General features: G+C 32.3%; 1 protein-coding gene across 2 annotated transcripts; it reads right to left on the reverse strand.

The window, feature by feature from the left end:
- Positions 1-6,113: 6,113 nt before the first annotated feature.
- On the reverse strand, positions 6,114-57,100 carry LOC146992960 (acid-sensing ion channel 1C-like). 2 transcript variants are annotated; one of them, XM_085809247.1, is made up of 11 exons: positions 56,738-57,100; positions 55,094-55,265; positions 48,778-48,914; positions 46,784-46,947; positions 43,527-43,655; positions 40,617-40,725; positions 33,218-33,299; positions 28,078-28,230; positions 24,623-24,698; positions 17,883-18,208; positions 6,114-8,869 (listed from the first exon to the last, which is right to left on the reverse strand). In XM_085809247.1, the coding sequence occupies exons 1-11, from the start codon at positions 57,081-57,083 to the stop codon at positions 8,725-8,727; spliced, it is 1,839 nt and encodes a 612-aa protein (XP_085665373.1). In that variant the 5' UTR covers positions 57,084-57,100; the 3' UTR covers positions 6,114-8,724. The 2 variants fall into 2 exon arrangements, with proteins under 2 accessions (XP_085665373.1, XP_085665374.1); XM_085809248.1 differs by lacking the exon at positions 28,078-28,230.
- Between the last annotated feature and the right edge of the window lie 14,989 nt (positions 57,101-72,089).

The following is a 72,089-nucleotide window of genomic DNA, read 5'->3' on the forward strand; positions in this document are numbered from 1 at the left end:
TTGAGAAAGTATGTTGCATATTTGAAGTTGTATTTTATGCTTTAGATAATATGTGAAAAACACCATGCTTCATACCACGATACGAAGAATCGGTCCTCCCTCCACGCACACACACTTTAGATCATCGAGGACCATAAGGGTCCCTTTTTTTATTTTTTGTATATATAGGTTGTAATATATCCTTTTGTTCAGGAAGAAACGCCATTAAACAATTTTATTATCTGATACACCTCAAAGCTCTTATTCTGATTTTCAACCCCTTTGGCTTCATAGGGGCTCTTTTTCAACTTTTGGATAAATTTTAGTTTGCATCTAAAACGGGCGTTAGAAATATTTTTCCTCCTTTCACGAACTGTGAAAATTTATTTCCAAAACAATCTATTTGTATCAACCAGAGCGCAAATTTTTCTTGCGTTCTCTAGTGTTTCATCTGAAATTAACAAAGAATTAAAAAGAATTTCTCTAAAGAATAAAAGCATGCTTTCAAACTAGCAGTTTTTGTGATTACACTATGAGATGAACCTTAAGTACATTTCCATTTTAAGTGAGCTTTTCCTTTGTGTGATCTTATCACACCTCACAAAGGGAAGAAGGCGGGATTCCCGAATGACAAATTGGTTGTCAATCACCTCTTTTCATTTTCTTGCATTCTAGGATTTTGGAAAACAGGAAGCAACAGGTGTCTTTTGGGGGCTAGCATGCTACGTTTAACCCCGACAATAGTGTAAAGTTTTGACCCCAGACGGCAATTTTGAAATCGATGAGTCTTTCTCTTGGAAAAGGGAATAAGTGCTGAAATAAAAATTTTAGCTAAACACAGACGAATGAAACTTGAGCTGAGTACACAAAAAGAATAAATGAAACTAATATACTTGTATTCAGTCCTAGCGCAGCGTCAGTAAACTCCCCATTCCTCCATGAACATAATATTTAATCCTAAATGACTTATAAATTAATCATGAAAAATTATTACATCACAAACTGTTACAATAATAAAGAAATTCTGTCATGTCACAGAGTAGAAAAGGAAAAGACTGGTGCTGCCATCTATTGGCGTGGTACCTTCAGTGTGGGCATATACCGGTTTTAAAATCGTATAAATAATCGTCTGTTAATTATCACTTCTGACTGAAATGAAGTAAATATATAAGATTCAGCATGTGTACGTCATATATTTCCAGATTTTGAATTTTTTCTTTCCCTCCAATAGAATTTATCAATTTTCCAACATGATACCTTGGAACGAGGTATATTAATGTCATAACTGTAAAATATTGAGCATTCATAGGGTGATGTTGCCATTTAGAATTGAAAGAAAACACTAGACACTTACAATTATAGCTTTTGGTGTAGAAAAATTAGCATTTTTTCGGAGGTTAAAAAATTGGCAAACAACCGGTATATATTATATACCGGTGCCCTTCAAAGGGTTAAAAACAGCACACATTTTCAGGAAATCCAAAATAGCTATGACTTCCTGAAAAATTTTACGAGTAATAATTATTATGATTAAAAATGAAATTTCAAGTGGGAATGAAATTAATTTATGTAAAATCCAAGTTGTCAAAATTTAACTAGATTATTTGAAACCGGGCTTTTAACTCACCATTAAAACAAACACTGTTTTACCGCACACAAATGTTTTCTTAATCATAAGAGAATACGGTACTTTTTTTTTTCGTAGAAATCGAAATCGAAAATTTCGTTTCGTTCGTCTGGTCACCACGAGACAGTTTTCATCACCTAGTTTTCCACGAAATTATTTCTTCTCTTAGTCAGATAGCCTTGTGTGCTTTTCCATAATATAGCAAACCAAACCGTATCCCCGGTGAGAACTCCTAGTCAAGGCAGCTTCGTGAAAGACCTTTTAAAATGAAATTGATTCGTATTCACATTACACATGGGCAGAAAAAATCAGCGAAAACTACCATGCTAGAATTTGAACACAATTCAGAACACCAGCATCCAACAACTTTGGACTAGGTCGCTGGCAGCCTTTTGTAATATCACCATCAATAATCCTTGCAAAGTAATTGCGAAGACTCGATTATTACATAAAAACGGATTAATTAAGTTCCGAACATAAAGACTAACTTGCATTCATGTTACTGCTATGAGCACTGACATGTGGAGGGAGATTAATTAACTTTCTGTTGACCAAACGTTCTTTTGACTGCAATATTTTGTGTGCAAAATATCTAATCCTTCCATATACTTATTGTGTTTTCAGCGTACATTCCATTAATTTAAAGAGATTTTTATACTGATAGATTTATTTCAAAAAAAAGTTTCAAAATATGCGTATTTTTTCTCTGGATTTGAATATTGTGCTGTATTTAAAATCTTAATAACAAAAATTTTAAAACAAAAATCTCCATAAATTCTTTCAGTATACTGATTTATTCGGTTTAATTGAAGTTTCCGAGTAGAATATCTTCCTTTCGACGTTTAAGAAGTTTTTATATGCAAGTTGGTGTTTATAGTAAATATTCAATCACACATAAAAGGTACAAAAACTTACGCATGCTGCCAGCAAAGTTCTAAAATTTGAAAATGCAACAAGGATGCCCTCAATCAGCTGGCATGGTTTCAATTTCAAGTTACCCCGTAAAAGTTTTTTTCAAATGCGGAAACAAAATACTCCTCGTGGACGTTGAACAAATTCTGAACAATTCGCACCCTTTTTTCGCAAAAAGTAAATGCGTCTCTTCGCATCATCCATAACTGCAAAAGCAGTGATACGAAAAAATGCATCTGTATTAGTCAAACTAAACTGTACAAAACAGTATTGCACTGGGTAGCTACATAAACATCTGAAGATTTGTTCTGGCCGAAAGCGTGCCTGTAAAGGAGCTTAATTAATAGAACTCTGAAAACATCTCACATGTATTATATTAAGCAGTTGCAAGAATTATAAAATCAACTATTTCCTTCTGAATAAGTATTATAAAATGATATTCAATTTCACTGCAAAAAATAGGGACTCAAGCGAAATTGGCGTTTGATAAATGAGAACTAATTTAAATCATTTTATCTGAATCACGTAGGGTTACATTTAATCTGGTAAAACCATTTAGTCCAATTAATGAAGGGAGTCTGAAACAACAACAAAGTCGTGAGAAGATTAAAAATAACATTTTTATTTAAACAGAATTTAAAACACAAAGGCTCTCTCTCTTGTGGTGCAGTTTGCAAAACTAGTGAGAATTTTGATTTAGTGTGGCTTATTTGATTTAGTTAGCTTCTTAAGGAGAAGGGATGCTTTCATGTAGGACTTTCTAGAGGAAACTGGCTCATATAGACTTAGAAATTGATTGTAACTTAGAATTACACATTGAGGAATCCTACAATGTAAATAATATTTTTTAAATGTTCGTTCTGCTAGAGGTTTTTTTTTTTTTTATTTTAACCTGGACTATAAGTCTGTACCCCGATTTCCATTGTGGAAAAGCTTTTCGTAAAATTTTCAGAGGTAATGATTTCCATTCTTCTTCCACTAATTTACAGAGTCCATCATTCGTGGTGGATATGTACTCATTGACAAAGCTCTTCTCAAGAGACCAGTGGTATAACACTTTCTAGGTGAAATGTCAGGGGACTTTGCAGGAATACCGTGAAAATTTATATATGCAATCTTCTTCTTGTATCAGTCTTCATTTTTGTAAGAAATGCAGTGGTATTTTTCTAATTATGACTTTTTTTTTTTTTTTTTTTTTCTTGATGAAGTTTCACACTTTGAAAGTCATTGGGATAAGTAAATGGAATTTCTCCTCAAAACATCGGACGCCAAACTTTGTCTTGATAGTACGCTGAGTTGCTTTTAACTCTTTTTTACACACTTTTTGTTTTAAATTTCCCAGTTTAAGACAATCCTACAACAATCATAAACCCTTTATAAAACTTTCTTTATTTTAACGGAGTCAGGTCTGTACATTTTATTTTCCTTCGTTTTCGATAATAAATATATAATATTTCAATCATTTAGGTAAACCTACAATTTATCAAGTGTCAAAATGCATTTCCATTTATGTCCTGCTAAGTTGTTTTCATTAAGTTTCTACAAATTGTTCTGCTTTGAGCCACATGCCTCGGCAAAAGCTGGGAAACATTTTGCTTTTTAGCTTTTTTTACCGATGATTTAACCAACGATTACCAACAATTTAACGACTTAGCCTTTAGACATTAACAACTTTTTGACGTTAACTTACCTCTTACCAACGGTTTTACGGTTTAATTTTGCCTTTTACCAACGATTTATCTTTAGAAACGAAAGAAACTGTACGTAGCTTTTTCAGATATTCGTTTGGAGTCTTCTTTTCATGTAGAAGTAATGATCGATTGTTTTCCCTTTTTCGATTACTAATTTTTAATACCACGCATTTTACAATGTTTTTGAATGATGAAATAGGAATATTTCTTTTCGGAAAGTGCAAAAACACATTCTTTAATCCACAATGTTTTTACAAGTGACATTTTGAAAGTAGCAAACGATATTTCTTATTAAAAATAAAATGAAAATAAAATTTAAAAAAAAAAAAAAAAAAAAAAAACCTGTTACTAGAAATTTTTATTTTAAAATATCTGCTTTTTTAAAAATTTCTACCGAAATCGCTCTAGAAATTTGTGAACATGATCTGTAACTGTTTCAGGGGCGTTTGCTTCGTGAAATTACATTAACCTTTGCATTTTGTATGCTTAAATTTGTACTATTGCCTATGTAATGAATTTAATAAAGAAAAATGCTCATTTGTATCACATAAACTCTACCGTTTTAGGAAATTTAATCCAGGGGCACCTTATTTTTTAATAGAAGTTAGTCATGCGATTGTCAGTGGACTCAATGATAAAATAAAGATTGAATCTAGGTTTGGAAAAGCACTTTCTTTTCTCTGACGACAAGAAAGCGAACATCAGTTTTTCGTAGAATATCTGACTATTTCCTTATAGTATTTTTAATTCTGAGCAAAGAATTGACACTCAGAGACATTTCGTATGAACAAAAACATAAATTATAGCTGCGAGATTTGAACACTATGAAATCTAAAATCTTGATGAAAAAATTTTGCCAACAGAGGAGTGAGTAAATCTTTGCTCTCTTTCGTTCACGAGTTGTTTATCTCTGATTATGTTTCTTCCTTGTAACTGTATTTCCACCGCATCTTCCTTCTTCAGTAACTTTGCAAATTGCGAAATTCACGAAAAATGATAACTAAAACATTTTTGCAATGTTTGCATTCAAATACAAAGAGAATTAAAACTTTTCTTCTGAATATGGTCTGGGCTTAAATTCACGTGGAACTCAAAGGAGATAGAGCACTTTTTCTCTCTTTTCTCACTTAATTCCAGTCCGAGGCACAAATGAGATGAACTCTGATGTTTGTTTTGAACTGCTTTACACAAAGCGCTTCTTTCTACATTTTTTAATGATAGAAAAATACATCATTCTCATTTTATTCATCTCAAATGAGGCTGAATTTGGGGACCCGTTTCTGAAGGGACAATCTTTGGTTCTTTTCCGTGAGGGTAATAAAAAACTCCCTTGGTTCCAAACGTTGTCAGTTCCTCTGAAATAGGCAGCAATATTTCTACTTCTTGCGATTTTCCTTTTCAATAGATTTTCAACTTCATTCATTCTGAAGTCAACATTAGAAAAGATATAACCTTTATGCGTAGTTTGTACTAAATCTAGACGTATCCAAGATATTTTGATTTACTTACATCACTGCGTAATGATTTGGATTCTTAGTCGTTCCGATATGTTTTTAAATCTTATGCTAAAACCACATACTTTCATAGTTCTATATGTCTGTGATGAGATGGGGGCCCATCAGTGGTCGAGTGGGTAAGACCGCTGAATAGTGGTGCTCTGACCTGGGTTCAAGCTTAGGAGAATGGGTTGACTGCATGGTTTGTTTTCTTGGTCTTACCCATGTGTCACTCGAATACAAGCCAGTTTACTTTATGAAGGAATCCCTTCCCTTACATAGATACCCTTCTTGTGCTTGACTATATTCAAATACGCTAACCTAACCTAACTTAACTGTGAACACATATGGGTGATTTTGCAGCCAAAGTCTTCAGAAATAAACGAATAAAAATATGCGAAGATTTTATTGGATTTCTCAAATATTAACAAAAAAAAAAAAAAAAAAAAAATGTTTATATCAATATTATTTTATACAATAAAATTTGTCTAATTTTCATAATTAAAATTACAAGAAACAAACTGAACTATTCTTATTTAAATAAATACTGTTTTACATCCTCTCTAACCGACATTATTATATAATGGTAGGAGTTCTTAAAAACAGATTCTGATTACATAAGTGTAATTTTTAGATTTTAACTTTTCGTTTGAACACTAAAATTAATTGCACACATTTTTATTTTTATACTGATATGAGAACTCAAATAACCAAAATTATAACCATCTCTTAAAAGTTTTGAAAAGGCCTACTACATTTGGAAAGCTCGATACCTCAGAGAACATAAATGAATATAATTACGGAACACCTTCAAAGAAAATGACCAGCTTTACAGAAGACCAAAACCATCTGGAACAGTGAGCGGTCGTCTTAAAAGAACGTTATTTATTTTTTTATTTCACTGTCTGTCCGCACAAAGAGAAACAAAATTCCATATGATGTGAAATAATCTCTCATTATTTCATCGTGAATAATTCTCAACGTCTAAAAGATATTTATTTCGCTATAATTTCAAAAATAAAAGCATTTTTGCAAAAAGAGGAAACAAACTTTTTTTTATGTGCTACATAAAAAATGAACTATACCAATTTTTGAAGGCACAAAGCTTATGAAAAGATGTCTTAATAAAATGATAAACCACAATAGTTTAATCTTAGGACAGATGATCAGTACTTGCGTGTAAAGTATTTAAGCAATTAATTTACTTGCATAGTTACTATTATTTTGCATTAACCAGTTACTTATAATTTCAGCCTTTACTATCACTTCTCCTTTTCTGTTTCCTCATCGGAAATGTAAATGAATTAGACAGTATGTAAGTTGAGGGTTTTGAAATGTAACCTAGAGCGGGTTTCTGCCTCTCGAGGCCATGCTATAGCTTTCGTCAGCCAGCTCTGTGTTCTCTTCGGCTTTTCGTTATTGCGTGTTTTAATTATTACGCCTGTGAGAAATTCTGAGCCAAATGAGAGTTAAAATCACTTGTGTAGTCTGTGACTAGTAAGCTTAGTTTAACTTTTAAATTTGATTGTCACTTTAAGTTACATCGCTACGAGTCGTAGTCGATCCTGTTAGCACGAGAAGTGCGTTTAGGAAAAAAGTTCTGATTTAATAAAAATGTTATTGCAACTTCTTCAAGTTTATTTAAACCTTTCTTTTTTTCATTAACTTCAGACAAAACTTAAGGTAAAGCCGTAATTCGCTTCAAGCCTGTTAGGAGCTTGATGCTAGCGTATGTTACCAAAGAAAGTCAAGTTTTGCAACATATACACACATATATGGATGCGTGTATCATTGATTTGCTTTATAATAAATGAGCATTTAGCCCATAGACAAAAAGACAGTTATGCAGGCTTTCCGAATATCCAAGTAAATCATTGAGTCCGAATATTTGGAGTTCTGCTGTTTTTAAGCTTATAAAGTGTCAACAGGTTTAAATGAATGAGAAAAGGAAGAAACATTTAATTAAATAATTAAAAAAAAAATTAATAGCGAACTACAATCTGCACCTTTTCTAATATGAACAAATGTTTTTTTTTATTATGTGCTAATATGCTTCTTTGTGCTTTATTTTTTCGAGAGCCTATCTACAAAACGTTTTAGGAAATATGGCATGTTACAAAGACACTTTTATTAAAAAAAAGAAAAAAAAAGTACACACACACATAAGGAAAAAGAAAAGAATTTCCGGAAATCGTTATATTGACACCTAAAGCAAAAGACGTTATTTTCTTAATTCTTTTAATTAAACCTTTAATTCAAAATAAAATGTGACAATTATGCAAGTATTTCTCTTTACGAAATGCAGATGGCAGCACCATCAAGCTAAATTACTGTGTTGTAGAAGGGAGTTTAAAGCTTTCAAACGTAGAATTTAAACTAAAATATAAACAAACGTATTAGATATAATTGCCTGTATCATATTTTGACGAAAGGTTTCGTAAATGACCAGAAAATGTACTGTTTAATAAATAATGGAATATTGGTGCAAAATATGAATAAATAACAAATTTATATAAAAATTATTAATATAGTTATATCTTTAAAATTTCTAAGAATGTAGATGTCTGATAGGAAATACATTTAATACAATGTTTTCCTTTAAAATTTATTTATATAGCTTTATTAGTACAACAAATGACCTTTTAAGTGGATGAGAGAATAACATTTACTTAACTGAAGTAGCTTCAACCACATTTTAGGGAAAAAAAAAATGGTATTTTTGCTAAATCAGAACTTTTTTTTTTTTTTTTCTCGGAGGGGAGACTTTGTTTATATTTGATGCACAAATCTTACATAGAACAATTTAATTTTTAAAAAGCATTTTATAATTTATTGTAAATTTATTTCTCATTCTGTATCGTAGTATGATGAAAAGCATCCTAAATTTACTTTGTAATTATATCGTAATTGTTTCAATAATGGTTTTTCATTTCAGTTAACTAAAAATTATAAGTAAAACGAAAAGAAGCTATTAAAATTTAGAAAAAGACATTGCAAGTAGATACCAAAATTTTGTTTTTCATGTGTTAGAACGGTTCATGTTAGTCAATGATTTAGGAGCTAATTTAGGAGGTCTTCTCCTGTACAGGTATCCATTTCGAAGGTTTTCTATATCCGAAAGGCATTTGTAGCACATTTTTCTACCAAATGTATCTTCATGAGTTCTGAAAAATGAAAAGTTTATTTAAATTTAATATTAGATTTAGCATTTTAACATTCAATTTTTAATTAAAAAATTGTAAAAAATCTCTTACAAAACTAAAATGCTATCTATTTCAGCTCAATTATTACATATGATTCTCTATTTTATAAGTAAAAATTCATACATGGGTGGGAAAAAAAAATAAAGGAGCTACTATAAAAGCATATATATCTTGAATGATTTTGCAGCTAGTATCATGGAATTGTCCAAGATTTTTATTTTGAATAATCAGAATGTAGGATTTTCTGTTTCTGCGGAAAAATGAATTTAAATAAGAAAATAGGAAGTATGATATAAAATGACATAAAGAAAGTTGGCGATGCAACATTTTAGCGATACATAAAAAATTAATGAGGTTTAAAAACACCCTTAAAAAAACTTTACAGTGATTTTCCAGGTTGTTCGTAATATTGTGCAAGATACCCAACTTAAAAAAGTGTATTCACGGTGAAGAACACTTTGAAGCTCATGAACAGATGGGGGCTGCAATGGTGCAAGTAAGCGTCCAAGACATGTTCTATCGGATTTAAATTCGGAAAATATGCAGGACAGGCCATCCGCTGAATTCCCTCGCTTTTGAGATAATTGGCCGAGGAAATTATCACCGATTTTATCTCTAAGCAACATGAAGTAATGATCAAGAACTTGATCGCTGATTATTTCAGCTTTCATTGTTGCGGTAGTAAAAATGTGTAAGTCAGGCTTGGCCATTCAAAAGGATGTCTTCCCGTACTCTGATTTCACCGCCTTTATATCGACTGCTTTTCTTGGATGTTTTCAGTCTCATTGCGTGCGTTTTGCTTCCTCGTGGTTGTAACAAACAAATGTGGTATCACTTTTCAGACATAAACGACACTCATCATCGTAGAGAACTCGGCTTCACTCCATGGTATTTGAATATCTGTTTTACTGGAATCGGGTGAGTTAGTTAGACTGAGTTAGTGAGACGCAAATCATGGCTTTGCTCGCAAAGCAATCTTTTATGCAGCCTGTTTCTTATGGCATATCTGGATACTCGAGTTCTTGCAGCTGCAGCAAACTCCTTTGCAATCTGTGCTAAAGTCAGATTTCTTTTAGAAATCATAGCCAAAAAATGGTCCCGATGGTCTGTTTTGGCATACTTTCGATTTTGATTTGATTGTCTGCATAAATTACTGGTGTACTTTAACCGTTTCTGGTTCTTGAAGTGACGTCTATGGCTACTTTTAGTTGTTTCTACACCCGTGTCAGTGGCTATCTTGCTTCCGTTCTGCTAATCACATGCCATTTCTTTCAATCTGTCAGGTGCCTACTCAACAACATGTTCCAACTTCCACACGTGAAAGTTTTATTCAGCTACTAGTGCGATATTTAAAATTATAATTTGAAGTACCCGCTGGTAATCCTTTCCACATGTGCGAAAAGAGCAAGCGGAACAACTTTCATATTTCTCTTTAGCAAAGCTGAATCTCATTGGACTATGTGATAATATTGATGATGATCTACCAACCAACTGTGTCTCATTAGACTTAACAGTATTAACATAAAATATTTTTTTATAGTTGCTCCTTTAACTTTTACTGTCAGTGTAAAAGAAGTTTAAAAGACAGCTTAAAAGAAATTGTAGGGAGGGGCTATATAACGGCAGTAGCTTACTCTCATAATTCACTTAAGTTCAACAAATGGTAATGAACTGTTGTTTCATAAGCCAGCTAGCTGTTATGGAAATTTTTAGCAGATGATCTAAGAAATACAGCCTTATTAAGTTAAAATGTTATTCACATTTAGTACTTAACCATGACAGAAATAAAAGTGAATTCTGAATTTATTATACTCAACCTAAACAAACTATTTATTTAAAAAATATAATTATTAGTTACTATTTATGCACTGGCAAAGTTCTCATAGAGCAATTCCATTCTTTGCTGTCAGAGATATGTTTAGAAAACTTAGATCTGAAAATGCTTTTTTAAGACTCCTCTTTTCTTAGGCCAGAGAAGCATAGATTGTTTTGCTGTAATCAGTTAAGGAATCAAAGGGATCCTTCTTTGCGTAATACGTATAAATATGAGCTAGTTTAATTAAAAAGATCTTCATAACAAGCCTCAGTTTTTAATTTAATAGATTGGATGTATATATTGTGTTTTTTTTAACTGTCATATTTATTCATTGTTAACTAATTGAATGAAGAAAGGAGACGTTTGAAGATTTCCGGGAATACTGATGGTCAGGTAATACTTTTCATCCATTTGGGAAGGATAAACCTATTATGTAAAGAGTGGAAAAGTTAAAAATATTTGCTATTTTCGATAGGCATTTAATGTAGCAACCTTAAATAAGACCGTTTCCGATTTCGAAAATAAGGATAAGGGATAAGGGATTTAACAGAAGCTCTGTACACAAACGTATCAGAAGATTGCAAGAAATATTTGTATAGTATGTTAAGTTTCAAAGGAAAGCTGCTTTTTAAAATAAATAATATTGGTCTCCTGAAATTGCTGTCAGTACTCTCTCCTTGCGTTTACTCTTTCAGTGTCTTAATATTTTTTCTTAGGACTTCCTCTGTCCTTATTGTTCTCAATTTCCATTTATTTAACTAGCTGTGAAATGCTACTGAATGCGTTTGTGAAAATATAGATACAGCTTTATCAGACAATGTAAAGATTAGAGATGGTAAGTTTGACTGTTAGAACAAAACATACATATTGGACCTCTTCAACACGTTCATTCCGAACAATATATCAGATTTAAAGTATTTTTGTTCTATGGTACTATGCATAAATTCATTTCTGTGAGATAAAATTTCAATAAAATTTTACAAATAAACAGTTGTTAAATTCTTTACCTGGAATTTCAAAGTTAAGTAGGGTTTAATAAATTAATTAACATACTAAACTTAATCAGTAAACAAACAGATCAAAAGAATGCCAATATCTTGATATTTACGATTCCTCTGATTGATTTCCTTTGATGACGATACCTCTGATTATTCTCTATTCAGTAGATAAGTGATGTATTGGGAAGTGTTTGTAAAGACCCAATTTACCGTATGTTTTCGAATATAAGTCTAATGAAGTATAAATAAAGAAGTAAGATTTTGATTGAAAGCCCATTTATAACTGGAATTTAAAATAGTCCTATAAAATTTCCTATAAATCCAACTATGTATTGATCAAAATGCGAATACTTGGTCGTCTAACTTAGCTAGATCAATCAGACGTTGCAAATGAGCTCTAAAATCTGAAATGCTTGAAAAACAGAGGTGGGAAATTTGTAGAAAGAAAAGACACTTTTACTGCTTGCAGTATTTTCTTATTTCCTCAACTTTTAGGCATGCACATCATTTGTTGCTTTGGAAAGAACATGGCGAACTTTTATTTTGTTCTTAGTTGTTTTAATGATTTTCTAGCAACACGGGGAAATTTAGTTTATCGCCAATAGTGGCATTTCTAGCGTATAACGCGAAAACAACACTGTTTTCCTTCGATAAGCCTCCACGAAGGCATCCATCCTCTTTCAAGAAGCTGTCACATTCTTTATCATAATCTAGATCTTCTATCGCTAAGGATCTTGTGTTATGAGAATAATAAGATTCTTCATTTCTGCTGCACAGTAAAAGATCAGAAAGAATACCGCTTATTCTGCTAATTTTAAACCATGTAGCTATCACTTTTGTGAAAGTTTTAACAATTTTATGGCTACTTCTCGTTTTTGGGTCAATGAAATGCAAAATATTCGAATGGAGAAGGAAAGCAATCTTAAATTTCTAATAGCTAAGGTCGAAAAATATTGCACACGGGTATTCATCTTTCTTTCATGATCTACAGAAGAAATCTGCACAGCGTTCTTACCGACTCTTGGGTAGCGTATTTTTTGTAGAGTGCACAAACATCCTAATCAAAGCGCTAAATATTATCAAAGACCTTAAATTTCAAGTACTGAAACCAATGAAAATTGTTTCCTTGGGATGGTGCAATCGTTTCATAAAACTGTATGACTGTATGTATCTACGCTCAGCAAAAAAGCTACCAAGAGAACTAGGTACAAAACTGAGACATTTTAAAATTATTATTAAACTTTAAAGCAATATAACTCTAAAATGTTGCAAATTCTGAATATCGACGAAATTCCATTATGGTTTCACTTCTCTTAGAATCGCATATTGCAACAGGAAGACGTAAACACAATTTTAATATGAATCACTGGACACAAAAGGCGAGATTTATTGATATTTTAAGTTGCATGACGCACGGATCATGTTTACCGCCTGTTATTTTTAATTATTTTTAAGGACTTTACTTAAAAAGGCAAAGTTTCTAAATAGCATATTATCGCTTGCCAGTAATGAAGGCTGGAAGGACGAAGATGGTACCTTGGAAAGGCTGAATAAAGTGCCTAAAAAGTGAAAATAAGCCATTTTTAACAAATCATTGTTGTTAGCATAGGGTTCATTTCAAACGTACCTTACCGAGAAATTGAAGAAACAACGCTAGTAATCCCGAGTTATTTGGAGCTGTGATCCATGGCGGTCTTCCATCAGAACCGCAAACAACAATGTTTCTTTTAAAAAGACCTTTCAAAGATAACGTCTGGAAAAATGCGAGTAATAGAAAATGATGTTTCTTAAAGAAGTTGGTGAAGATGGCAGTTTAAACGATGTCGATATATCTTAATGATCGCAGAGTGGGTAAAACAGCATGGTCCAAACGTTCAACCACAAACGATCATCCAGTCGTTCAACTAATGTTGCATAAGCAATACGATGGTTAGAACTGAAAATGATATATCTGTGAAATGAACGACGATGATATTAAGAGTGAAACGAAGCACGATAAAATTCACCGAGGCTTGCATCTAGCAGAGACCTTTCATACTTCCGAGGATTGCTAGAAAATTTCGATTCAGATATTAATATTGAGAGATTTCACGAATGCATATTAGAAATAAATAAAACAAAAATAATTTTTTCAATTATTTAAGATGTAATATAATTTTTGTAATTGAATAATTAGTAAATCATTTTGAAATCGTAGAACAGTATTTCAGTAGCAAAACATTGACTAACATTTCTCGGTTTGCACACCGAAATACGTAGTGAGATATTTTTAGTCTTTATTCTATTGTCTACAATACTGATTAATTTAGAAATTTTAGAAGCACCTGGTCTTTTCCATCGGTATGGAAAACTTATGAAATTTTCCTCAGATACTGAAACAATTTTTATAGTGACTTTGCTTTTACTTGCTTTCCAACTTGCCCATAAAATGTTTCAAGGAAATATTCACTTTGTGTTACACTTCTTGCCACGTATTTCTGTTTTATTCTTGCTTTGGAGGGTTTCTTTTATTCAGCTGCTGAAAAATATTTATCTCTATTACTCATCAAGGAAAATGTTCTTAAATTGAATTAAAAAAAATTATTGAATTCCTCTCTTATCTCCAACACTCTACTACTCACACTGTTCTCTGGAATCTACGGGCATTTATGAAGCTATGAAGCAAATGTGAAGTACAAATTCACAATTCCAGGCGCTCGATTCAAGCTACTTCTGAATGGAGTTAGAAATGTTTTTATGTCGGTGCAGTCGATCGCATTTATACTGTGAAACCTTTTCATTCTGAAAGAGTCCTTTCTTACATAAGTTTGAAATCCAGTCATTGTTCTGAGTATAGCTGGCTGTCCATCACTGCAGCATGTATGAACATTGTTCCACAAATATTTTTCTGCTTAAAAAATAATGAAAATTTTTCTAAAGTATGTGATCTTTTGTTAGAAGATTCCAAGAATGAACAAAATGGAAACTCCTTTAATAAATGAACCTAAAAGAACAGACTTCATACGTACCAGCAATTAGAAACATGATGCTTTATCAGTCGATTGATCAATCTGGACTAAAAATAAGCCAAATGCTGCAAACTTTCCCCTTTGCAGTTTGTCCTTGATGTCGATGACATTATCATTGATCTTTCTTCGAAAAATATTGTCCTCATAATGACATTATTATACTTTTTTGTTTTCCGAATCATTTTGCTGTATAAATTTGTGCCATTTTCAAAGTGCACGATTTGATCAATTTCCAATTTGACTGAGGTAGTTTTCCTTCTTTTTTACCTCAAATCAGACGACGAAGGAAGCTTTCAATTATAATTTGCCTTATGGATTACTTAGGCTGAATTCAGCTTTGTCACTAAAAAAGAATTTCCAAAATAACCACGGAAGTAGCTTTTGATGTTGTTCTTGGGTTGAGGATGAACATTTTACAAATGGTTTTTTAATTGTATTTGTTTTACAGGATAATTCTTCAAAATGATGTTACATGGAACACACAGAAGTTTTCGCTACAAGGAATACATATAAGGTTTCCTGCTCCATTAGTTAAAATGAATGTGAATCCATATAAAAACTGTGGAATTCTCTGTTCTTAGTACTTATGATGAATAGTATACATAATGTACAAAATTTCTAACGTTAACAAAAATTATGTTTACTTCAGAACATAATATTTTAACTTCAGAATGAAAACGATTACAAATGTAGAAGAAAGAATTCAGTAAGACACAATATCGTTATAAAAGTCTGGCACAAGCATATGAAAATAAGTCATGTCAAACTGCTTTGAGGAGAAGGAAAATGGAGAGTGAGAAGGATATGGAAGTTTTAGGATTGTTATAGAAGAGCATAAAAAATTCGTGATTAACAATATATGAATGCTTCAAAACAATTTACCGGTGTGGTAGTTATGACATTTACAGTTTATCAAGGAGATATTTTATTTCTACTATATAATTATGTTAACAGTGAAACCTATGTGGTTCCGATGTTCTTGTATCAGGCTTCCTTTGAAATTTTGATTTCATTCGGACTCTTATCGTTGTGAGAATATCTCAGTTTGAGATTGCCGAGTAGTACAACCTCAAACTGAGAATATCTAAGTTTGAGGCTGCAGAGTAGTACAACCTCAAATTGAGATATTTTCACAAACTGAGATATTCTCACAAACTGAGACATTTCAGGGCAAACCTACCCTGAAACTGCGAAATCTTCTATCTGGTTGAAAACCTCTACTTAAATCCATCTTCATGTTATGAAAATGAAATGTGCCGTGCTCTTGTAGCAAACGGAAAGCACGTCTAAGTGCTATGAACCTTATATATAATGCTTGAATAGGAACTCTTTCAGTCAGTATTTTGCTTCATCTCAATATTTAAAATGTAAAAGAATTTAACCAGTTTTAATAAAGACCACATCAGTGTGGTATGGCTACTTAATAACAAATCAGAACGTTGGGGAAAGACGTCACATTCGAAAGAATGAAGTTGGTAAGCTGAGCCTACGACATCTACTAAAAACCTCCGAAACATGTGACAGCTTGAGTCCTTGAGAACAAGTGGATCCGCCACGCCTAACAGATGCCAAAAGTCAGCTCAAGATTATTGTGGTATCCATACTTTCTTGACAAACAATGTGGCTAACATTACATGTATGTTCAGTAACGGTGGCTGAAATCGTAATTCATCGCGACTTTCAAAAATGGAATTTCACATTTCCAAACCCATTTGGGTGTCTATGTTCAAGACAACTGCATAACCAGGCTAACATTATTATTCATTTTTACTCTAAATAGTCAGTAAAGCTCGTGCGAGAAATTTGTCCAAAAGAACAGCAATTTGCCTAATTATTGGCATGTTTTCTTCTCAGCTGGACACGACATCATTGTTGGAAGCAAGGTGATGGTCTGAGTACTTTTTCTTGGATAACACTTGCAAACAATATTGTTATAAAAAAAGAACTGACGGGTGTCAACTTACCTGAAAAGCACAAGCAGATCTTGCTGGCGAATGCATTCAAAGATGGATGTTACATTGTAATGAATTCGGCTTCAAGATCTTGACAAAATACGTGCAGTATTGCCAAGGCTCTAAAATTTCACAGACATGAATCTAGTTAGACGTAACAAGTTTGAATATAAGAAACGTATTTACATTGATTTTGAAAGCCTCGCCTCGTAAAGCATTTCAGCAGAACAATATCAGTCTGTAGGATAAGTATTGCTAATATTTTGCGGTAAGCCGTAGATACATTATAAAGATTGAACAATAATTGTAGGAGAGGCACTGAAGACATTATCACATCAGCTAAGTGTCCCAGTTGTTGATGTGCTGACCAGGATATTTTGTAAAATCAGAGATTGATGATTTGCATACATTTCAAAAAGGATGAATCACTTTATTGTTATCATACTAAAATATGGTTACGTATTTACTCATTTCACTAAATAAATAATTGTAATTCACTAATCTTGAATCTACTGCATATGCGTAATCTTTAAGCAGTGGATTGTATACCTTTTGTACAGTTTTCGTGTATATATTTTGTACATTTTTTGAACGTTTTCTTCACTCTGAGTCACTCTCATTTATCATATATACAATTTCCATAAGTGTACAATCAAGTCTTTTCGCCTTGATTTTTATTATCGGAGAGTACATTTTCTAATCTGCATGCTGTTAATGCAATCGACTTATTCGAAACTTTTACTGCCAGTAATTTGTGTTAGTTTCTTATTAATGAATATATTCTTGTTTGCTTCGGAACAGCTTGTTATAAATCTTTCTGATACTAACATATTTCCTTAAATGAGTTGAATATACTGTGGATAAGAATGCATTTACTATAGGGCATCTAAAACCAGACGAAACGATAAAATAGTTATCAGTATTTAAAAAAATATGTTTATAGATATTTTGCTAAAAGTGCTTCTGAATCATGATAACTGTCACTGTATCTTTAAAAATAAGAACGCGTGGACAAAGCTTTTAACAACTTATTAAAACTATTTTGGAGTAAGCGACACATAGAAATGCATATTTTTGTATGTAGAATATGGAATAAAAGCTGTAAAACACTGGATGTAATAACTGGTTACGTTCATTTGTTATTTAATTGTACTCGATAGAAATTTGAATAAATTGTTATTCGAAGTAATAGAAACTTACAAACATTCTATATCTGCTATTCTGAAAATACTACCCACACCATCCTGTCCTTTTTTTCTTCGGATCCACGAAGTAGGAGGAGTTGGTCTTTCGAGTCGGAAAGTGTTTGTCTGCGTTTTGAAATGCTCAGCAGATCTGCTGCGTGGTCTTCTTCCATGATTTCTAGAACCTAAATTTGAGTTTTGGACATAAAAGCTCCGACTGAATTTGGTATAGAAAAGTGCGATAATATGAAGCAATAGTTCATGAAATTCTATTATAGAAATTAGGGAAACTCCTATATACAGTCCTAAGCATCCGCCAAGGTCTGCAAACAGTTCTGGAAGCTAGAAAAAAATATAAACTCTTTTTAAGAAATTTGTATTATCAAAAAAGTCATATACTCATACATTCTAAGTAAAAATAAAAATGCAATATATTATAGAAAAAAGAACTGTATATGAGCTGTGTATTATTACTACTTTTACAGTCGAGTAACCGGCACTGCATCGATTGTATTCCTAGAACTGCTCAAATTTAATCCCTTTACACATACGTGTGTATACACGTATGGGGGCCTGTGCTTTGTAGATATCTATACTGAAATGTCAAAACGTTTTATCAGTTTAGTACTTTGAATTTTGTTGTAATTGGAATAGGAGGGATTTCTGTGTTCCACAGCGCCATGTGTTCACTAAAGTTGATCCCAGATGTCTTCGTTAATATTGAGATGTTGTGACATGACTGGTCACGAGAGTATATCAACTTAGATTAGTGTTCTAACAATAGTTTTGAATCTCTGCACTGTTGTGACTGCGCATTGTTTTGTTAGAAGAGGCTATACCTTTCAGAATACATGAATAGTATCAACAGATGCTTTTCTTCTTTTTTCCTCGTACTGGAAAAATTGAGGGTCGAATCGCATCAGTCATTTTGTCGTCTAATCCCTGTCCAAAGAACATTAGAAGGGGTAGACCGATATTACACCTGTGAAAGGGGGAACTCAAATACAACTAAGATTTACTCCACGTTCGAACCCCCAATGTTAGTTTTTGGACTAGCAATCGGCCTCCTTTAACCATTATAGCGTTCATGGTGGGTATAATTCATTAGGAAGAATGCGTACATAGTTTTCAGCTATCACCGTTTCTAGACGTACTAGGGGTCTTAGTAAATGTCAGTTAAATGAACCTACTATGGACCCATCATAGCCTGTGCAATCTTCTATTGATATGTGAGATCTATGGAGTTATGGCGTTTTGTCTATAAGCAAATATTATGTGTCTCTGTCTACTCGAAACAATTGGAAATACGGTTGACAGACCGAGCTGTGAGGGCCCCATCATTAAGTATCTAGGTTTCAAATTGCCAAGCCCAGATGAGCTGCACAGCACTTTGTTGTGTATTCAGGTTAAATGATTTCTCCTGAAGTCCATAAAATGGAGGGAACTTTTTACGGTCCTTACGCTAACGTTTATCAAAGCCCCGGCATTAAATTCATATGTTACTAGAGGCAGTTTTACACTAGTCCCTTGAAACGATTCTCGCCAGCTGATGTTGGTCGCATTAATTCAATTTATTTAAGCCAGATACTGTTGTCTTTAGTATAAAACTTTGCCGGAGTTTTTTTAGACATGTAATACACTTTTAACTGTCATACATGGAGATCCAAACTTTGCCTTATTCATTGAAATGCAAGGACATATCTCATGAGCCTTAACTATTAAGCAATGCTAAGTAAAACCTAAGTAAGCCATTCTTATGGCGGTAAAAATCTAAAAGTTATTACAGATCAATCACTTTTTATACTAAGATGTAGCCAGTGACGTGCATAGGCTAGATTACTAGAATATGACAAAGCATGAGAAGGTAATTTGCTTAAGATGAGGGATTTCTTCATGGAGGGTTTTTCTAAAGGAAACTGGTTCGTATTCACATTATATTGGGGATGAAGTGCAAAGGTATCATTAGACTCCCTATACCAGCTTTTCGGCTCTTCAGTAAGCAAATATGTGAGACTGTGTGTACGTGTATTATAGTGCGTATATACTTAGTAAAAGGGAAATACACGTAAAATATGCATTAAAATGTTTGAATGCTATTCGGATGAGATTTGGTTAGGTGTAACTGGTGTGGTTTAGGTGTAATACAAGAGGAAATGTATACAAACGTGCTAAATAAATAAAACAGTAGACACGAAAGAGCTGTCATAAAATTAAAAAGAAAGTGCTTTGCTGCCAGATAAAAACTGCTAAAAATTGAGGCACAAGAGCAATCCATTTATAACATCCAAAAATTTCACTTAGGCAAGCAAATCAAGCACACTACATAAAAACAGATATTTCAGAGAAAAATTGTAATTTTGCACACTGTTCTTTAAAATAATACCAGCAAGAAGGACTTTAGTGACACCAAAAAGCTGTTTAGAAGAGAGGAAGAAAGGCAACCGAAATGGTTGCAGGACAAAGTCAGAGAGAATTGGCCATACATTTTGTCAGCGATAATAACAAGCGGATTTGAAGTCAATTCTAAAATAAACAGTTACTATCAGAAAATATGTGCCATGTCAATGTAATACGGAGAATTTCCAAAACACTTTCTTTGAAAATATAATTTCTAACGCTAAGAGATTTTGCATAATCATAGTGTTTCCAGTTTTCTATCTGAAAGCGAACTAATTTGACTAGTTACCAAGAAAACCTTGGCTAGTGAAGTACTGAATCACGAGTCTCATTTATCTGTAAAGCAGTGTCGATTAACCTTAATTGAGATCTCATGGCAGGAATATCAACAAAAAGAAATTATTGAATGCTTTTGACCACTGGAATTTCTTAGATTGATGCTACTTGATCACTGCATTGACGTTTGCTGACTCTCAATTCTGCCATACAGTCTAAGATCTCTGCATATATTCCTTTGTGAAATTCACATAATATTGCTTTGCTTATGAATAATAAACATCCCCCCTTACAACCTTTTTAGTAGATGTTTAACTTACAATCCCACTGGTTTCAGAAGTAAAATAACCAACATTAATTCCTTCATAAATTCTGAAGTCTATAAAGAAATTATGATTACATATCTCATATTTGACTTTCCTTTCAGTACATGCTATCATAAGAAAATAATTACTAAGAGCCAGATACTTTCTAATAAATAAAAGCTTTCGATGATAAGTAATAGATAAATTGCATTTCACTAATTAATTATCTTTTTAAGTAAGAAGTAGAATGCGAAGTTAAATATAATGCTTTACCCAACTGAAAAAAATTATAAATATATTTAAAAAGGCATGCAAATGATCTGTACGAAATGTTTTGCTTACATCGCTTGTTTACTGCACAGGGAGACTTCTTGAGTCATATGTTGTCTGTAACGAATTGCTGCTTTAAAATGTCGAGAAAAAGAATTTGACAATAAAGAGAATAGTCTAGTTTTCCCTTAAGAAAATTAAATTTTAGAAAGGCCATTATTAAATTAGTTAATAAACTTGTTAATGCTGAGAAAATGCATCAAAAAGGAGTATGCTGTTGTAAAAATAAAAGAACTTGAAGGAAAGCATCATTAAATGAAAGAAATAAATTCCCTGTAGCTAGTAACAATAACAACAACAACAAAAGCTGGGCTGTCTGTGTAATTTCTCTCTCTTTGCCAATCAGGGTATCATAGCCAACAATTGTCCACGCTTTAAGTTTAAACAAAAAGGACCTTAAAATGATGGTACAACATTGTTAAAAGAAAAACACAACTAAATTAAAATGGGCAAAAAATGCAGTGATATGACCAGGTAAGCCGAGGAACTTGCTTTCTTAAAAGAAACATTTATCTAGATCGGTCTTGACTGTAGCAGGTGTTAACGACATGACTTTGGCAAAGAAATAAGAAATTTTTCAAAAGCTAAGGGGAAGGAGGCGAAATAGAAACCTGTGGATGTTTGATAAGATGACAGTTGTGACACTGTCATAAGCAATCAAAGTATAGCATCAGTATTTGCTGTGAGAATATTTAACATAATTTAGGACATTATTAAATGGAAGTGCTTGGATTTTTCAACTTAATAATGCTTCATGATGTACATCTGACTCCCACAATAAAGACGTTGAAGAGAAAATATTGATGTCGTGAACTGATCATCAAAAAGACCAGGATGTAATCTGATTTAAAGTTTTTAAAATACCTCATGATAATTTCAAAGCTAGTTTATAGAAATCATAAACAACATTTTTCTGCAAAAGAGTTAGAAACAGAAATATCATTTTGGGATAAAATAAATATTAAATTCCTGAGGAAATTAGGCGTAATAATGATTTATAAAATGTAACTTATTCTTTTATGTACTCCTACATTTGAGCAGCAGATATTGTATGTACATAATTTATGTCTTTACAATAAAGTGGAATGAAAATATATCTTTATGCTTATATTTTACCATTAAGGTTAACCTTAAACTATGAATTAAAACTTTATGAAACCATTTAGATTAAGGCTCTTTTATCCCACAGTGATATTTTTAAAAATGAAGAGTGCATAATATATTTTACAGGGCGATATTTTGCCATTTCTGACCCATCAGTGAAAGGAATTCAGAGAACATTCAGAGAAAGTTTTACATTTAAATGATTTCAGAACAAAAAGCATAAAATCATAGAATATTGATTATGCTGTTTAGAATACTTAATGTTTAGAGAATACATTTAGTAACCCAGTCTAACGTAGTTATCGAATGAAGACCGAAAATATCTAGGCAGGATTCATTCTTTATGCTTCCCATTTATATATATATTCTTCATTTTTACAATTTGAAATCAAATTAGATAGCTTCACGTCTGTTAAAAACATTACGAAGAAATGCGTCGTTATTCGATTGCTATCTCCACATATAGTGTAGAGACATTAGGTTTTTCTGAAGCAGGAGATGTGAAAAATGAACAATGCTCTCGCTGCGATTCGAACCACGGACCTCTTGAATACGCTTCAAACTCGCTGACCATAACACCAAGAAGGGATACTAAGAAGGTGGGAGAAATACCTTATATACTCCCCCTTTTAATGGGCGACTGGGGCTTAGGGGATCCAGTCGCCAAATCCTAGTGGTGGAGAATCATCATCCACCCCTTTTTTTTAGTTCGGGTGCCATTGTAGAGACATTAGGCACTTTTTGAAGCAAGAGAGATGAAAAATGAGCATTGTCCTCGCCGGGACTCGAACCACGGACCTCTCGAATACGCACCACTAATGCTGACCATTACAACACGAAGGCATCCTCGGAAGAAGGAGAAATACCTTATACTAGCATGTCCCTTTTATGAAAATTTGATTTATACGTATTTTACAAGAATATAAGCTTTCACGATATCAGTTACATAGTCAAAATTTCTTCTTCCCTGCATGAAATAAAAATATGTTATAGTTCTGCTTCTTTAGCGTACTTTTAGGTATATATTTTGCTCAATATTGTTATTTAATTTTTGCTGATCTATAGGCTCAATGATATAATATAGAGGGTTTAACACCTTTGAGTTTAAACTATCGCCTGTATTGTGAAAAGTTTTGGACCCTTACCTTTTATCTTGAGGCTATTCTTATATTATACTTGCATTTCATTAACTCTATAGACATATTTTTCACTTTTTGCACAACAATGCTCTTTTTTATTAAAAGAATCAAAGGCAGCCCTAGAAGGGCAAAAATGTTCTGCTGATTCTCGAGTTTTCACGCGTATGTTATTTAAAGAAACAGTAGTGCCATAGAATTCTGAAGATAAAGCGAGCCACTGTTCAATATCAAAATGAACTTAATTAATGAAGGGCTTGCTTCCATTCTTTGAGATTATAAAACGAGTTAAAATTTTCAGCAATGAGCCAATACAGTAGCTCAAATACAGTAGCAAAAGAATCAAAGGCAGCCCTAGAAGGGCAAAAATGTTCTGCTGATTCTCGAGTTTTCACGCGTATGTTATTTAAAGAAACAGTAGTGCCATAGAATTCTGAAGATAAAGCGAGCCACTGTTCAATATCAAAATGAACTTAATTAATGAAGGGCTTGCTTCCATTCTTTGAGATTATAAAACGAGTTAAAATTTTCAGCAATGAGCCAATACAGTAGCTCTTCATAAATGTACGCACATATATATTCAGGTTTTTGTGGAAATAAAAATGTAATTAATGCTTTGTGTCAAATTTAGTTTCTGATGACCTTAATGCATTTCAGAGCAAAATATATTTTAAAAGACAAATGCTTTATTAGAAACTTCCTAGTTTATGTTATGATTCGATTTATTTTCCCATATGACTGCTAAATGTCTGAATTGCACCCTAACTATTCATTATTGCTTACCGATTTTTTCCTTTTTTCCTCCACTTTTACCTTTCTTCATCTATTGACTAATTTCAAAAGGGGAAAAATATGCATCTTTATAAAATAGAATGAAAATGCAAAGATGTTAGGATTTACGCAAATGTAAAATCAAATGCACAGTCACCAAGCATAAAAATATAAAGTCACTAAGATTTATTAAACTTCTTCAATCAGTTATGCTAAGATGTCTAGAGCAATAAATTTAAACACATTTTAAAGTTAAAAACACAAAACATAAATTTATTTAAGATATGTTCATCAGTGAAACATATCCTTGAGTGCTTTATAAAACGTAAGTTGATAATTATACTACCTCGTACCTTTATTAAAATGCTGTAAAGAAACTTGTTATTTCAACATTTACATAAATATAATAGGATCATAAACTGAAGAAAATAAATTACCGAATAAGCTTGTATGTCCATAAATCTCAAATAATTCATTTCTTGAATGAAAACATGCACTCTGAGAAAGTTTTTGCTGTAAATATTACAAAACAAAAGTGTTAGTTTATTTACAAATAGAATTAGCTGTATCGAACATTCAGATTCATGATTCTGGATTCGATAAGTAATTCAGTAAATCAATAATGCAATAATTTTTGAACTTTCTGAAGGCAAAATCTGCAGATTTTCTGAGACATTAATGTATTTTAAATATTTAATTATAAGTTTTAAAGCCAGACATTTTGCCAGGAAAATTTTCTAATTAATATAAAGTGCCTCAAAATATTCTTAACTTGAATAAAGAAACTATCATTCTGAAGCCGTTTACTTACTGCATGGCGATAAAAATTCCCTTTATGAATTAAACGTATGATGTAATAAATAAAATTATCAGTAAAATGCATTATGAAGGTTAAAAAACGTATTCTGATAAAAGAGATAATCCCTTTTGCGTTATGTATATCGCTTATTTATCTAAAATAATTTGAAGACATTCGACGATGTTGCAGTTGCATGAATCTACAATCAGTTAAATTAAACTGACAACAACAAATGTTACCGCATTTCCGACTGAAAGTTTCGAATTTTTTTTACTGATTATTTTTAATTATTAAATTTTGAGGTAGGAAAAGTACGAATATGTTTTCGAAGGTAGGGTTACGCAAGTATTTATTTTCAGAATGTACATTTTAAAAAAAAGAAAATCCTGATCTTGTAAAGCAGATTTAAAGCTCTAAAAATTAACATACACCTGCAAAATTTTGAAATTTTCCGTAAATATTTGCTAAATTTTAAAGAAAATAACATACCAGACCATTTTTACTAAATTAGCATATAGAATTAATTATTCGGTAAATTAGCATATAAAGTTATCTAATATAACATACAGAATTAGTCACTACCTCTGCTAGTTATAAGAATTTAACAGAAACGATTGAATAAGATAACTTTCTGTAATCTCACTAATATCAATTAGAGTAATTTTTTAAAGGTATCATTAATGTAATTTCTTAAAATTCATACATCTGAATTAAATTTTAACATGCGCATCATTTTGCTCTGTGATCCCATTTGAGTTCCAAATCACACTGAAATAAATGCTGACCTACACTGTAATCAGAAGCATCCATTTCATTAGAAATTTTCTGATTTATTTTAGGTGAAATTAATTTTAATGCCTCCAGATAATTTTCAAAGCACATATATTCAATGAACGCAGGACATAATTAACATTCCCCCCATAAGTTTTAAAACTGTACAATTAAATTTTCTTTTATGTGTCGATTTATGATTATGTCTAGCAGCCCTTTCTGTCTAAATTTTCTGAGTTCCATCGTTTAAAGATGCATTAACTAAGACGTCAAGTAGTTATAATCCATTAAGAATCATAGAGATATTCTGTCTCCTTGAATAAATCTCTTCGTTTTTTCATTTAGATGGCTCCCGCTGATATAGTTAGTTCTATGCCGCAATGCTCTAAGTACTAGTACATTATAATTTTTCACATATTTTTCATGAAAACAAGGATGCAAAATATTTCTCGTGGAAATTAGGTTTCACACTTTCGTGTAGTAATGCTGAATTTCTGTGAGTGAATATTAGAAATTATCGTGCTTATAAAGTTCACTACCTTACATAAAAGTTTACTGCATTTTCTGGTTTTGAACTCATTAAATTCTGTAAGTAAATATTTTATTATTTTCTCGAGTAATAATAGAATTGTTAAAAGGGATCCAATTACTAAATATTAGGAGCAGAAAAGTTTGCTGCTGTTAAAAGTGTTTGGTGCTGCTAGTAGAATCAAGAAAAAAATACATTAAAATGTGTGTAACTTTGAAAAACGAAATAACAGCAATAGAAAAAAGGGAATGAATCTCAGGAAAATTTTGAAAAGTGAGTGTATTTTTCAGATTTTTATACAAAATAAAATAACAATTTCCTTAGTTTGTACTATTAGTTACAAACTAAGAAAAAATTACAGCAGAAGAATCATTATGGAAAACTATTAAAAGGTATTCTGAATTACCGGAGCTAAAAGATTTAAGATAAATGAAGAGTGGAAAAGCATAAAAAATTTTAGGCTACAATAATTTGTTTGAAAATTTTGTGTTGCATTTTTACTCAGTCAAACACTATGCTGCTCTATGATTAAGAAAGCGGTTGCTGTTGACAGGAGCTTTCCACCCAATATTATTAACCAAGCAGTTAAAAGATTTTCATCTCAACCAATTAAAACGCACCCTCTCGTTTTAGGAGAGGATAAGAAATCTGTTCTCATTCTTTTCTTACAAACGATTAGCTGTAAAACTGCACGCATTTTACAGAAATTTACCTTTCGGGTCGTTTTTCCTTCTATCAGTAAAATTCCCAGTTGCATACTTAAAGACGCCATTCAGGATATGAATTCACGGGGTATTTACAGGATTACTTGCCAGTGTGATTTAATTTACTTTGTTCGAACTAACAGAGGCTTAAAATTTCGCATTAAAGGATACAAGGCATACGTTAAGAAAAAAGAAACAAAAAATCCTCTGTTTCCCAGCACTGTTGGTCCCCAAATAACGCTTTCCAATTTTCTGCAGCCAAACGTATTCAAAAAACATTTTCCATCGGTGAACTGGATTTTATAGAGGCGTTTCACATTAAAAAAATCTTTGTTCTTTTTAACGACCTTAATTCCAATCCATCTTTACCTTCAGCCTTTAAGGAAATTATGCTTTAGTTTTCTTGTTTAATAAATAAATGGCTCTAGTAGCTTGACATCCTTCCAGTCATTCTTATCTTATCACCATATTCTATCTCAATCATTTGAATTTAGGCAGCTAAAAAGATGGTTCTGAATTTAAACCATCGAAAGTAGTCCTGTAAAATTTACAAAAATTACACTGATTCTTGTTGTTTAACTTCTCCAATAATAGCATTTCATAGTTTCTACAAAGTGTAAAGCAAGTACCAGCCAGTTTCTCTTATCGAGTTCTTCTTAAAGTCATTTATGAAGAAGCACATTTTCCTGAAAGTTTTCCTTTCGTGAAATAGCTATCCAGATGCTAGAACGTTAACATTAATGTAAGATAATTTACCAGACGAAGTCCGAGCAGTAGTGATAGTTTGGCATATTACTAGTATGTGACCTTCATTAGTTCATTTAAGGGAACAATTCGATGTAAAAGCAGATTTTCTTGAAAATTTTCTAACTATTATGATATGAATTCCAAGCCCATAATATTACAGTACTTTATGAAAGGAATATATGCAAAATGAAAATTTACTTCCTCTCTTATATCATCGTAATTTCCATTAATATACCTCTAATTTTCAGTATTATTTGAAGCAATTTAAATGAAAAAACACAAACAAAAGCTCTAAGAGTGACTAAAAGCACACAGAAATATTGTACGGCTTTATTATCTCACTTGATAAAAGTTTCATTCAGTGGGACGGTTTTATTTGCATGAGCACGATCTATAAAATCCGGTTTAAGATCAGGCCATCGCTGGAGTACGAATTCTTGAAATTCCAAATTAGGCCATTCTGACGTTGATAACGTCACATCATAACGAGTATCCCTAGAAAGGAATCATTGTTCAAAGCATTAAGAGAGTACTGACAAAGATTGAATAAACTTTGATAAATAACACTTATAAGTTATAAACAATATAGTGATGAATGAGAAATTTAGCATTTGCAATGTTAGAAACACATTTAAATATAATTTACTGTGAAAGGATAAATGTTTCCATTTTGGATTAAATACCGTTTTTAATAAAGGAAAACTCCGATACTAAATTGGAACCTCATGTTTGCAAATTCGTCTAAAAATATTAAGGATTAGAGATACTTAGTAGTATCACAAAACTGTAAAGGATAATCCAAAAACAAATGCCCAAGGATATTTGAATTTGACAAGCCACGTAAAGCTGTTCATCCTGAAGGAGAAAACAAATCGTTGAGATTTGCTGGGTATGATGGTGGAATACCACAAGAGAATACTTCAACGGATTTAAAAGTTTACATGAAAATGTTCTTTACCGATGAAAGCAAATTCAATACGTTCAGTTTCTCTGGTCATTGTAAGATTTTGAGGTAAAGAAGCAAAGAAATAAAAAGGGAGAAACATTTGGCTAGGGAAGGCTATGCAGGTTTTTAACTAGGAACAAGTCATGGAAATTGATTAATAATAAAAAGCAATGTTTTTCTTTGAACGTAATATGGATTCAATACAGTGTTCGAATAAAATGCAAGATAATCTACAATCATCTGTGCACAGTGTAAAATTTTTAAATGAGTAAACAGCAGCCGTGACGAAATTTAGTATGCAAAAACATCTTGATCGAACATGCAAATGATCAAAGTTTCAAGGTAAATGAACAGAAATTGAGATCACAGGGTGCATTTCTAGTTCGAAAAGTAAAAAACCAGTAACAGAGGCGGAAAATTTAGCTTTTTTTGTTGCTGCCGTTGTAATTCCGTAAAGGAGCAACTAAAGAAGCCATTACGGCGATATCGAAGACCTTACAGACAACTAAACGACTTCGACCGTGGTCGCATTGTAGGGTTGCGTGAAGCTGGGTGGTCATACCGAGCAATAGGCCGCCACCTGCAACTTACAGACACTGCTGTGCAAAGATGTTGGCAACAATGGTTGCTACAAGGAGATTGCCGACGAAATGAAGGCTCTGGGAGGCCAAGTATCGCAAATGCGAGGCAAGATAGGATGATTGTTCGCCAGACCCCAGCCGCCCCAACGGTATCATTGTCAACTATTCAACGCACTACAGCCACGTCTATACTTCCCGTGGTACCGTCCACCATCTCTACCGCTTGTCTGAGGCGGGGTTATGCTCACAGAGGCCTTTAAGACGTTTGCCTTTGACCGCACAGCATCGGCGGAGTCTTCTGGAGTGGTGTCTCAGCCGATCATCATGGCTGCCATCAGATTTCCATCGTATAGTGTTCAACAATGAATTCTACTTCACTTTTGAAGCAGATGACCACCGCGTTCATGGCTGGAGAGGACGGGGCCAGCGGTCCCAATCAGCCTTTGTTTTACAAAGGCATACAGCCATAATCCCTGGTGTGATGGTGTGGGGCGCTATTTCTTATGACAGCAGGTCATCTTTAGTCATCCTTCATACATCTTTAACAGCTCAACGATATGTTGATACCATCCTACTGCCGGTTGCATTATCCCTCATGGCACGTCATCCTGGGGCCATTTTCCAGCAAGATAATGCCAGGCCACATACCTCTCGCATATCTCTGGACTGTCTCTGTGCGGTTGATTCTCTTCGTTGGCCAGCAAGGTCACCAGACCTTTCACAAATCGAGCATGTCTGAAACATGATAGGTCGCAAAATTCTGGCCCCACAAAATATTGCATATCTGGAGCGACAACTGATGAATGCGTGGCTGAATGTGTCGCAGGATGACATTAGGAACCTCTATCACTCCTTGCCGCGGCAAATTGAAGCATCCATTGCCGTCAGGGGCGGTTCGACAATCAATGGGTGATTGTGAGCCGTGAACAGGCACTATGACCTTGATTTTTTAATCATTTTATTATCTGTGTATGAGCTATACTCATATACAATTTCATCAAAACAACCACTTCCTTCATGGTGCTTCTATTTTTTTTCTATAGAGTGTGTAATAGACAGATAATAATTGGCATTGAAGTCAAATGGAGCATTCAACAGATAAATATAAAGCTATCCAATCACACTTCTTGGATTGTGAATATGTGAGTTTTGTATTATGCTCAATATTAACTCAATTATTCGACTTCAATCCTACAGTAGAGCGAAAAACGATGATATATAAATAATTAAGCGAAAAACTGAGCATTTTTGAAAGATATCTCCTAAATATTTGAAAAGAAGCTGCACAGCTGATCACTATAAAGTTTGTTTTTCATTCCTAAAAGACTGCAAGCTGCTATAGAGTCCAAAGTAAGTATTCTAAAGTATTAATTCATTTACAATCGAATCACTCCATTTTTAGATAAATTTAGATGGACAGTTTCACTAAGAAGCATTTTTTATTTGATTTATAAATGATATTTCTATATTTTGCTTTTTACACAATGTGTGCTGATTTTAGTGACTGACTGACATGTTGGAACGTTACTTAATGTGTAAGGAGTATAGAAGTGTAAAACAGGCGTTTAATAATTTCTGAAATAGCTGAAAGCCTGCGTTTATAGTTACTACTAATGTGGCAATTGCTACTTGTGTTAGGTTTTCAATTAACAAAAGCGAAATTAGGCAATAAATTTAGAATGCAGTAGGAATTGAATAAAACTCTGTCGTTTTATCGGCTATCAGGTATAGATCCTTCTTCATCATGAGAAAAATGTTTGCAAAGAAAGAAAGAGTGACGATAATTTGATACGGAAAACAATAGGCGGAGCAAAACAAAACCAAACTTGTTTCTTTTCCAAAGGGAGGACGTAAAAGAGTTTGAAATTAATCATTCATGCTAGAAAATTTCTCTTTCCTCTGATGTAGATGTTAATATATGGTATTTCAAATTTCTGTTTGAAGCAGAAAAAAGGAATAAATTAGGATATGAATGCGTGATTATTTTTAATTTCATCTGAATCTGTATTCTTAATGGAAGGGCACAGAATTGTTTAGAGAATGCTTATTACTTATTAATGAGTTGTTTCTTATTACACGCTATGGTAATATTAGTTGATGCTGGTGCTGAGGCTGGAATGACATCTTTGTTATTTTCTGAAAAGCATAAAAAATGTATCCTAACATTTCAAAATTTTTCAGTTGATTAGAAAATATTTAGTTAGAGTTCTTATTATGGGAGTAATTAAAAGGCACGTGACATGAATGATTTTTTGAGACATTATTAGATTAACTGGTCAAATATTTCTTATGTACCATCATTGTATCGAAGTGTGAAGATAGCTCTCAAAAATTTTCAAATGAAATTAAATCTACAAAGACAATCTGCAAGAAGACATGCTAGATGTGTTATTTCCATTATTTATGTCCAAATCTGAAATAAAAAGAGTCTAGAGCTTAATCATATTTAAATACAAAAAGAAAATTTAATCTGCTTAGCAAGATACGAAGGGCAATCAAAACATTCGTAAAACGGGGTATAAGAAACAAAGTTAAGTATGCCAAATATTTTTTTATTTTTTAATACAGTTCTTTATTTTGACAATGCAATTGCCAGCGCTACTGTTGCAATTTCATGCCAGATAGAAAACTCTTTCTTACCTTCTAAAAACTGCACACTTTCAGCATTCATGACATCATCATCATCATCACATGAAAAACAGATGCCACGGAGATCTTTCTTTAGACTTTTAAACAGAACAAATTTCTTAAAATAAGTATGAAGGATGAAGTCATACTATGAATCTTATAGCATTAACAGCAGTTGTTGCCTAAGCCGAGGTGTATGATGCGCTCTAGGATAGTCAGTAAAGAATTAGTTCGTCAATTTCCCCCATCATTTATTCTTAATTTATTTGCATAGTTTTTCCATTAATTATGCATTCCTGAGATTGTTTCCTAACGTTGAGGACAATAAATTATCAGAAGTTCCTTGGCATCCCAGAAAACTAACCATTTGGCCAACTCTAATTTGGTTAGCGATGCTGACGCATGAAATTTCTTGTTCACAGAATATAATTTTTCATGTCATGCTATTTTGTTTATTCTCATGATCGAAGTAGTACACTCATGTTTTATACACTGCCATATATCTATATTTCAAATTCCTTGGATCTTAGCGAAACATTGCTAAAAGTGCATCTAAACTCCACACACCGTTTGTTTTATGCGCCTCGGTCAACATTCTGTGTAACCACCGGGCTGAGAGTTTCCTGATCATGAGATGTTTTTCTAAAATTTATTCTGTTTGACCTAATAAAAAGGCCCACAGTCTCTGCTTACACGCACAAATTTATATGTTAGTCTATCTGTTATAAAAAGTTTTACACTTTGCTAATCATTTACTTGTGATTGAGGTGGATACAAGACCATTGCATATACCATCATTACCATTGGAAATTATTCTAGGGTGAAATTCTGCTGCCCGTTTGGCAGTTGTGAATAAATAGAAGTGCTGTCTTCTAACATTTTTCATAAATATTTCATAAATATTTATTATAATTTCATAAATATTTATTATGCTTTATTCTAACAAGTACTTTAAACATATTTATTTTACCACAGCTCAAAATTTGAATTCGTTCATCTATGAAATTTAGGCTTTGGTTATTTAAAAAAAATTAACAATTAAGCTACAGCTAGCAAGTTTGCCATCAGGATTTATATTTAGAAAAGTAATGTGCATATAAATCTGCCCACTTTTTATTCCCCTTTCTGCGAATGTTTTGAGATCATTCCTCGTACTGCTTATAAAAAGTAACAGATTACATATTTATGTCGAGCAGCAATATATTATAATATAAATAATTTATATTTAGTGCTTTTAATTATTATTATATTTTAAAACTTAGTCAGCTTAAAATACTTTTCTTTAAGGCAAAACATCATGTTACATCAATAAAGGACATCGACTTACTCGCAAGCAGGTTTACATAGAGTAGCACAAGGATTGTTCACGTTATCGTCAAAATTTTCCTTGAAATCTCCTTTACATTTTTCTAAAATTAAAATTTAGCATGTATGTTTTTGCAATGCGCTTTAAAATATCTTTCTTAAAATTTTTTAGGAAAAAACTATTATTAGATTTGAATTACAAGTAGTTGCATGATAAAACTACAATATAGAGCACTTATTATCTAATACATACTCAAATTATTATCCCTAAGGTGGAAAGTTCAGAAATAGTTAATTGTAACTGCAAAATTCTATAAGATAGTATTGTGGAAATGAAAAATAAATGAGGGTAATTCTGTGTGCTGTCCAAACAATTTTTGCTGCGTTTTGTTTAGAAACTAAATAAGAAGCCATTAGTCTACAGCTTCCGAATCAAGATTGAAGAACTGATACTATCACAGCAACAGAAAATAAAATTTATGTGAGGAGGACTAGCTTTATGCAACAAAAAAGAATCTCATTTGATATTTTTAAACATCATGTACCGCTAATGTTTAAATAAAGCGTTTTCTTTGGTATGTATAGCGAGATTTGCGCAAACATACAAGTAAAATTAAAATTTCAAATAAACCATTAAACGCTTATAAAGCAGTGTTAAAGCTGCAAAATATGTTTAGTATGTGTTAATCAGAAAATTGCTTTAATATTTTAGTATAAATATAATTTAAATGAGTCTTACATTATCATTGAAAGAAGATGTTAATTAGAAGCGCTTCTGCTAGGGTATGTTAGTTCTCCAGTCTTTTAAATCTTTAAACAATTTCAACAAGCTAATTATAAGTATTTTAAGAATAATATTTCCATATACTAAAGATATTATTTAAGAAAGAATGTTAGAAAAGAGAGCTGAGGCCTTTTTATCATTAGTGCCTTTAGTGCACATATTCCGTGCTTTTGGGTAAAAAAAGTACTTTGATGTGGCGTAAAGGTTACTCGCATTTAGTGTGTAGCTGTCATAAACGCTCGGGGGAAAAAATAATAAAACATAACGCTTTTGGAAACATAAACGCTCTTTTGGAAAGAAGTTTTGTAAGAGAGATTATTTAATAAGAAAATGCTCCACTTGAGCTATGGTTCATAATTATTCGTCTCAGACACTAGGAGAGTTACCTAGATACGCGCCTCAAAGTATTATTACTCTAAAACTAGGCTGACAAATATAGGCTTTGCATGTTTGCTTTATGATTGTGGCAAACACGATAAGGCTGCTAGCCTAAGGGAAGGCCTGCCTTTGTGAAGACAACCAACGGAAATAGTTGATTTTCATTTGCACACGAGAAAAGTATGAAAATGCCCATGTAGCCACTTTTTTTTATCGGGATTTGAACCCGAATCAACCTAATAGAGATCAACGACAAAATAGGAGCAATGAATTTACAGGCATAAAATTTTCTTGTAAAATCACCGCTTCGAAGCTCTACCTTTTCAGTATGTTGGCCTTATGTTGAGACTCTGACATAAACACGGAGAGATTTCTTGGGATATTGATCTCCTCTTCTTAGATAAGGGCATTCAGCTTGTAAAGATATTAGAATTTTTTGGAAAACAGAAAATGTGAAAAATCAGGCATGTGAAATATGAAGGCGAAAATTCCTCATACTCTTTCACACTTACAGAATAGTTAGGGATGGAGACGACCCAATGGCTAAACTAAGGTGGTGGCGAATTATCATTCATAGAATTGTTTAAAACTAAATTATAGTATATGTAATTTGTTTAAAACTATTTTCTTATCTACGCTTTAAACAGCGTCTTCATTCCTATTTTAATCAGTCGTCAGGAAGGGAAGGTTTACCCTTCAAGGTGACTTTACTTTGTTTCAATTTGATCATCATATGGCCGGGTTTTAATTTTGGGACGTTGATGCAAGCCTACCAATTTGTATGTAACGTTTTCTCCGTGGGGGGGGGGGTTAGAGTGTTCAGCGTGTGTCCCTGTTGAATCGCGACTCTTTTCGAGGGTTGGAATGTTGTTATTGAAAAGTAAAGGAGTCAGCTTGTTGACCAGGCTGGTGTCCTTGGCTTGCGGTGATGGAAGGAAAGGCCGAGATGGTCCAACTTCTTGAAGCTGAGTGTCAACGTTTCCCGTAAAAGGAGCTGCAAAGGTTGTTGGTGCTTGGCTTCCTTCCTCATCGTTTCCTCGCCAAGTACGAGAATTGTCGCCGTGAGAAGAACAAGTGTCGGCGGGGTATTCGAAAAGTACACGTGTTTTGGGCCAGCTAAAAAAGGCGAAGGAAACCCATGGCAGCCACTAACTCTCCTGATCATCCGAGGACAGGCCAGGGTAGATCATCACCTCTTTACAATCTTCGTTATTAAAAAAAATTCTTTCTGTTTACTTTAAGATTAGTTTGCTGAGTTCCTGTTCCTTTCCGTGTCTGTCTCCGTGTTCCTCTTGCCTGTTTGAGGAAGAATTTTTTTCCCTCTACTGACGATAGCGTCACTATATGTCGTGATGATGAAACGTGAAATTCAGAAGTAATATCAAATTCCTCCCCCGGTTAGTTCGGTAAAAATATTATTACTGTTGTTTTTAAAGGACAAGGTCCTATTAATATAAAATACCATAATATAATTAAACGCATGGTTGAAAAGTAAATCAGAAATGTTGCTTTTGCAATGAATAATATGTAAAACTAATGATGTAAACATTTACTCGCATCTAATTTATTCCTGTGACACTTCTGTTTATTGTAATAAGGAAAATGGATTAGTGTGAAAATTGATTGTATGAATTCTTGTATTCTTGTACCCCCGGTGTCAACCGGTCTCTATAGTTTCACTGGATATTAATATTATGCTGTTTGAACAGAAAGTATATTCTCTTGTATTAATTTTTGTTATTAATCTTTGGGAATTTTTAAAATTTTCTTCAGTACTAAATTTTAGTCCTGTCACCTGTTTAATGTAAAATCAGTTACGTAACACCAATTTACTTAATAAATATCTGATATTTAATTTAGTCTGTTTATTTCTTTAATAGTACACTGAACCCAAATAAGCTGGGTTATTACTTAATAGAACGCATTCTTTCCTTCTTATTCTATGTTATGTATACTCTGAAATCTGTAGGTTCCATGTTACAATATATTGTATGAAGTGTTGTCATGTATATACAATATTTGTGAATATATTATATTTTTTAACATTTACAATAGCAACATACAATGGTACCATTACAAGTTATATAACATATATGTTTCGTCTAAGTCTCTAGCTTTCCCTTGAGCTGTTACCAACAAAGATAAGTATCTGGCTTTATCCTTCCATTCGTTTGCATTTTTCATGACTTTGCAAGTGACAGAGCAACGATAATTTGCCTATACAAACAAACAAAAACGTCAAGCGCTGGGTGCACAAATATTTATTACTTACAAATTTAGAAAGGGATAATGCTTTTCGGCGTACTATAGTGTCTATAATCCTTTTAAATCATAATGAAAGTTACATATTTTGTGCATTAAATCTCATGAAGGCAAACGAATTCGCATTTTCTTAGGCTAAAACTATGCGCTAAATGCGAGTAAGTTTACTGCCACAAATATATGTGTTATATACCGAGTATATGTGTTTAACGTGTTTTTTATCGTGAATTGTCATTATTTTTGTTACTTTATCAACAAATTACGATAAAAAACACGTTAAACACATATACTCGGTAGATGTGTGGCTTCTAAAAATGATGTTATATTCTCTTAACATTGTGTTGAAACTGTACACTTAATGATAATGGAAAAATGTATAGATTTGATAGTCGAAAAATCGCATCTTAAAAGACCTTAGATAAACACATGAGATATATTAAGTTATGTAAAGATCAAGGCTATGATATAACCACTGACGATACGGCATGGCAGCTTTTGAATGTTATATTCCCATATTTACCGCTAAGAATTATCTACCTGCTTAAACATGAAAATAATGATCCTAAAAATGAAACATATACATCCAAGAGCGTGTAAATATTATAAACATGTACCTCTGGCTTTCAACACTTGTGTAGAGTAAAGAGTATTTTAAAATGTAGCTGAGTTTAATAATCTTATGAACGAAAGATAGTAGACCCATAACTGCAACTTAAGATAGGCTTCTAAACAACGACTATTCTGGTTGCATGATCATTACAGTAGAAATTTGAAAAACTTACATTTTTATGCCAGCCGCATATGAGAAAAAGATTTTTTACAGGACAGTTTTATAGCAAACATCCACGCACCCTATCACAAAAATCAAAATTATCAAAGATGTTTTTAATTAATTTTTGTGGACCTTATGTTACTAACGAGAGCTACGCATATAAGTTTTAGAATACAAGTCTATGAAAGACCGCTTGATGCTTTTATGTTAAAAAAGGAAAAATTTAATATTTATTGAATATTTCTTTCATTTAGGGAATGATGATTTACATTAGAAGAATTAAGCTAATTAAATAGATAATGCTATGTGACTGCGATCAGATTAAATGGTAAATGGCGTTATTTTGCGACCTAAAGCATAGTATGTTTATTTACTTTGAAAGTCTACACAGCTTAGTAGTTGAAGCTTTTAAGAAGAATATTTTAACACAGTTAAAAGTGCAAAGAAAAATGGATGCTTGTTTACAAATTGCGAAATTTTTACGAAGCATATTATTCCTATTCTGAATTACAGCGTTGAGAAATTTAGATTTTAAACTTTTCCTCGGAAGTTTGGTTCTTCACATGTGCACTTTAAAGATTCAAAATTCCTTCTCCTCAAAAAAGGGACTATTTAGACTATAAGTATTACTTCAATGATTACAAAGTGAATTAGGCTATGCCTCCATTTATTTAGATTACTGGAGTAATTAGAAATGTAAAACTATATGATAAATGCTTCGAATTGTCAAAAGAGCATATATACTTTTCCTTATTAGCTTTTAAAATTTCTACATAGACTGCACTCTAAAATCTATTACTTAATATCTATAAGAATTCCTGAATTCAACATCTGAAACTTCTTCATTGAAAAACTAAAGGAGCTTTCATTATTAAATTTTAATACAAATTTCAGTTTCATTTTCAGTAGTAGGTATTTGCGAAAGTTCATTTAATTACAAATATTAAGTTGAAGGTACTTATTGTGCTCTAACGGTCTTGTGTTCACAAAGCATTAGTAATTTAAACGATCTTAAAATTTAGCTATGGCATGTAAAGTAACAGTATTTAATAGTTCTATCATTAAACTTGAATATAAATTTCCCGTATTGGGCGCTTGGAAAATTTCGTCGGATTGAGAGTATTAAATGAAAGGAAGTTACAGTGTTTTTACAGTGATTTAGAAATTCAAAAGGATATTTACTCATGGTCTTTAAATTTAGCTACGACATGTTAAGGAGCAATAACTTAAAAATATTAACTAATAACAAATTAATTTTCATCTTAAATACAAATGGAAGCCAAAAAAGTGTATCTTTGGCACTAGATGGAGAGAAATTAAGATGAGACTTTGTATCGAACTGTATGTGTAAGGATTTAGAAGTATTAAATGATCTGGAAGCGGCATCTGAGGATGAGGAAATGCAGGAACTCGATAAAGACCCAGCTCAAACAGATTTACTTTCCAGTGAATTTATACGGTTTTCATTATTAATTAAATTAATCTATTTAAAGAGCCAACTAGCCTCTCCAAGCATACAGTGCATTAATTTACTTCTACGATTCAAATTCTGTTCACATTTTAAGTCACTTGTGCTGAAAATATAAGCAACAAACGCTAAAAGAAAAGGTAAGAATGTTAAAAGGGGAATTAAAGCATGAAGTATACATATGAGGTAGAGGCGGCATCACCGATTGCAAATAGGCAACCAAAATTAGCACAAAACGCAATCCCGTTGTCACACCGCAACGTCTTATAAAGAAGCTATGTGTCAGGTAGCAAGCAGCGATAGTTCCGTATAATCCGAAATAGTCAAAGCGGAAAGCATGAGCCGAAGGGAACATGAAATGCTTTGAAGGGCTGTCGGAATGTTGTAAGCTGGTGCAAGAAAATACGCTATTGCGAGAGAGCTGAATGTGCATCATAGTGTCATTAACAAGCTCTGGACTCATTACCAAAAGGATCAAAACCCCATGCAGAAGACGTGGGTCGGGATGCCTGAGGATTACCACAAGGGCAGACGATCGCTTTCTGTTGCTATGTGCAAGACGCCGCAGATCACTAATAGCACGACAGCTGGCGTCGTATTTTTCTGCTGCTGAAGGATGGCCCATATTCCGCCATACTGCATGGCGTCGCCTGTATGAAGGCGGAATGTTCGCCCGATGACCTGTGGTTTGTGTTCCTTTGTCCCCATCATATGTCAGAGCGCGGTTGAACTGGACCTGCGAACATCGCAGTTGGAGACCAGAGCAGTGGGTCCACCTGCTCTTTACAGAAGAGTCTCGATTTAACATCAGAACGATTCCTAAAGGATAATGATGGGACAAGAACTAATCCTAAGGGGCAATGATAGGGCGAGGGACAGGTACATGCTCTCGGGCGCCAAACATTGTTGAAAGATCCCACTTCAGAGGAGGAGGCAAATTGCATAGCCTGGGATACCAACGAACGGCCGCACGACCTCTACGTGACTTCTGGTGATTCCGTCACAGCCGTTCTGTATCGCGACGAAATTATACTTCTTGTGCGTTCTTTTATCGTTTCAATGGGTAACGACACGATATTTATGGACGATAACTCTGGTCCGCGTAGAGCTGGAGTGGTGCGGAGTTATTCGGAAGGTGAAACCATTTCACTTCTGCCGTCGCCTGCTAAATCACCGGACCTGAATCCCAAAAAGCACGTGGGGAAAATTTTAGTATGACGGATAGCAGGTCTCAGTGTGCTGCCAGGCAACCTGCATTTGCTCCGACATGCATTACCACAGGAATGGCGCTACTGACTGGTATGCATTTCAGCTAGAGGTACCTGTTATTAGCGTGATGTTTCTATCGCCCGTTCTTCCCACTCATTCGGTTTTTCTCGATGTAATTGTCGTAATATATGAGTTTTTGTATGTCTTTGCTTTATCGTTTACTATACGGCCTAATAATGCCACACCAAACTCTGGGATCAGTTTCACAAATATCCATTAAATAGTTTTTATTTTATTCCGTCTTTTACCTTTGTTGTTTATTTTGTGAGCAGGAGTGTATTATAATTCTATTGTCATATTTGTTATTCTTAGTAATAAATTGTTTTATCTTCATTTTAATTTCTTATAAAGCAGTAATTTACTTTTATGATTAATCAATTATATTACATCCGCATTCTTATCTTTACATCATCAATATACAAATTTTATCATATTACAAGTGATTAAAAATGAAAGGCTGAAGATTTCATATAGTAAGGAGCACTTACCTTCTTCTTCATTGCAAGGATTACAAAATTTATGAGTGCTATTTACTTGCTCTTCTACGCAGCCACAGCTTTGAAGAAGGTGAGACTCTCGACACAATGTCTGACAAAACTAATGAAATATAAATAATATAAATTGTATAAAAATATATAAAATAAGGGAAAATTTGTGATAGCTGTCAAATCAAAAGAGATAACTGCCAAAACATTTTTGTGAGCTCTTTGCTATCCGAAACATATTGTGGTGAAATTGTAAGGATTTAAACATATTCATGCTGCATATCTGGTATATCGGTTAGTACAACGAAGATCCGGCTTTGATTTCGGGTGAAGCCACAGTCTATTTTCAAGTACTATCTGGTTTTGTACTTCTCTTGTTGTCCGAGTTAGAACTAAAAGAATGGATGACCGAAGGTCACAAAGGGAGTCTACGGAGGTAGACATACTGACATTCATTTATAAAATCGGAAATGCTACTTTGTGAAATAGATTTATGTCAGAACTTATGTGAAAACTAGAAAACTAGTAAACTTCACTGAGTATACTATGTTTGCGTCAAAATTAGGATCTTTGTATTTCAGTCCTTTTTTGTATTTTGTTAAACACCGTCATGAACAGTTAATAGTTTGAGCTAATAGTATCGTTTTTATTAATATGTTCTGATTTTGAACCAGTGGTTTTATTTTAAAAAACTTACTTTGTAATATTGGGTAGCCAGGAATATTGATAATATTGGAGCCAGGGATATTAATAATAGGGAAATTTTAACTTTCAGTTTCATTTTACAGAATAATTTGATTCTCTATAATGACTCCAATTTGTTGCCCACTTTTGTATCTCCAGCTGGGGAGGGTTGAACGGAACCAGTATTTTGGTCTCACGTATGAAAGATCTTATAAACATTAAGAAAATGCATGAACTGAAAACGAACTGGCTGAAAGCCCATATTGTTACAGGCAATGAGAGGACCGACATGCTAGCCAAAGAGGCTGCTATGGGTAATGAATGCGTTCGATATTCAAGCATCAAAAAGAATTGTTAAGGGTAAAATTAAGGATTTCTATTATGATTGCTAGAAAGAGAAATGGAACATTTCGGGAAAAAGGAAAGATTATTTGTTGAACTTTGAAGTTTCTAAAAATATGAGAATAATATGTGATTTATATTACAATAGTTAATAGACAGGGGCGCTTCCCGGCGTACCTGAAAAAAATTTAATCTACAAAATAATAGTTTTTGTAGTTTCTGTCGTGAAGGCAATGCACGACATTTCTTCAAAGACTGCGTGTTATTGCGATATGTTAGGGAAAAATATGGTAACATAAAGGAATTCTACTGTCACAATAAAAAGTGCAGATTTGAAAATGATTTGATGAAATTTGTAAATGGCAATAGAACAAATACTGGGAATTTTGATTTGACATTTTTGATAGTATTTCTGTTTTGATTTGTGTTTTAAACTTTTGTTTTAATCTTTATTTTTGTTTGCATGAGTTAAGTGTGCTGCATTAACCATGAGGCCGATTATCATTGACCAGGAGGGTTGCAGAACACTCGTATATTACACTACATTACATTACTTTGTAATATTGTAATAAATTTTTAACTTTTCATTTTGAAAATTTATAACTTCATAAAGTTCCTCATCTCTTGGTCTACGTAGAACGTAGAGGAACCTAACGAACTGTAGAGCGGCTTATCTTTGAGTTCACGTGCATAATAAAAACTTCCAAAGGAACACAATTACCTAACGTAGTTGGCCCTTTATTTACCCTATCCGAGGATTATCAACAGGAACGTAACGTAAAATACGGCTGAGAGTAGTAGATTTAAGAATAAAGTAGCCAGACGGTGCACACGCGCCACAAAGGACTCTAAGCTCTCTCTACTTGAAGTAGGCTGAACCTTCCTTAAATACTCCTTCTAACTCATTTGCATACAACGCGAAACCAAAAACTGGTAGGAAATAGTGGGTGGGAAACGAGAATAAATAGTAAGTATAGTTTGCTACTGCATGTTTGAAGGAAAAAACTTTGTGGAAGTATCTGTTTCTTACCACAAGGAATACAGCAAAATTTATTATTAAACATCAGATTATAACAAAAAATGCAAATTTAATCAGTATACTAACTGCTTAATGTAGATTCTAACATAATTATTTATGAAATTACTTTTTTTCCATGCGTATATATAACTATCATCAGAGATACCGTGCTTATATTTACATTCTAATATTTAAAAAATATGTTAAGATAATTTATGGGTTATTCATTAAATTTAAAGTTAAATGAAAATATATGTACTTAATTTTATTTCCAGATATGGACTTTTTTACATTTATTTGGGTTTCTTATATAACAGCTTCAACATATGAAACTAATATATGCGAGAGAGTTTGACTTCTATAAGACTTTTCTCGTAAAAGCCTGTTAAAGATTCAGTATCATTGTTACCAACTTGAGGCAATCTCATATTTGGCTAGGTTAGGTTAATAAATAGACGAAAGAAAAGTACACGAAGGATAGCTGCTCAAGATAAGGCATGCTTTCTTGAAAGATATTCTAATGGAAGCTGGCATGTATTCAATTTACTCACGAGGAGAACACTCCTATAGATAGCCTATTACCGAAATTTGAACTCGGGCGTCATATTCGGATCAAGACATCCCGATATTAGCGTAAAATTCCGAGCAGCTAAAATATTTTGAGTTTAGAGTAATGATACGAAATAAAAACATGTTTTTTAAAAGCACATTTATAACCTGAAGTAGCATATACGACGGTAGCTTGTGAACTGAAAGTTAAAAATTTTTAGTTTAGTACTGAAATTTTGAACTTTAAAATATTAATGATTATTAATAGCAAGATATCTTAATAAAGTATTGGTCCGTAATAAAAACTGAAAAACACTTACTTCGTAAGTATAGTAATCATGGTCTGTAAGAAAATCGTCATCCATATTTTCTAAGAGAGCAGATAAAGGAGAATCTCGGAATGTTTTAGTGCAATCGCCGTATGGGTAAGGAAGCCTTTCGATTTCACGCTAAAAAGGAAATTTAGATATATAAAATAGAATTTATAATTATTCTAGCATCTATTAATAAACTTCCCATAATTTAGCGTTATGATAAATATTAGTACGCAGTAAAGTTTCATTAAAACTTAAAAGAATTTTACTATTACAGCTGAGATTTAAATCAAGTATTTAATCAAATACTATGTACTTATTTTTAAACAGATTTTTTCTGAATGTCGAGATTCTAAATTAAATCTAAGTGTCATTGAAATTTTAGCCTAAAACATTTAGAAATTATTAGTTGTTTCAGTAGTTAACCTTTTAATTTAACAACTGATTCTAAGTGATGCAGCTATACAGTAATACTTTAAAAAATGTAGCTTCAGTCAGGACACCCAGTTGTTAGTTCATTTAAGGCCACAGATATTTCCCGGATTATGGATTAGGCGACTTACGGCATTATGAAAGGGCTAAGTCATAAGGATAATTTAAGGACATAAGGATATTTATAATCAAAAAGTAAATTAACTGTTCGATTATTAGTTATTTCCGAGAGTCGAATCTGTAATCGAATTTTCAGAGCAAAACAATTTGCTAAAGAGACGAAAACGGATTAGCTGAAAAAGGACAAGTCAATGCGCCACTACACGTTGCACGCAATGTTAAAGCTTTCTCCTCAGCCCATCATATTGCATTGTTACCCCGATCTTCTCGTTCTTCAGATCTATTTCCGAGCAATAATGTCTGGTCAATGATTGGAGACCGTCTAGCCCAGTATTCCGCAGGGGTACACCAGATGAACTTTGGCTACGTTTTCAAGGGACTTTATCAGGGTCAATGTTCCTTCTTACCTTCTTCGGGAACATACAAGGACCTGACTCGGAACAGAGAGCTTACTAAAGCTATGTTCACTAATTGTGGTAAGTAGACAGGATACAGACGAAGGGTATACAAACCCTTTATTTTTCTCTATATACAATAACTTCCGTACTTCGGAATACACTGACCCGCTACTTGGGGTCTAACGTAAAAGTATAAAAATAAAACTAAACTCTAATTTAACTTTAGAATAATACACGTGGAAGATTGGCCTTATAAAAACAGGAAGCGTATGTAGCACAGAGACTGTGAACACTACAATACGTTTAATTTATCAAGAGGATTAAAACCTCTGGCCTGGAAGGCGAACAGCAACTGCGTAACTTCTAAGGTAAGCGGCCTGCGTTGACTTACTGCTTCCTCTCTCTCTTGCTTGGCAAAAAGCCACAACTTAAGTACTTGGCGTTCGCCAGACAAACTTTGCATAAAAACCTTAACGCTTATAATTCTGGCCGGAAGTAGAAAATAAGAAGTGATAGTAAAGATTTAAAATAAAATAAACGTTAGTAAAACTTAAGATCCTTACAACTTTTCCTCTAAATAACTTTCTTCGTGGCTCCACTTTTGACATCCAGCTGTAGATTTAATATTTAAATCCTTCCTATGATAAATAAAGTTTATACTTTTGTTCTAAAATGTTTAAAAAATAAATTAATAAAAAGTATTTATAAAAAGACTTCGCTAAAAGGCGGGGAAAGGGAAATGGCTTATTTTATAGACGTAATAATTTCCTTATCATATAAAAACTGAATTATTTTGATTTAATCTTGTAGGGTTTTTCTTAATTTGCATAAAAAATTTATTTTAAGTTTTCCTGTTCTCAAGTTCTCAATCATCCTCTCACATTCTCTCTCCAGGATGTAAATGTAAAGTTAAGTGAAGTGCTATTTAAACGTGTGATTATTCTCAGTTTATTCAGAGCGTATTTCGCTAGCCTAGTGCACGTTTCGTTGTTATTTCGTGGTCACGGTAGTAAGCCTCTTGGCCATATCTGTTTAGTATCACGCCAGTTGTATTTTTGTGAGTCCATCTCTTAGGAGTAATTTTGAAGTGCGTTCTTGCACTCGTTTATTTTTCAGATTTGATTTGTATTCTAGTCTACGTTTAGTTATCCCCGCAAGTGAACGGTGTTTTGTAACGCACTAAGTCCGTGCTTTCTGTCAATTTAGTTTGAGTTAATAAAGGTTATTTTGCACCCTTCTTCTGTGCTGGTATTTAATTCCCGCCTGTGCGAGAGTTCACCAGGTTCATCGTAGGATCTAAGTTAGTGCATGTAGACAAGTAGAGATAGATCTTACAATTTTAGCATCAGCAACAAACATGTTTCCAGTATTTAATTAAGATGTTGTCAGTTTGTAGCTACAATGCACTAGAATTTATTTTTCAGTACAACCCTTCGAAATAGCTAGAAATCTATTTCTTATTTGCTGCGGAGCTGAAAAATGACCTCATGAAGATCTTTTCTATCGATCGTGCAATCAACGCTGCGCATTTTGTGTCTCTTTGCCTTTGAAGTTATTTTGCTCGATGCCATTATTGGAGCCTTAATGACAAGACTCTTCTATATCCTCTATTTTTTATGTGTGATCTATTCCTATACCAAATTTGAAAAATAAACTGCTTAAATGTTCCAATGGTATCCCACCTGGAGTTTTTTATAAAAACCTAAGTTCCTGATAAAGTTCCAATACTTAAGTAAGACTGGCTTAAGTCCTAAAGTCAACCTAGTTTCAACCTAGTTAAAGACTAACCTAGTTTCAGAAAGATCGTAGTGAGAAATTACAATGCTGTATTATGGACATTTGCGATCACAGATTTCGGCCTTTGATAGTTTTTCAGAGTCTGAGCCTTAAATAGTCGATTGAAAAACATTGAGATGACGATATGTACTTTATTAAATAAAGTTTAAGGTGAAAAGAATACAAATTTTTACTCACAACTTTTTATTCAATGGCTTTTGGGCGATGACATGATATCCAATCACTTTCTAGAATAAATTTATTCAGTGCATTGGATATGTGACATCTGCTACTTATCGTAAAATATTGCTGCAAAGTTATCATAAAGTATGGCTGCTCATACAAAAGTTCTGCCTTGAACATCACGTTATGAAGTATAATAATATAAATTTGCGTGACGTCCAGGTGAATCAGAATAAAATACACGGTTGTAAAGAACTTGAATTCTAGTCGATCTAGTTTGTTCTAGTTCTTCACCACTTGCATATATTTACGTAATAACGACAAACAAGGAAATGTGTTCACCTTTATACTTACAATTCGTATGCTTACGTAAGTCTTTGTACCTGGATGAAGTACAATTCCACCTCTGTCAATTGTAGGGTAAGATTTTCGAGGATGTATCATAAGTCTGACACCATATTCAGGAGATAAGAGATTCCAATAATCTTCTCTTTCAATATTTAAAGTCAAGGTCAGACCTGGGATAATCAATTTAATATCATCTAGCATTTTAAAACAGAAATGGCTATAAGTAACAAAACGAATAAAAATTGTACAGAACGAATAGGAATATTGTAAAGAATACATTATTTTAGTTTAAAATAAAAAGTGAGCAATTTGGAAAATGCGTTTTAATTACTATTTGCTTCGGTTTAGTTAGTATCAATTATATCAGCATCATACTTTCATATCATATTTGCACAGTGGATTAATCATGCAAATCTGTCACATCTCTACTTTAAACATCATAAATGCAGCCAAATTTTAATTCAAACAGATATTAGTTAAGGAATATAAACAATTAAGCAAAGAGTTGCGGTAATTGATTGTTGCTAGAAACATAGTACAAATTCTTCGGAAACCACATAAGCCACATCCGGTACATATATCCTGTTTGAAAGAACTTAAAAAAAACCTCGATTGGCTGTTGGTAATTTTTTAAGATATAGAATCTTAAATATTTAAACGTCAGAAATGATGCTTATGTTTTATTTTCCTTATATGTTCCTTATACATATACGTTTTAGGTAGTTTTTGTATTATTCATGTTACTTCTTAACAATTAACAATCATTCAATGACAATTCAATTTTATTAATGTTCAAATGGAAAAATGTTTGATTTTTAAGCTGTCCTAATTTAATTATTCCTTGTTGTATATTTTTTTGCGAATTTACAGGCTTCTTGTGTTTATATATATAGGGCTTTTACCGAAATCGGTTGATTATAAGGAACCAGATTCTTCATGCATTAACCCCCTGCTAGGGCTAATGTTATGACTATGATTCCGTACAACTGTAGTAAAAACGTTGCATGGTTTATTTGGTTCCTTCACCATGTGTGGAAGTGAGAGAAAGGCTAGACATTTCAGTAAAGATGTAGCTTTTCTAGAAGCTGTGATGCTCTAGAAGCTGTAATGCCCTGCATTGAATTTGCGAGGTAAGGTAAACAGTTGGTTTATGGAAGAAGGTCTGACACCTCCGTCAGAATAATTCGTCCCCTTCAGAAGTTTAAGTAAATTGCAGTTTTTCTGCAACTTAGTCTATCCGTTTCTTAATTACAACTTGACGCTAATACCTAGAGAGGTTAGTTACTGCTGGAAAAAAGTGCTCTTATTCAAAAATTACTTCAAATTTTTCTGTTTTGAATAATATTAAATTAAACTACAAATTGTGGTACAAAAATTTAATTATTTTTAACTTTGTCGTAAAATAAGTTCTTTATTCTTGTGTTGGCGATAACTTGTCTTGACACTTAATGTAATTATGTAACTTAATTTAAGCCAATAGATTCAAGATTATCTGAGAGTCAGAAAATTTAGAGCTAAACCTCCTAGTCCATAGAAGGAAATCCATTCTTCTTCTTCAAATAAAACATTATAGTTCTTAGAGATCACATTAAATGCATGTATTCTTAATGGGTCCTTGGCAGGAGATAAAAGTATGTCAATTGGAATTTTGTTTTGATAACTGAAAACAAATGGTTTAAGCGTTTTTTTAGGAAGAGAATTCCTCAAGTTTCCATGCTTTTAAATGACTTTAAGTCTAGTGATGAAATATCTACTTAAATTAGTTTTTGAGAATTAAGTAATGAAAGTAGAATAACGTTAAAGTTATTTACTTGCAAACGATGGAAAAATAACAGCTTAATAAGCTAAATTATAAAATTGTTGTTCTTATTCCATAATTATCGTAATAGTGAACTATTTTAGTAAGATGAATAATGGCACATAACAAAAATTAGTTCTACATTCAAAATAAATATTATTTCTGTTATTATCTTCAAACGTTTCAGTTTTAGAAAACTTACCTAACGTTTGTCCAGTTCTTCGAACTTTGCCAAGGGTACTTTCGTTTAGTTTGATGGTGTGACAAAAACCCAGTCTTGTGGAAGCATAATCTGTTATTGTTATATTTTCTGTTTCCAGTGGAAGATTTTCTGTAATACTAAAATAGAAATGCACTTTCTGAAATAATAAATGAAATATATTAAGGTGAATATGAATATCTGCTTTCTCATAGAGATCAAATATGCAATCGAATCTGCAGCATTAAATGTCGTCAGAGGAATTCAGGTTTCTGAGTTTCCATATGTTACACAAGTGTAATAAATAAATGAAGCAACGGTACTCGTAATACAAGCTGACAATATGGATATTTAAAGATGGGATATATGATCCGAACCTTAAGTAGAAGAGGTGTCATTGGAGTTCAAGGCTAAAATTTTGAAACCTTTAAAAGAAAAACACCAAAATTAAGAATTAAATTAATTAATAAATTTTGAATACTCTATCCGGAAAGATTTGTTGGCCAACATCTTAATTACATCAATATAATACAATTGGTATTTAAATTTTACGGTACAATAATATGATACACTGGCAATATAGCTACGGAAATACCTTTTTCTTGTTTACTTAACTATAGAAACTGAGAAAGGTAAACTTTGAACACGCATCTTGCCGGCCAATCTTTCGGCTGTAAGCCATTTTCAAATAAGAATACACATAATAAAGTATTCCTTACTTATCTCCCCTCATTTCTAGTAGGAAAGAGATACAATCTCTTGCAAACAAGAAGCAGACATCTCGAGATATACCAATAATTTACAGATGAAGAGCTGATATTGATACTGATATGCGGATTAATCAAAGGTAACTTAAAAGATCTAGCGTGTTTAGACTGCGATAGAGAGAATGTTCTTAGCTTGTTGAACAAGGAGTTATAAAATGATGATGAATAGGAGGAAAAAAGTATATTTAGGTGGGATGGGGAAATGAATTATTACAAATAAAAGGAGAAAACAGAAAGATTTAATAGATATTTCATGACAGATAGCATTAGCAAGCAACCACACAGGTCAGTATATAATGGAAGTGAAAAAGTTTTGGAAGTAATTAGATTGAGTTCCTTGTACTTGCAACTACATGGCAGTGAAACAAAATGATAAGTATTTGAATATAATAATAGATCTGAACCCTCAGTTTGAATATTTCTGAAATTTGTTTAGTTATGAGTTTTATATCACGGCTCTCTTGAATACTTTTAATTGAGAAAGCCAGACAAAATAGGCGTCAAATTAAGAATAGCGTGAAGAAAATAACAGCACTTTGGCTATGTAAGCCAAAGAGCCAATCAGGAGTTAAACACGAGTGGTCAGTGTAGGTATGAAGACTTTGAGTTTTATTGAACTTTAATACACAGAATGAACTATAGTTTCAATTTTTAGTTTCTTGCTTTATATTACTCCCTCCAGTAGTATGCAAATTATCGTAGTGCAAATGAATAAAATGTGAGGGGTTTGAGCAAAAGGTACAGCAATTTCGAAGTGAGTGAACGACTACCACTTGGTTCAATTAATTTGACATATTACCTAACTCTGCGTGAAGAAATGAGTTTAAGCATGAGCAGAATTTTATAGGAAAATTATTGGCAGCAAGATTTAATTTAGTAATGTTAAAGTTAATTAGTAGATTACCGTTCAGCGCGAGGAGATAAATGAAATATTCGTACCCAAACATTGGAAATTACTAAGACTGCATGTAAGTGATTATATCTGAAAGCTTCAGAAATATGTACTTACCAATTGAATTTAGAGTAAATATTAAGTCACTAGACACTACTAAATATTTTGGTTGTTTTTACTTTACACGTGTGTTTACACAGTATTTTAATTTGAGTAAAGTTGAAACATTTCAGTCAAAGGTTTTGATACTTAGTAGTAGAACTAAAATTTAAAGTGTTTCTGTTAGTATAGATATTATACGCGGCGAAAAGAACAAGAAAATATTCATTATTAGATTTTTACATAAATTTTCATTTAGTTAAAAAATAAACGTTTTCCAACTTTTTGTTGGAGTAAAGGGTTATACAAAAGTTTTTACTTTTTAAAATTCTGTGAGTGTGAGTAAAACAAATATAGTTTAACTATGCTGTAGAAAACATTTCGCATACGCAAACAGAAAAACTGAGAAACGATCCGCAGTGAAAATCCCTTTGTAACAGATAATGAATATACTGAATGCTTATTTATTGTCTAGCTATAAGGAGTTAATGCATTCCCCCATGCCTGATCTGGTGATGTAAGTTTTAACATACCCAGATGGCATATCCATTTTTCGAACTGCAGCCTATTTCTGGAAAGCATTGAGGACCTATATGAATTTGAATGGACTCATTCATAGATAATTTTCAAGTGAAACTAGTTCGTATTCAAGTTACAAAAAAGTGGAATCCTTTGAAGCCAACCAGATTAGTCACCAGGAATTTCAGTGGAAGTTACTTTTCGCTCACTTTTGTGCGCAATAGGCAGGAAAAGAAATTTTTCTTACTTTAAGTCTTGAAGTGAAACTAAGATTTTCGTGCTTTTTAATTATTAATCCTATTCACGTGCTTGCAGCCGTTTACATTTGCATGTTTACCTAGTGTTAAGTGATTGATTTGAATTCTAGATAATTTTATTTTAAAATAATACAATTCTTAATTTTTCAAAATTTCTATGATACATTTGCAGCGTTCTACTCGGAAACGTCTTATTACAAACAAACAGCAAAAAATTCAAATTTTCAATGGTGCTAATTTGTGGCTATGAAAATTTTACTAGAAATTTGTCATTTTAATTACTGGTAATTCTCCCATTTTGGATAAAATTTTGTAGCAAGTCTATGTAAAACGCTACTTTCTAAACGTATTAAGTGCAAACATTACTCTGTGCTACTACTGCTAAAATCAATACTAAAATTCCCATCACAGAAACGAAAAGCGATCAGGAAAATGGCATTAAATATCAGCTAACAGAATTGTGGAGAAGTGGTTTTCTGTAGGTGTAACAAAAGAAAAGAGGTCAGATCACGCCATCATTGATATATTCTCTAAAAGATCCAGGCTAAATCAATGCATATTCTAAGCTCCGTTTTATTTAATTTACTTTATTTCCTCTGATCTAAAGCATTTCTTGATTTTTTTCCAATTGCGGGCACTAGCCATTTGTTATGGAGGCATCTAACAGGTGGGCCAATGTTGACTGCTATGATAGGATAGATAATTTAATCCATGCCTTCTCCGGGATTTGAAAGCTGGCCTTTCAGTACGGCAGTCAGAGTCACTAACCACTCTCCCGTCTGGGAGGTATACCTTTTATGATTGTCATATCTTTTAATCTCAGAAGTGAGTTGAAACCAGAAGTTTCCCTCAGTTGGAATTAAACACAAGTCTTACTTACTTCAATGTGTCGAATCTTTATTTTTTTTGTGTTAGATATTTAGTGCATAATTTTAAAGGGATCTGAATGTCAAATATTTTGTTTTTGATAAGTAATTATAATTTGGAGATTAAATTGATAAATAAAGAAATAGAAACTTGGAACTTGAATGTGTCTCACGTTTTAAAACTGTCTTGCGAAATTTATTCTCATATAATGTAATTTTAAAAATGTTCTTATTTGACAAGCTCGCTCTCGCATGCGGAAAATTTAAAGAATGTGAATTACAAGAGATTTTATGGCAAACATCTGACTGCTGATATTAAAATATAGTCGTTATTCTTCGTTGTTCCCTAGTAAAGGTAGGATACCTCTAAGGTAATTTAACCTACAGTTGTATACAGCAAGTCACGATGCTCTTGGAGTGATTAACTGCTGTCTCCTTTTCACCAGTCGGAGAAGTTCCATATTCCGTATTAAATTATATGCAAATAGCCCCATTATTTTGAAAATATTATTGATTCCCATTAGTTACCCATGATTGTTGTAAATTCTCTTATGCTGGAAGGTATAAAAAAGCTGGATAATTGAGCTTCTGGCACACAGATTAATTCCATACCTGTCTCAAAAATATTTTCTTAGTTTTTCAGATGATATTGCATCCTTTAATTGATGCATCTGTATGATCGCTTTTTAGAAATATAGACAGTTTTCCTCTTGAGATGTGTCTACATTTAGTAGACTGAGTTTGCCATGAATAAAGTAGATTTAATCTCAATATCTGACTTGTAAGGAATGGGTAATTGTGACAATCTGGGCATGTCTCGCAGACCTGCTTAAATTGTCAATTCATACTTATGGAAAGCTTAGCAGACTATTCTTTTTTATAAAAAAACTGAAAATAATAACTGTAATTCTACGTGTGTCTTCCTGATGTTGTCGCAAATAGAAAGTTATAATTACTTCCGACAAAGAAATAAATCCGGCATTGTATAGAATATCTAGGCGTGTTTCCTGAAACTCCACGGAAAGGTAAAAATAAGTTATTTGCACTCATTTTTTTATAAATTACACGTATTGTTCTGCTATTCTTAGGATCATAGTTCTAGGCAATCTGTGGAAAAGGAAACTACAACAGAAAAGATGCCTTTTCCAGGATGATGGACGTTCGATTGGGCACCACAGAAGGGATGTTAAATAGCTTCAAGTCAAGTTTCAGTTTTTTGTGGTAAGGAAGTTTTAGGAGCTTTAAAAGACATCATAATGAATAACGAATGTCATTCAGGAAACTTGCAATAAACATTCTAGTAAAGTAAACTAGGCAAATATATTTTATACGCATGGCTAAGATCACAAAATGTTAAAACAAGAAATATATTTCAACTAAATTAAATTATACTATGCATTTCATAACATTAGTAAAATTTACACCCGCAATAAGCAGAATTATTGCAATGCTTTGGTACACGTTTGTTAATAATATATTTTTATCGCTGTTATTACGCAGCTGCCAGTTTGCTAATCAAATGTCCAATACACATCATGTATCAGCATATTTTTCTGATTGTAAAGCGTCTGTTTTCGTCGTGCATAGATAAAAACGGATGACGCCTCTTAGAATCGCAAATGTTTCCGTATCGTTAATTGCTCCAAATAAATAAAGTTTTATAAATTGTTAATTTAAATAGAAATATTGTTGTTAATAAAACGAAATCAGTTCTTAAAACAAATGATAGATCTATTTTAGTATTTTATTTCATTAATTTCTTTTCTATGAAACAAAGTTTCTGTTTATTGGTGGTTTTCAAATTAAAAGTATGTCTTATGATGAGTTAGGATCGAAAAAATACGGTATATTGTTCCTTTTCTATGTTACACATAAAACAAAAAAAAATGTATTAGTTACATATAAATTTTCAAGATCGATTAAATAAAGTTAGAATAAAAGGCACATATTTTAGTCGTTGCCAAAAATTTATAGGCATGCTATAGAATGTACGTGCATTTAAAATACTACTTGAATTTACACAGAGCTTGGTAAGATATACATAGTTAATCTTTTCGGCAAATTACCCTGCAATAACGAATTTAAATCATCAAAAAATAAAGAAACTGAAAGAATAAAAAATATCGTATAATAAAATAGTACTCCAAAATGGTTAATTTAAAAGAGGACTTTTGAAATGAATTAAAATAAGCTGCATTTGGAGCTCCATATAAGTTATTCTCTCGCTAAATAGCTCCTCCATTTATTGATTGCTCAGGAATCTACTGTTATGTGATATTATTTGATCTTTTTCCCGATTTTAATTAAAATTTAATCTGCATGTTAATTAGATTCATATAATCCTCATGTAATCCGATTATTCTAAATCCGAACATTAAATCATATTTTCTTCAAAGAATTCCAAAAATGTCTTTGATGTGGAACTTATTTTGAAAGAAGAAAACAAATAATTACACACTTTAGTACCAAATTATAAAGGTCTTAGGCTTTAACAGCGGAAAATATTTTGTCTCTTCAGAATCATCCTATATTTTGAAACCTTTTACATCTCTCCTTTCTGATTATATGTTACCATAGAAGTCTATGTTTCTCATTATAAAACATAACTAATTATCCTAGAATCACAGAATTTCATGGAATTAAAGGAGGCTTTTTTCATGGAAACTTTTCTCTTATAGCATATCAGAGTTGCAATTATTATAAAGATGTTTCGAGATTTGTCATAAAATAGAAAATTTTACGAACATAAAAAATACACACACATGACAAAGAACTGTTTTAGATTATGTTAAATTGTTATGTTTGTTATGTTATTAATGATGTTTATGTTACTTAAATTGCTAGAACATGAATTCATAGAGTTCGACAGAAAAGAACAATTGCGTTTTAATATTCTTTCAATATAATATAATTGCTTACCTCTGATTAAAGCAATCTTTCATATTGTAAGTGCATTGTACGATTAAATCATACACTTTGTGACCATATGTTTCAAGGTGTGTTAAGGTTACTCCTAGATTAGCCCAAATGTCACTCAAGTCCTTGGCACGACTTTTTTTTATGAACACCTCCTCCGATTCGAAGCAGAAACCTGGAATAAGATTGAACTGATTCAATAGTGAATTTTTTTAAAATGATGGTAAAGTTTATTTGGATTCGTAACAATAAAAGTATAAATGAAAAAATATAAAATTACATTTTAAAATGTTTTTCCGGATACACAATCCAGTGCAGATTTTTCAACTCTCTGTTATCCTATGTACTACGAGAACTTAACTTATGCTAGAAATTACGATATTGTTCTTGTTACAATATTATTACTATTATTACCATAATTTTATCATGTTGCGTGCTTCATTCAATTTATTTTATCCTCACTGCTTTCACTTGAGTTGCAGATTTCAGAGCAGCAACTCAAGTGAAAGCGAATAATAACTGTAATTCTACATGTGATCATTATTAACTGACCTTTACCCTGGCTGCGATGACACAATTCATATTTTCACTCAATTTCATAGCTATCATAATATGTGTTTGTTCTATTATACAGTTTTTAAGATACACAATGTATCTTTACTGATCTAAGCATAAAGAGATAAAATCAAACACTGATTTCAAAGTACAACTATTATAATGTGTAATGGCATATCTGTAATATCTGTAATTAACGGGTCTACATAGTGAAGCTTCTTCGATAGTTTAGTGTTAACTGACATTTCCAGTTATTCGACCACATGTCGATCATTTTTTTCGCCCGATAACAGGAAATTTTTTGCATTATAATTCATGACATTTATCAAACAAATCAAACAAGTTGAATGTTAAATATTAACAATAGCAAAGTGTAAAATTCATCAAATGAGCTAGATGCAAATTATATAATTGTCTGAAAATTTCTGAAGTAGTCTTCTTCATTAGTTACTAGAAGGTAAATAAATAACAGTTCCGATTTTCCTAAGTTTTGTAGAGTTACGATTTTATTTCCAAGTAATTCTGATGAGGAGTTGCCTTGACGGTATAGTGGATAGAGAAGGCTAATTGGGTTTCGGTTTATTTGAGAACGACGCTATCTAAGGGAAGAAATGTCTTCGTGGAGGACTTTCTAAGGCAAAGTGGCTCGTATGCGCGTTACACACGGGAGAAACACAATACCGACCATATCCGTTCCCTCATTTTCAATGTGATAGAAAATTTCATGAAAAAATATTAATCTGAAATGCAGAGAAATATAAACAAAAAACTTTTAAGTCTGCTTTATATTTACTGCAACCATACGCAGAATTTGTGATTATAGTACAATACGTGCTTGTTACGATGCAGCTTTGCGTTAACCTTCCTAACTCCCCTAAATCAGTGCTACATTAAAATTTTAACTTCTGAATGGAACTATATAAGATATTTCTCTAAATAAAACATTTAAAGCAAAAAAATTCAGATATGGTTTGTAATATTGCTGTGAAGGAATTCATTCATTATTCTAAGTTTTTAACATTTCATGCTTAATGTTTAGAACAGAAACGAAATCAGTGCATAATACAACAGAGCATTTCTAAAACTACTAACCTTTCGACCGGTTATGTGTAGTATTCCTGTTCTTTTCCAATTGATCATTCAAGAACTGCTTTTTGAGAATGTTTAAATTGCATACAGTCAGTGCAGGAAAGTCCAGCTCCCTAGCATGGACCTCCTCTGTCGTCGTAACTTTTGCAAAACGAAGATATTTTGTAATTAGGAAAGAACAGTGGTACGCACAGCCTCCTAGAGCAATTAAAAATATTACAGCCCAGATAAATTTGCCAAAAGGCTTTTCTGTTTCTGAAATTCTCCGTAAGCCATGGGTTGTAGCCTGTGCAGCAAAAGTTTTGCATAAATCGAGAGTACTTATTTGAACTCTTTTACTTGAATCCATGTGCGAGTGTCTAAAATATTTTCGGCTTTTATGACAATCACACATCAGAAAGGTATGAGCAATGAATGTTAAAGAAAATTTTCTTTTACATTTTCATGGTCGATAATAAAATCAGTTTCGACTCTTAGCACATTTCGGATTGGTTCATTATAACTGTAGTCATGGAAACGATGGTAAAAGGCGCAGTTAATTGGGCAGCGGGAACGTGTCTGCTGAAGGTTTAACATATTTTGCCTTTATACTATTCTTCAAATTTGTCGTTTTGAATTAATGCTGTATTTAGGGACCTACATTTAAAAAAATGAATTTAATTTCGCAATTCTAAAATTTTCTTAACCGTTAAACTATGCTTTCAGTTTTAAGAATTACTTAAGCATAAACGATTTTTATGATTTGGAGATTGAAATGGATATTTTCTTATGTAGTTATGAAGTCATTAGGTTATTTTGCATGAGGAGATGTGAAAAATTAACAATACCCTTGCCGGGACTCGCACCTGGAACTTTCGAATACGCCCGAGTGTGCTACCGTTACATCACGAAGGCATGCTGGAAGAAGGGAGCAAATACCTTATATAGTTACAAGTGTAATGTTATTGAATTTATAAAGGCTTATATAATTTACTCTATATGTCATCAGATCAAATTGAAACAAGCTCAATTTAATGTAAATAAGTAAAAATATAAGAATAAATTAGCTGAAATTTTTATGTTAATTAACCCAGTTATCTTTTCATTTTGACTTTTGTTTTTTGTGCCAACTCCCAGCAGAATGCAAATTAGTTAAAGTGTAAATAACAGCTGAATTTTTTAGTTTAATCAGAGAGCACTTGGAAGCATAGGCTAAAAGTCTCTTTACTTGCTATTGATGGTTGTATTTTACTGATCAGCTTATGTACTCTTTTTTGTAGGTGCTGCAGTTTAAAGCTTTGCGCAATATTCTTCAAACAGCTTCAAATATTCTAGTAACGATAATGGAGAACCACATAACGGCACTCGCTGACTTTAAAGTATTCTCTTCTAATTCTTGAACAGTTTGTGATTCAATTTGTTATATAACTTATATTCCATATTCTATGAACATTCATATTCTATAACATTCATGTTGTATAACTTATATTTCATAGTCGTTCACTAAATTTATAGTGTCTGTCTCATCAAAACCATAAAAATATATCCCACGGAATTTTTTTGCGATAAAGTGACCCATAAAACACTCAAGGCACTAGTCAGTATTCTTTCTTGTACTTACAAGGAAAAAAATTATTTGCTAAATTAAAAATATGAAGCCTGAAGAAAACAAGTTAGCTTTGAGGAAGGGTTCTAACCCCAGCAGATTTCGAAGGTATTAACACTCATACACCCTGCTGTCCGACAGACTTCGAAATCAAAGCAAGTTGTGGTAGTGATAATAATTATTATGAAGGAGTACAGATAGCTCAAAAAATGGCATCGAAACTGGAAGAGGATTCTATGTGTTCATCAATAATACGCTCGTGACTCATGGATGAGAAAACTATATCAGGATAACTCGATCTATCAGGATGAACTTGTAGCAATCCAAGGAGCATTGACATTTGTGCGTAACATAGTCCTGAAACAAAAAGATTTTGGGAATTAATGTCAATTCAAAAAAATGCAGAACACCAATAGCAAGGACTATCTCATACGTAAAATCTGAAGGACTATGTTAAAAATTCCTAAAAGTTTGAGCCCCTCGTTATAATGGGCACACTACTGTACAGCGAAAGAGGCAGACGCGACTGATAAAAAAAACAGTTAAAGAAATAGATATACCTTCAATAAATATTCCTCTTGCAAAGTTTCATTAAAATTATTTAGGGAGAATATCTTATTGAACAACAGCAAAGCGCATAGCAAGCATGCTATAATGGCCGTGGCACTCATAGTTTCTTCCTCGAAGTAGCGGACGAAATGCTTAATGAGTAAAACATGTGCTATTCAATGTTTCACGTCATAGTTGTTCGCTAAGTATCTCCACCGATTCATCAGCAAGGAACACGATCTCAGCATCTGTAAATGTGCTAGTGATCCGGACCATCACACCTTTGACTGCCCCTTCTTACACAAAGATCCTTAAGAGGCTATCTTACTCTAAATACAGAATATAAAAAATATTCCGAAAAGCACATGAACATAATGATAAAAACAGCGATTCCGGTGTAAGGAGCTTATTGCCATAAACATATACGTTATATAGCAGTTCTCTTCTTTTGCAGCACCCGAATGAAACATCTTTTTTTATTGTTTTCCTTTTTGGTTTGTAAGCTATCTGCTAGTCTTATTCTTAATGTTTTCCATTCATTTAATACGCATCTTTTCTTATTAGAGCCATAATTTTGATTGGTAGATACCGTCCACCTCTCCTACTTCATCACTTTAGTTGCTTTATGTGCACACGTTTATTTACTGTTATACTTGAAGATATTAGGAGTGCAAATGTTTTTTTCCCACGCTGCTCCGGGGGCTGTGCTGATGTATGCTTTAAATGGTTCAATAGCCACAGAATAGAACAAAACAGAATAGAGCGAATAGAACGAAACAGAAAAAAATAAAGACATAAAAAGGTAATTTAAATAATTAGTTACATTCTTGCTTCTGGTATATTTTACTTAATCTACTGAAACGTAGATGATTTATACTGTATGATGTTTTAGCACGGAAATTTCATTTAAAGTATACTTACTAGATATATTATAAAAGTTTTAAAAATAGCGTGTTACTTTTATTTAAATTAGTCTCATATTCGATAGTGTCAGACATCCATAACTGAGAAATCTCACAAATGTGCACTATTTCTTCAAAGTGTAGTATTTGTTACAAATAAAAATATGAGAGTAAATCATAAAGAACGGAATAGAAGCTAAAGAAATATCAGTAAATGCAGTAAACTGCAAGCGTAAAATTACTTTTTTCGAAGAATTAATTTCAAAATTTATTGAGCATATTTTCCATTTGTAATTAAAGAAAACAGAAGAATTTCCGTTAAAAATTGATTAGAAAACAATTCAAAAGCTACTTTAAATAAATAAATAAAGAATTTAACTTCATTATCAGATTGTAAGGTACATAAATCAATTAATTAATCATTTGGACCGTTGTGAATCCATACTGGTTGACATTTTTCTTATAAAAGCATATGGCCACTATCGATCAAAAGGGAAAGATCGTTTTCTTGAGTCCAGGTTTTGATTAAAGAAAGACCCTTGTGCATTATTCTTTAATTAGCAAGATCCATTATGCTATAAAAGGAACCACTTTAGACCAAACATCAGAAAGTTACCATATGAATATTCAGCAAGAAAATATTTCCGGCCTTTGTTCTCTGATATTGAATTTTTAGTGTTTCGAAATAAAAGGACACAAAAAAGTCGATCAATGTTAATGCTTGTTACAGTATGGCAGGTGTTCTTTCGCGTACGTAAATCTTTCCTTTAAATGAAAGAACCATAGAGTAGGTATAGAAGTTAATTAAAGTGAGTTTGTCAGGCAAATGTTGGTTAATGTAAGTAACCTTTGATTCGTGGTTTGACACCTAAAGATTTCCTATAGAATGCTTTTTTATGATCAGATGGCATTAGTTTTATTTCTAGTTATTTAATGAAATTCAAACTCTTTTTATGATTTTTAAACATAATCATCATTATCATGTAAAAATATCTCGTTTTATGTTCTTACCACAAAAAGTAGTTTCGTGATTATTTTAAATATTATTATGACATTATATAATATATATATATATATATATCTACGTGATTATTTTTTTAAATGATACACGTGATTATCTTTTTAAATGCTAAAATGTATTAATTTAAGAGTTTCGATTCATTTCTCTTAATTTGAAAATATCTGAAATTCTTAAAGTGTATTCATAATTTACGAAGTAGCACAAGGCGTAGTAAAGACAGCACAAAATGGTTCGATTGGCTGCAATGAGATTGTAGTAACTTTTACGATGTCTTTACCACGTAGCGAAGACGCAAAAGAATTGAAGTCGTACTTTGGCAATCAGACGACGTCGATGAAACGCTATGAAACAACCGCTTTCAAATGTGATCATTCTAGATTTTCCCCATAGTTTATATGCGCTATTTTTTGAATGAGAAGCGACTAATTCTGCACTTTCAAAAATCTGGATCGTCCACAAGATTCAGTTTGTATTTCTTCTTTAATTTATTTCGTCTAAACATATTAATATAAAGTAAATTCATTTAGGTTAGTGATTCTCAACAGTGGTACGCAAGAGCCACTTCTGGACTCATAGTGCTCTATTTTCCACTAGAATAATATTTTTACGTCAATCTACTGTCTCTAATAGCAGATATTTTGTCGTCTTGTTACCTTGTGTTTTTTACTTTTCTGCGAAATTTTAGAAAATCGTCGTTTGTTTTTGAAGAACTCGTAATATATTGTTCCTCTTAGTATTTATGAAAAATTAATAAAACAAACCTAGATTTTTCAAAATGGAAAAATGGCTGGGATTGACTAAGCGGAAAAGGGAGGATTCACCAGGTGATGGATCCAGGACAATCTACTAGCACTAAAACATTGAAAAGAAAAACTTGTTTATATAAAATACAATGAAAGTTATTTATCATTTGGGTTTATTTAGAATGGAGATGAAATGGACCCTCAACCTCAATGCGATGAACTATTAATCAAAGTATAAAACCACGTTTCTTAAAAGACACCTTGAATCTAAGCATGCCAATTTAAGGAATGAACCTGAAGATTATTTTAAGAGAAAATTACCGGAGTTCAAAAATAATAAACAAGTGATAAAATGTTTTGTTACTTCAAGTGAAAAAGCTTTGAAAGCTATTATCTAGTAAGTTTAAGAATTTCAAAGGCTGGGCAGGATCACATTATTGGAGAAAACCTTATATTACTCAGCAGCTAAAGATTTTTTTAACATTATTCAAGGAAACAACGGCTAATGAACTTAATAATATTCTGTTATCAAATGGTATAGTAAATCGACGAATTCATAAAATGGCAAATTCCTTAAAAGAGACACTTATTCAAAAAATAAAACACAGTGAGCATTTCGCATTGCAATCGGATGAAAGTACTACTATAACGATTTGATTTGATTTTTGAGATTACGGCAAAGCTTCGAGTGCTATCTGCCTAAGGGGAGAGATGCCTTTGTGGAGGATTTTCTAAAAAGAAACTAGCTTGTATACACATTCCACATGAGGCAAACCACGAAAAACCCATGCAGCCAGCCCTTTCGCGGGATTCGAGCCTCGGACCGAACTACTAGTGTTCAGCGACTTTACGATTGCCCACTGGTGGGCCACCGATATAATGAACTTTGTTCAATTTGTTCAATTATTAGTTTACGTATGTTTCGAAGAAGATAAACGAATTGTCAAAGAGTGTTTATTTTGTGAATCTCTTCATGATAGAGCAACTGTAAATGAAATTTTCAAAGTATTTGACAATTTTATGTCTGAGAATGATATTCCTTGGAATAAGTACATTGCCGTATGCAGTGAGGGAGATCGGGCTTTAACAGCAAAACATTCCAGTGCTATTTCTCAAATAAAGAAAGTCGCACCTGAAACTAAATTTACTCATTGCTCCGTTCATCGGGAAGTTTTAGTAGCCAAAACAACCCCCGAAAACTTGAAAATCGTGTTTAATTAAGCTATGAAAATTGCTAGTTTTATTAAAAGTGGAGCTTTAAATTCAAGGATATTTACGATTTTATTCCAAGAGATGGGCAGTTAACATGAAAGGCTTTTGTTACATTCCGAAGCAAAGTGACTTGAGAGGCAAAGTTTTAATTGTCTTTTCTGCGATCAGAAACTTTTCTCTGTGATTCAAAATTTGAATTGCAAAATTGTTTATTTAATGAATTATGGTTGGAGCGTTTAGCATACTTAGCTGATATTTTTGGAAAGTTAGATGAATTAAATTTAGGATTACGAAGACAGAGTGTTAATGTGTTTACCATTAGAAACAAAATAAATGCAAAGATAAAAACCTGGAGCTAAGAATCAAAGAATTGGATAGTAATATTTTAAGCATTTGACCACTTTTAGAAAGTTTACTAAGCGAAAGTAATTTGAAAATAAAAGAAGAATTAGCATCCGATATTAAAAATCATGGTTTTTCATTGATAAATAATTTCAACATCCATTTTCCCGAGGATTATGGAAAAGAAAATTGGAATAGAAATTCATTTTTTCCAATTGTACCTGAAATTTTATCTCAGGAAGAAAAAAATGATGAAATTTCCTGAGATCGAACTCTAACTGAAGATTTAAAAAATAACATATTTGTTAACTTTTGACTGAACCGAAAAAAGAGAAGAATTTAAAGGCATTTCAAATAAAGCTATTAAATTTTTATTGCCGTTTTGCACAACCTATTTGTGTGAACAAGGATTTTCTTCCATGTAATATTTGAAAAAGTTCTAAAGTATATAAATATAATATAAATAATTTTAAGTTAAACCTTAATTTACTTAATGCTTAAATTTAAGCATTAATTTAGCTAAGCATTAATTTCCTTAATACTTAAAGCTAAACATTAATTTAGTTCATTTACTTAATGCTTAAAAAGTAAAATTTGTTAATTAATATTTAAAATTTTATTTTTATAAATCGCAAAGCATAGTTTTAAAAATCAAAATAATATAATGTAATTAAAGTTATTTTTAATTTATGCATTTTAAATATTTTAAAAACTCGTATTTTGAAAATTAGAATAAAATACGAAATTCAATCCTCTGTAAATCAGGATTTATTTTATTGCTAATATATAGATGTACATATAATTTAATAACATTGTAAATTTAATGCATTGTTAAACATTTTTTGTCAAGAAAAGTAAGCATAATGTTACATATTCTCTGCAACTTCGTAAATTTATCTTGTTGAAGGCCCAAGAGCTCTGCCATTCGTGGGGTGTCTTTTGTGAAGTACTTTCTGAAAACTTTAGGAAATATTTTGATATTTATTAGCTTTTCAAATGTAAAAAGCCCGGAATAAGTTAATTAAGTTTAAAAAAATCAAGAATTAGAAAAATGAAATTTATATTATCACTTGAGAATGCTTAATAATATTTGTTTTGTTTCATTTTTTCGCTTTGAATATCACGCAAATGCTATATTATTTATTTCATTACTTATTTTATTACTGTATATCTTTTAGAAGAATTTTTGTAAAAGCGTATCAGCTGTGTGAGTAATCTGAGACTACTATGCGTAAGTATATGCTTATCATATTAAAAAAAATCCTTATTTTTTAAGTAAGTTTATGATGAGTATGTTTCGTAAAATGACATTCACCTTAGATTTTAACTACTCCTTATCCTTCTTTCACATATACAACTTAAGAAAGATGATAGGAATGTAGGTGCTTGAAAATAATATTAATTTTTAAACATTTAATTTAATAATGTTTATGACAGTGTGAAAGTTTAGAAGAGGCGGCAAGAACCAAGGTGAGTTTTTGGAAAGCACAAGTACTTCAAGGCCAATCAGGAGAGATGAAGCAAATTTTGAATTCTGAAATTTAAATAGCCAGTAGCAAAGAGTCGTTAGTTAAACGCGTGTCTCCGAAAAAGTTAAGTAAACTTATATAATATTATTTAAAAGCAATTGATTTGATACCAATTACTTACGATCCCTTTATGTGTGTTATTCTGTGTCTCACCTATATATTATCGTACTAACCTACGTATTATCGTACTCACCTACGTATTATCATACTCACCTACGTATTATCGTACTCTTGTATTTATTGGTAGACTGTGTGATATCACATAATTGCGTTCTTATTGAGTAAACGATCTTAGTGAGGGTTAAGTTCAAAAGAATTTGATGTTTTATGTTATAGTAATAAGATGGCATGGTTTATGATTTATTTAATTAGATCCAAGCGGCATGCAATTAAAACCCCAGAAGTAGATTTTATTACTTACCGATGTGCAACTGTGTGCTATAATAATAGGAGGCTTTTTATTTCTAAATAAGCAGATATTAAACCCAATAACGGATATTTCCTTAAACAGTCTAATGATGTTACCCAAAATACAATTGTGTGCTGTGTTATTAAGAAGTCTTTTTTTATTTTTAAATAAGAAGTTTTTAATCTCAGTAACCCAAATTTTCATAAATATTTTAATGATATTAATATTCATTAAATCTGCATTTTTAATGATTAGTAATTTTGCGTTTTGTTGTGAGATAAACATCCAGTTTTGAAAGACAAAGAGAATTTCATAGAATTCATTTTAGCCTGGATAGTTAACCTAACAAATGTAAAGTACTTATCAAATTTAAAAAGCTTAATATACACGTGATATGAGTAATAAACTTTAAATTGCAAAATGCAGTTACTTCAATGCAGTGTATTTATATCAAATTATAGCAAAATATAAGTAATTGTTTAAAGCTATCAATTTATATTTTGTTAAAATATGATCTGAATCCTATGAAGTGTTTTCATCGCGCTCTTTTTTTAAATAGATGCTTTCTAAACATTTATAAGACTCTTTAAATTTTACCCTTTAGATTCATAGTACTAAATGAATAAAAATTACGAGAAATTGCCTTATGTAGTTTATTTGTAACTACCATTGCAATTTTCCATATAGATTTAGAGAGAAAACTGGAGTAAGCTGCTTCTGTTATTTTATAATAAGTAGGTTTAACAATATTAGCAAAATGTAATCTTCCTTTAATCTGAATTTTTAATTTTTTTTGCTACTGTAACTAAAAGCTGTGTTTCTTGTGTATATCGTCTAGATTTAAAAATACAAGCATGTTTTCGAAAAAAATTAAATACTAAAATTAAACTAGATTTCTTATATTTACACGGATGGCATACTGTATTTGTCATTCAGTGAAAAAAACAATTTACAGTTCACAGAAAATCACATGATGTTTTAAAACAGATAATTTTAGCAAGATATCTGACTGAAATTATTGGCATACAGCGAGGAATTCCTGTTCCTGCTCTTTCCAGATTCCTGAGTGAATCCCAAATTAGGCCTGACGTCTGAGGAAGTCTGTAAAATAGTTAAACTGCAGTAAACAAATTATAATAAACTTGCTTACATTTTTCTGCTGCTCACCAGCGGCCGAGCGGTAAAGTCGCTGAACACTGGTAGTTCGGTCCGAGGTTCGAATCCCGCGAACGGGCTGGCTGCATGGGCGTTTTCGTGGTTTTCCCCATGTGTAACGTGTATACGAGCCAGTTTCCCTTAGAAAGTCCTCCACGAAAGGCATCCCTCCCTTTAGGCAGATAGCCCTCGAGGCTTTGCCATAATAACACACACATTTTTCTGCTTTATAAATCTAATTATTAGAAGAAGATAATCTCACATTTAACACTAGGTAAACTGAGTCACACACACTAGAAATAAAAGTTATGCAATGCATTATATTTAAATAAACGCATGCACACATAAAACATTTCCATTAAAATTTTACTTCTCTTCACTAAGTTAAATAGAGTATCTTAAGATTTAAAACAAGATTATATAGAAAAAGATGTTTGTCATCATTTTCATTTGACAAAAAATATACATTTCAAATAAAAATGAAAATTTATTCATTTAGTTTTTAAATTTTACAAACACTTAGATACTACTGACATCTAAGCGAATTTTAAATTCCCAAGATGTGCATAACTTTTTATTTTCGTTTTAAATATGCATGAGTTTCCATTTATATTTGAAATATGCATTTGTTTCTAATTTTATTATTTCATTCCAGTAATATAAGGTTTCTAAACAGTATGTTCTTCATGCTTCTGAATTAGTATATTATAATTTTGGATTCCTTTAATTATTTATTTAAGTTTGTCACTCCTTGCTTAAGTTTGTCCCGCCTACATTCGGCTACACTGACTATTATGAATTCCAGTAGTAAATAAATGCAGTGGTAGTAAAAAAATAAAGGAATTATTTGTGGTGATAAAGAATTACAAAGAAATTCCGGGAACGTTTTGACTGCCCTTCGTATATAAGTTTACATTTCAGTAGTTTTTACTGAACACCTGTATAAAGCATTTGCATTTAAACTTTCATTTTTGGTTTCTTGTAATGTAGCTCGTATTTCTTGTTTATTCTACTTCGAAATTTTCATGTTTATATTAATTTTATGTTGTTACTGAACTGTAATTTATTTTGCTATTTACTGCTGGTGCACGGCTAATACAATGTTATGACTTGCCTTGCTTGCCACGTGCTCCAGTTCTTCCTTCTAGTTTGCGATGTCTGGATCGTTATTCCAGCCTTTCATGTCCCTCTTTTGTTTCCATGAACTGATCTCCCTGCTGGGTTCTATGGCCATTATAATTATTACACAATGTACCTACATGGCCTTATTTGTTATTGAGAGAATATGATACAGATCCTGATTCCATTCAATTCGCCTTTGCGGCATTTTTGTGGCTTCTTCACTTTTTATTTTCTTCGTCTTGTTTGGAAGTTTAATGAGTTGTGATATGGAGAAGCATTCGCTTTTGTGATTCTGATGTGATTATTCTCACTGTTATTTTAATATGTACTGATGCCTTGTTTTCGTTTAAGCTTCTTCTTCGATAGTGTTCCTTTTCCATGGATGGCATTTCATCCGGTGGTGATCGTGCCCCAGAAAACTGAAAAAGTGGTTGCGTGACCTGTAGAATCTACAACTAATGCAACACTGATCACCCATGCCTTGGTAATTTCCAGTCATTTGAAACCTTCATCTTAGGAGACATTCTAATTCATATCGCCGATCTTATCTTCCTTTCCGGATGGATTTTAAAAAAGAGCGCATATTAATGTGAACACCATAATAAAATAAATTCATGGTATTAAGCCACTGTACTTATCACCATCGCTGTCATTATTACTTCACTTCTCTCTCCTACAAACACACATGCACCACGAAATTAGGTAGCATAAAAACTTAAAACCACCATAGGTATCTTAACCATCTCACAAATATTTCCTTTCCTTTTCTCTTCTTACGAGTTATCAGTTTTAAAAATGTCATCATTTTTATCACATTTAACCAATTATTTTTCATAAAAGGTTCCTTTAATTTTCTCATTATTTAAATCTTTCTCACTACACGTAAGAGGATCCTTGTTTAAAACTTGACAAATAATATACATCTCTTCTGTAAAGGATTTATCCCATCACAATAAAGCTCAAATTTTTCCCGTTTAGAATATTTCTTGGAAATAAATTCTTTCAAGTCTTTAGTAATGTTCCCCATAGTGTCGCGTCAATGTATGTGGTAACTCCATTATGTTCTGGAGTACCATCATGCTGAAACCACATAGATGATAAATCTCTCTTTGAGACTATGGTCCATATAAAATACCTGTGAACTATTTTTCGTTTAGCGTTTTATTCCAGAACCCTCACAAAACATTTATATTCCAACTCATTTGTTTATTATATCGTGAAATGTGTGAATTTTGCAAGGCTCAAAAATGATAATTATGCAATGCCAGCTCCAGTAAACTGTCCTTCATCTATCCAAAGAAATATTTTTTTATAAGTGACGGATTGCCGTCAAACTTATAACAAAAAATTTACAAAAATAAAATTAATATACTTAGTGTCCAGACGAATGCAAACACTTGAACAAATCTTGAGCGATATGATTGTGCCTCATTTCGTGAAAACTCTGCCTCACACCATGTTTCGATTTTAAGAAACCCTCGCATTTTTCTTTGATATTATAGAGGAGATGGGCAAGAGCATGTCCACGAACTTAGTCACTTACCCATCTATTACATCTTTTAACTCTTTCTGATCTAGGATTGTCTTGCACGCCACTAGTTTCTCCCAGACATTTTACAACATTTGAAATAGTTTTATACGTAGGGTGTTGATCATTAGGAAATTTCAGCCAATGCTGCCTTTCGGATTCTCTTGTATTTAGATTGTATTGGCGGTAAAGCCACCAAAGATTCCATTTCTGACTTGAGGAGTCTTGAGGAATTTACAGCACATCTTGTCAGCGTGATTTAAGATATATCGGTCAAACTAAAACAGCGTTATAAATCAGCAGTTTCGCATCAAGGATCACGAATCTTATATTTGGAAAGGCGAAATTAACAAGTGTCGATAGCTAATCACAGTTGAAATTTAATCCCAATTTTGACTTTGAGTCCTATAAAATTATCCAAAAACGTTCATTGGTGAACTGGATTTTTTTGAAGTTTTTTACATTCGCAAAGATTTGTCTTGTTTAGTTAATGATTTTAAGTGTAATCCAGTACTTCCCTAGTTACTTAACAGTAACTTCCTAACATAATTTTTCCATTTTTGTTTTTATTTCTGCGGCCTGATGGCGCTACTTTCTGGTTTGCTTTACTCCTTTTCATATAAATACAGCCATGGTTAATCCTTCCTTATAGCTTTACTTGCTCTTGATAAAGAGGACTTGTACCTGTTTGACCTCGAATTTGATTGGGTCTGAACTAAAATCTACACCAAACACAAGGTTTCTGCTTTGCCTAATTTTATGATATACTCCTAATGTAATAAAATTGTACGTGAGTATTATTAACGTGTTTTCAATAGTTAAAAACTTATCCTTTGCTTACATGAAATTTATTTCGTCGTATCAAATGTAGTAAAACTGTAAATTAAAGAATATTACGCATTATAGTAAATCACAAAAGACTATCATTGAATGACATTGACTGGAAATAAAAATAACCTCCATTTTTTCTAACTTATTTTTTAATTGACTCTTCATGGAAAGTGACATATTTGATTTTCTGGTACTGCAAAATCCATGAAAAATCACAAACTTTAGAAATATCGGCCAATTTTTTACGAATGGAAGTCAAAGTGTTTTATTTATTAGAATGAGTATAGATTTCACTAAATATTACAATAGAGGCCAGGAAATCGCGCAAAATTTAGGTTTGCACTTTTTACAAAAGTTTACAAAGTTTTAAGTTTAAAAATACAAATAATTAATGTTTGTGTCATTTTAAAAATAAAGGCCGTGTACGGATTTGTATAGCAAACATTTTATTCATACATTTCTTAATTTTCCGTCAGAATATAAAAAAATTATATATATATATATATAGAGAGAGAGATACACGTGTGTGTGTCATTATATATATATATCCGTACATATATTAAAATTTCACTTTATATATATATATATATATAGTAGAAAACATTCATTTTCCCCGTTTTTCTTTAACCAAAGAAGGAAAAAAGAAAATTTATTTATATTCAAATTGCAGTAGAAAATAAAATCCTGAGTGTTAGGTTAGGTTAGATTATTCTAATATTGTCAACGAGGGCTATCTGATTAAGGGAAGGGATGATTTCGGAGAGCCAGTTCTAAGGAAAACTGACACATATTCACCTTTCTCATGGGAAAATGTAACAGTTACAGAAACATTTTAAACATAATCGCTTAACGTGAAGTAATTATTCAGATTATAATCTTACTTAAAAAACATGAATACAAGCTAATATGTTTTCAGTTTAGAACATGTGCTGAAGTATTTAAGAAATAGTTCTTGATTCTATGTTAATGAGACAAATCTGTGCTACCTAGCATCAAAAATGCTGTTGTTATTCTAAAAATAACTCTGGCTGTTTTACACGAATGCCAAACGTTATTGACAAAAAAGCTTTCAAAGCAAATGAAGCTCAAAGTTTCAGCGCATTTTGAAGTGCTTTCAAAACAGCTGTAATGATATTATCAGGGTAATGCAAGTTTCATGTTTTGGTGTTGATTAACTTTCTTTCTAAAAATCTGTTAAGCTTATGCGTTTAGCTTTTTCTTTGCGCTTTTACATTTTACTTTGCTTTTAAGTAAATGAGTCAGTTAATTGTTCTGTAGAGAAATTTGAGGATGTTAAAGGCTCTTATGAATAAGGGCCAAGAAAAAAATTACAATGAAAGGAGAAAACTTTCAATTATTTTAAGTTTAATATAGAAATGAAACTACATTTGAAGCTTTATCAAACCAAGTTTAAAAAGTACCATATGAGCAATTTTTTTTCCTATCATTTTATGAACCAGACTGGAAACGTGTTAATATTTTAGAAGACTGTAACACTGCCTAACGTCTAAGCACAGAAAGTTGAAAGACTGGATGACAGAAAAGCCTTGTCTGCGTATCCGGACTTTCAAAGCTCTGTTCGCTACCTGTGGTACATCAGCCTCTGATGCAATGAGTGCCAGAGAATACTCTGAGAGTCAAAGGATGATTTAAAAGCAGTGCTGCGCCATTTTTATCATCTTTACAGAGCTCGCGAGGAGTTCATCCACATGACTCACTTTGTGAGTCATGGCTTGTGAATTGGTTTACTTTGCTAGAATCTGTAAAATAAGAAAAATTTTAAGCAGGAAGTCTATAGTTTTTATAATAAACCCGTCTTCTACAAGTAGGAAGGCTGTTGGAAAATTTGGAATTTTAACTTTACGACAAATCACACAAGTAGATTAACCAGTTGTGATAAACAACACCCAGAATGATTACTGGAAATAGGCTTGAAGTAAGTTTTAATTAACATCTGATATTACAAAGTTTAAGAAATTGAGTGTTCTGAACTTCTTAATGCTTTTAATTTGTTTCTAAGTTTCTCAATCATTTAGCACAGTCGTTTTTAGATCTTTTATAAATGAAATGGAAAATAATATACTGCTGCGTACATGCAATATAGAGCAGAAACGACGAATATTCATAAATCAATGCACCAAATTACACAACCTTACGCCTAGAAACTACTCAGTATGTGTTAGTTAATAATGATAATAATGCCTTAAATACGTTAATGAAGCCCGTAAATGGAAAGGGAGGTTATTGTCTCCTCCCTGAAAATAAAATACTACTAAATAAAGAGGCAGCCCTGGAAGAGGGTGATATTTATGACGCTATTAATGATTCCAGAAGAATTACCTTGAAAAAAATGAAAGCAAGTGTAATTGAGAAATGAGTTCGGGAATGGAATGGTTCAAATAAAAATAAGGGTTACTTGAGGATTTT

The sequence above is a fragment of the Stegodyphus dumicola genome, chromosome X2 (genome assembly GCF_044657685.1).
Source record: "Stegodyphus dumicola isolate Sdum_Otavi_A_Nest chromosome X2, ASM4465768v1".
Lineage (NCBI taxonomy): Eukaryota > Metazoa > Arthropoda > Arachnida > Araneae > Eresidae > Stegodyphus > Stegodyphus dumicola.

Coding starts and splice junctions, on each gene's coding strand:
- LOC146992960 (XM_085809247.1), bottom strand. CDS start 57,083: ATGGATTCAAGTAAAAGAGTTCAAATAAGTACTCTCGATTTATGCAAA. Junction 48,915..55,093: donor AAAGATTGCTTTAATCAGAG/GTAAGCAATTAT, acceptor TTTCTATTTTAG/TATTACAGAAAATCTTCCAC. Junction 43,656..46,783: donor CTTACGTAAGCATACGAATT/GTAAGTATAAAG, acceptor TTTCCTTTTTAG/CGTGAAATCGAAAGGCTTCC.